Raw genomic sequence first — 72089 nt, 5'->3', positions numbered from 1 at the left:
TCTGGTCCGGATCTTCCAGACTGCCAGACTTGCTCTATGAGTCTAGCTGCGGTATTTTGGGCAGTCTGGAGTTTCTTAATTACATCCAATTAGCACCAATAATTGTTCATTAAAATCTCAATTAGCAGTGCTAATTGGCTCATTATTCAATTAAATTGCACACACAAATTGGGTGGGTGGGTGGGCCCAAATTTGCACATGCAATTTTTTGTGGCTTTCATAGAATTCAGGGGAAAATGTCAAGTGTATTCCAGAAATTTGTACTGCTCTTTGCAACTGATACCAAGTACAAAACTGTGTACATGGAAGATCAAATTCCTCGCTGAACATCTGAAAAAATGTATACACTCCATAAATTTGGACTGTATCAACTTACCCCAAAAAACAAATTTGCCTATTCTGCTAAGATGGCAAATGGACAGGTTTTCTCCCTAATAAAATTTTAGGGTTGCTCTATATGATCATTGAAGTAGTTATTTGTGACTTGGATTGGCCACTGTTGGAAACAGGATGCTGGGCTTGATGGACCTTTGGTCTGTCCCAGTATGGCAATACTTATGTACTATATATGTGATAACATGTGTTTTGAAATTCATCTCTACTACATCTAAGGTTATGGCAGCAGTTAAGAATTACTGGCATATATTAGTAACTTTGCCTGCCTTTGCAATGGTGTAGCCCAATTTTGCATTTATTAGGGTTAAGAATTAAAAAGAAATTTTGAGTCTTTCATCTCTACCTATATTTCCTTCTCAAATATGGAAAGATATCACTGTAAGCGGTAATAATATCTGTGGGGGCTTTCAAATGTGCAAAATTATGGAGGTTTCCTCTACTTTTTCAGATCCCCAATCTGGCAAAGACAATAACTTCCTTGACACCACAGATTGTACTACTGCATTTGTCCCTGAAAGAAGATTTATGTTGGACAAACTTCAAGACAGTTAAATGTGCGGCTCACGGAACATAAAAGTACAATCCACACTGAAAAACTCACCTCCCCTTTAGTGATGCATTTCATAGAAGCAAATCATGATTTTGAATCATTGCACTGTATAATATTATAGCACATGACACCAACTCAGAGGGGCGGTGATAGACTTTGGATATTACCACAGTTAGAACAACACTGGATTTTTAGGTTCAACACCTTGGAACTACACGGATTGAATTCTAAAATCAATTTTTGCATCTTTAATATATGATCAACTCTGATAAGCTGTGCTATAGAATGCTGTCTGACGTCAGAGTATATTTAGGGGCCATTTTACTTTTATTTATTTATTTGTTACATTTGTATCCCACATTTTCCCACCTATTTGCAGGCACAATGTGGCTTACAATAATACCGTAGAGGCATTCGCCAATTCCGGTATAAACAGTTACACAGTGATGTTATGGTAAAATAGGGTCCATGTGGAACAAACAAACATATTAGGGAATCATATAGAGGAAGAGTTACGTTATGTCCATTACGTTCTTTGGTTTCGTCGTGTTGCTGGGTTCAGTGTAATGGGTATAGAGTGTTTAAAAGATTTTTTTGTTGTGCACACTGTTGAATTTTATCTGTGCTCTGATCCTTCTGTTTTTATTTCAACTATTTTCCACAGATCCTGAGGCAAGTAGTTGAAATGCTGGCCACCACTGACCGTGGACTAAATGCAGGTGCACGTTTGATATTGGTTTTGATTATAAATATTTTTGCTGCAAAGGAGGTTTTTCAGCCAATGATGACAGCAAGAACTCCATGATTCTAAGAGGCTTTTTCCTCCTGTTGCATATATATTATGAGGTTTTAAGCCTTCAATATAAGATCTTTATCTATGTTCAGAGAGATTCATGTAACTGCTGGATTGTGAATATCTATTCCTCTTAGATCCTTCGTTGAAGTGTAGTAAACTAAAAATATACCTTTTCTTCAACAATTTTCCAAGCCATTTACCCAGGTTTATTGGTATGTCTGAAAAATGTCCTCTGTGGACCAGCAAAACGTATGCATGAACTTCCACAATGCACATAACTGAACTAAGGGGAGGCATTCCTGGGGCTTAGCAAATAACATCCATAGATTCTGTTTTCAAACCCATAAGTGTCGTTTTGGGATTTTTTGGTACAGAAAAAAAATCTGCCCACAAACATTGCCAGTGTAAAGTCTACTGTTATCTTCTACCCATGGATTCAATGAGCAGTTTTCAAAGGGAAACTATACATGGAGCATCTCTTTGAAAACTAGCTGCAAAGCTCTCAAGTACAGAGTACCCATGCACTTTGCAGCTAGGTGAATTATTGAAAATTGACCCCCTTCAGAGTAGCCTAAAAAGCACAGGTTTGTAGATGATTACCAGGTAAAAAAAAAAAAAAAAAAAAGGAAAATCCAAATCAAGATGTTCACAATTTGCAGTGTATTTTATAAAAGGCTCACTAAACATGAATCCTTTTGTAAAATACATGTAAGGCCCTGTGAAAACAATTTTCCAAAAAGCACATTCAAGAGTGACATCACTCAGTGCTTTGTATATGTAAATGCAAGCAATACAAATGTAGGTGGCAGATTGTGCAATTTTGGCACCTTAGAAATGAAATTTTGGGGCACTATAATATTAAAATATTTTTACCACACAGAGTTTAGTCTTTGATTGGCTTGTAGTTTAATTAATGTTGAGATTTGAGAGTTGCATAGAGATAGAAATCAAACTAGTTCCAACTCATCCCTATTGGAATCTAACCTGTCACTGCAAGTAATTCCTCCATCCCCATCCATACCCATAATCTTCAGAATTAATTTTTGTTTTTATTGAGTTTTAATGAAAATTCAAACACAAAGTCACAAAGATGTGCCAAAACAGTCATAAAAACAATTCCCCATCCTCAAATACAGGAAATACCAGTAATATTTTATTTATTTATTATTACATTTATATTTATATTTATAATAGACTCCTAATCGAAGATATATAGCATTGCCTAATGCTTCTCCCTCCTAAAGTGCTCATGGTAGTGCAAGTTGGAAGTACAAAATAAATGATGACCAGATTTTCTCAAAGCTGTCTATTCTACCTCTTTTTTGAGCAATCAGTTTACTGAGATAGAAAGGAAACATCACAGGGAACTTGTATGAATAAATCCATGAGAACTTCTCACTAGCATAGCTCAGGAAGGTCTGGATTTGGAATCTGGATTCTCTGGAATATCACTAGTGCATTGCAACTCAAGAGGGTCCCAGGTAGGTCTGACAAATAATTTCACCAGCATAGCTCAGGAAGGTCTGACTCTGAATTTCTGAAATATCACTGGTACAGCTAATCACTGGAAGGTCTAAATATGAACTGCAGTCAGCTCAGGTAACATAGGGGATTGAGAAGGATGTGAAATCAGCCTTGTACCTGGGGTAAATGTTTGTCATATATTACATTCTGGTAGCCACTGGTCTGGCATTGGATATGTCTTAGATTTCATTTCTCTGCTATTGTTACTCCCTATTTGTCTATTTGCAACAACCCTGCATTCCCTCCTGGGCAGAGTATCAGCATTTTTATTACTTGGGCCACTGAAGGCCTTTTATATCTTACCCACGTGGTGATTGAAGAGGGCAAGCTAAAAACCCTTTGAGAAATTACAACATGAGTATCGGCTACTACTTTGTACTTGCACTACTTTGGTTTTTGTAGTTACGTCACTATTTGTCATATTTGCAATGGACAGATCTTAGGGAAGATGTTCAAGAGACATCATCAGAGGCAACACACGTTGGGATCTCAACAAAAGGTGCCTCTCACTTTTCACCACTAGTATATGAGGGATACTACTCTGGAGCTTAATTACAGTATATTGACAAGTGCTCCGTGGATCTTAATTATGATCTTTTGGAGGAGTGCTATAAGGAGTTTGTTTTGGGACTTCACAAACTTGGCGCTATCAATAGTGTTGAGGGAGATTTTTTTACAAATTTGCCTTGTGGCTGCATATATCACCTCACAGAGCCTACTTATAGAAATTTGGTTGCATGATTAGTGTTCTAAATGTGGGAGATCTTCAGCGATGCTGGGTTATATGTTCTGGCATTGTCCTAACATAATTCGGTTTTGGAAGGCTTTGCTCTATGTTACCGCTCTCTTTTGGAACTGCTGTCAAATATGATCCTCATATGCTTTTTGGACAGTTTATTTATAAAGACCCGGTGCCTTCTAGGTTTAAGAGATTTCTTCAGAAGGTGATTCTCTTCTGAATCAAAACTATTCTTCTTTTTTGGATGTCCCCACTGGGTCCAACTATTTGGCATTGGCATTGATTATTAATTTTGCAACTAAGAGTGGAACATCAAGGGATTCATTCCCTAGATACTCCCCAGGGACGTCAATTCCAGGAAGAATGGGAACCTTTCTGATTATCCTTGCCCTCTCAGGCTCGTAATTGTTTACTGAACCTGTAAGGTAGCCTGTTGCAGTTTTTGCTTGTTATCCAGTAGTGTGCATGAGGAGGGGGGAGGGGGTGTTGGGATTATGTGAAGGGGGGTTAAATTGTATTCCCATACTGTAAGAATGATGGTATCTATTCTTTGTGTTTGAAGAGGAATAAAACAGATTTAAACATAAGAACAGCCACTGATTTCATTCAAATGTGTTTGAATGAATTTCCTGATCAGTACATCTGTACTGGATCTATCATATTGACTAAATATTCAAAAAATATTTCCTTCTTTTGTAATCCATATATCTGCATATATACTGTTTAAAAAAATTGAAATAACCTATTTTTCTTTTTATTCTCTTATTTCATATTTTTTTTTTATATTTTGACAAACTACATCATATTTAGGCTATGCAAAATCATTATCCAGCTGATTTTCAAAAGAGATCACCGCCCATCTTCCGCCACAAATTGGGAGTTGGGCGTCGATCTCTTGAATCCAGCCAAATCGACATAATCGAAAGCCGATTTTGGGTGGCTTCAACTGTGTTGCGTCGCGGGCCTGGCGAAAGTTCAAAAGGGGCGTGTTGGCATGGTAGCGAAGGTGGGATGGGGGCATGCATTGAGATGGCTTCGCCTGATAATGGAAAAAAGAAAGCCAGCCGTCACGAGAATTTGGTCCGCTTTATTTGGACCCTTTTTTTTCAGGTCCAAGTCCCAAAAAAGTGCCTCAACTGACCAGATAGCCACCGGAGGGAATCGGGGACGACCTCCCCTGACTCCCCCAGTGGTAACTAACCCCCTCTCACCCTCAAAACAACAACTTTAAAAACTTTTTTTGCTAGTCTCAAATGTCATACCCAGCTCCCTGACAGCAATATGCAGGTCCCTGGAGCAGTTTGTAGTGGGTGCAGTGCACTTCAGGCAGGAGGACCCAGGCCCATTCCCCCCCTACCTGTTCCACTTGTGGTGGTAAATGTGAGCCCTCCAAAACCACCTAAAACCCACTGTACCCACATGTAGGTGCCCCCCTTCAGCCCTTAGGGCTATGGTAATGCTGTAGAGTTGTGGCCAGTGGGTTTTGGGGGGGATTTAGGGGGCTCAGCACCCAAGGGAAGGGTGCTATGCACCTGGAAGCTAATTGTTTTATTTTTTAATTTTTTAAAAGTGCCCCCTAGGGTGCCCGGTTGGTGTCCTGGCATGTCAGGGGGGCCAGTGCACTAGAAATGCTGGCTCCTCCCATGCCCAAATGCCTTACATTTCACCGAGTTTGAGATGGCCGGCTCCGGTTTCCATTGTGGTTGAAAATCGGAGGTGGCCATCTCATCTAACCGGCCGTTCGATTATGCCCCTCCACATGTTTCTGCTTTTAGTAAATGCTATTTTGAATTGATATTTATCATTTTAATTTTATGCTTTGATTTTCTATATATTTTGATTCATAAATATATGACAATGCTAAGTGCCCCTTAATATGTGTTAAACAGCAATAGTGCACATTATATAACCAGAACACATTAATTTAGGTTCCCATGGACTACCTAATAATGAGAAGCAAAGCATGCAAAACACCTCATTATTATGCAAATCAAATAACTTCACATGCTGTGTTATTCCTGGAAAAATAACACTAGCTATATAACCTTCAAAGCCTCTCTCCTTTTGCCGCCACCACCACTGCTGCATCTTCCAACTAGCAGCAGCAGCAGTGGTGGCAAAACAAGAAGAAGCAGGGCACAGGGCCATAGTCTTCAAGTGCACATTGTCAGCTGTGCTGGTCCTCTGCCCCCCTCTACGTCAACTTTCAGTTCTGGGGCAGAGGACCAGCAAAGCTGACAGTGCCATACCAAACCAGGAATGAAATATGGTAAAAATAAAAACCTGGAAACCCTGCTCCTCTCCTCCCCTCCCTGGCCTCCTTCACTTCTTTTAAGTTATGTAGTGCAATCCTGGGGCATTTCCAGATCCAGTTGTGCCCTTGAGTCAGAGTTGACTCCTGGAGACCATATGATGAGGGACATCCCCCTCCCGTTGTGGTTTCCTGGGGCATTTACCTCTAATAAAATCTTTGCAGTCAATCCAGAGAATTATCGCGGGCAACAATGTAGGATTAACACCAGGTATGCGCACAGGTCACCGGCCACACAATTTAGTAATGGGTTCAGCGCAGGAGATAACTCACTGGTAGACGTAGGCACACAGCATATTAAAATAAATGGTAAGTAGACTATCAGCTATTCTGCCCCATTACAGAGAAAGTTTTAAAGGAGCACAATGGAAGCACAACACGAGAAAATTACCGTCAGGTCTGAGGTATCATAGAAGTGTTAACTCACCTTCTGTATTAGGACAGAAAAGCTAATAAGCCCCCCAACCCCCAGAGATGACCCTGATCATACCTTTCTGCGTTGGCCCCTTTAATCCATGGTAGTTTAGTGTTCTTCCTCTGACCCAACCTGGCCTGACCAGAACCCCCGCCCCAATATTATAATATCCCTGGTAGTCTAGTGGATCCTGACATTTAAAAAAATTCCCTGATGTCGAGCAGCACCCCTCCAAACATTACCCCTCCCTCAAACCACCCCGTGGCACACCTTGAAGAGGTAGGAGTGATACCCACTCGCTCCTGCCTTTGCACCACTAGCTTGAAAAAGGGGGGGTACCTAACCCTCTGTAATGCTTCCTAGGTTGCACCTTAAAAAAATGTTTCCCCCTTATTTGATAGCCCCTGCCCAGACTACCAAATAAGAGAAAAATTCATTTCCCTGCTTGGTGTGCTCCAGGAGGCACTGTGTCATGTTATGTTATGTTATGTCATGTCATATCATGTCTTATAGTCTACCAACATCTGTTCAGTTTAAGACAAATCACAACAATAAAGAAACCACACCCCAATACATCTGGCAATTACAATAACCAAAACAGAATAACAACTTCGTAAAAATAGAAGTAATGAATTCCAAATAGTAGCCATTTGAAACTGAAGCGATAAAGAAAAATATTTAACTGATTATAGTTTAGTGACGGTTGGAGATTGCAAGAAAAATTGATTCCAAAGCTCTATGTAACAGTGCAGAGTCAGGTGCCACATTTTTAAAGATGGTGACACAGAGGCAGAAGTAAGTTGACATCACTTCTGCCTCTAAAAAGTACATCAGGGAGGTGGTTTTTGGGGTGCCTTGAGGAGGTGTTTGAGAGTGCTGAGTGCCGCTAGCCACCAGAGAACTTTTTTAATTGTTTGGGACAGAGCGGTCAGATCAGGGAGAGGGACAGGTTTGCTTGTCTACTAAGGATGTTTATTTTAATATCGCTGGCAGGGGGGTTGGGTCAGGGGGAGAGGTGAAGCCTAGTACCACTAGTAGGGATAATTATTTTAATACTGGAGGCAGGGGGATTGGAATAAGGGGAGAGAGGGAGCTACTAGATTACCAGGGTGGGATATTTATTTTAATGTTGGGGGCAGGGCTTTTGGGTCAGGTTGGATTGGTGGAAAGGAGAGAGGCTGCTAGACTATCAAGGATTAAAGGGGTCAATGAAAAAAGCTATGTCAGTGCAGGGAGGTTTGGGTTGGGGTGCAGAGTGAGCACTTTTTTTCATGTCACTCTTCCTGTCTATGCGCAAGCCAATCACCACTCATGCACTGATAGGAAGGAGGAAATTTTGCAATGAGCTCAAGGGTGGTAGTAATTTGCATGTTCTTTGTTTATGGCACAGCCATTCTATTCTATTCTATCAGAGTTTTCTATACTGCTAATATTTCCAAAAGATTCAAAGCAGTTTACATGATGAGAAAACAAACTCCAATAATAACAGAGAGAATGACAAATATCAGAACAGTACAGCATTAAAAACAAAAAACAGTCTAAAAAAGAACCAACTTCAAAAATGTTCTTCAAATAGATAGGTCTTTAGCAATTTCCTAAAAGAAAAATGAGATGAATCAGATCTCAAATCCAAGGGAAGCTTATTCCATGACCTAGCCTCAACAAATGGAAAAGAGGCCTCAAAAATAGATTTAAACCAAAAATGTTTCAAAGAAAGATAGCCCATGGTATATTTTATTGTTAATTTTGCTGTAGAAGCCATGCACTGAGCTGTTGGCATGTGACTCTACCTCATGGCTTTCTGCATTGGCCCCTTTGTTAGCAATCTCTAATTATATTGGCTCCCATTAAAAGATCGAATTGTATTCAAAACATGTACCCTGGTTTATAAAACTATTCATGGCGAGGCCCCGTTATACATGTCAAATCTCATAGACCTACCAGCAAGGAACGCTAAAACATCATTACACACTTTCTTGAACCTCTATTACCCCAACTGCAAAGGACTTAAATATAAATCAATTTACGCATCTGGCTTCTCTTATATCAACACAAAATTGTGGAATGCTCTACCAACTGCCACAAAAACTATGCATGTTTTGACAGAAGTCCGTAAATTACTAAAGACTCACTTGTTCAAAGAGACTTACCTAAAGGATCCCTCATAAATGACCAGACATCAAAACTTTACCTAAACAAGTTAATATTGAACTCTTTTTACTTGTCTACTTCTTCACATTATTACTGTTGAATGTTCTACATTGACCATTGATCTTCAATGCCTGAATTGAACTGTATATTTACTTCTTATGACCTATTTTATCTCTGTACTTTAAATGTAATATTACTCTGTATTTCTCATTCCGGAATGGCGATCGCCATTACGGCATAATGTAAGCCACACTGAGCCTGCAAATAGGTGGGAAAATGTGGGATACAAATGCTGCAAAATAAATAAATAAATAAACAGAAATTCCTAGGACACAACCCTGAAAGCATTCTTAAGATGCAATTGATACAAGGCATCATTATCATTGTGACCATTTCAACCCCTCCCTACTGTGACAGTGTGAGGGGAGATAATCCCTGAGTAATTGACATAATTATTCTGATGATTTTTGTCTATTGAGGTCCATTACTTGTTCATCATTTTTATTTTAAAGGATCCCTGGCTATCTGAGCTGCAAGGGTACACACCTTAATCTGTGATCCCCCTACAACCTCCTGTTGCATAAAATTGTTTATTGGCATTATTTTGTATTTTTCCAAATTGACTATTGGGCTCATTTTCAAAAGAGAAAAATGTCCAAAAAGTGGCTTGTCCAAAAATCAGCATTTTCGAAACCTATTTTAGACGTTTTTCTCTGAAGTCCACCAGAAGTGCATCCAAATCTCAAAGCAGTTTATAAATAATAATAAAACATTAAAAGTAGGGAAAGGAGAAATCACGTTGAATTAACAAGGAAAGATAGGAAGGGGTGTTGGTATGAATGGACTTGTGTACAAGAGTAAGGATCTTAAACTGAATGCAACAAAAAATAGGGAGCTACTGATGATGTATGAGTAGGGGAGTATTCCCATCAAATCTATTTGCTTTAAGGAGAATACGAACTGCTATATTTTGGATAGTCTAAACATGACATAGCAGGTAATGAAGAAGGCCAGAATAAATTATATTGTAATAATCCAAGTGTGAAGTCAGAAAAGCATCAAGAACAGTGTTTTGTGAGGGGAAATCCAAAAAAGAGTGAATGGCTCTGAATTGACGAAGAGAAAAAAATGCTTTTGCTACAGATGCGATGGGACGAGTGAATGAGAGTTCTAGATGAGAATCACACCAAGGTAATGGCCATGAGAGACTGTGGAAATCGAAGTACCATTTAGAGAAGGGCTAAGTGACGGGGAAAGAGATCACCTGTTATTCAACAAGCAATAGTTTTTGATGAATTCAAGATAAATTGGCCCAGTACTGAATTTCTGGGTAGAATGATGGTAGCAATCAACAAGACGCTGGTCGTCACTGACTGAATATCGGACCCAATGTTAGCAACAGATTCTGTCATTTGTTGTAAAACACAGCTTAAAAAAAAAAACCTCATGTGCATAACCAAATTCTTAATTGCTTATGGTCAAAATTATATTTAGGCTGAATTTTGCTTGATTGTCCCAGGATTCCATACATGGTAGAGTAGTTTGAATGCTGAAATTATTTCTGAATTGAAATCTGAGTATTTGTCATTGCAAACAGATGCAGGTCTGCTTTTCAGGTGAGATAAAGCATCGTTTTTCTAAGGCTCTTCTAAGCTTTCGTTCCCACAGCAAACAAAATTATTCTACTCAGGCCACCACAAACCTTTAGCACTATCATAGTATTTTACACCTCCTTTTCTCTTCTTTATAGCCAAAGGGAATGAAATAAAACTGTGGGGGAGGGGGGAACAACTAGTCTAAGCAGATTTGAAAAATTGTTGGCTCATTTTGTGTTACTTATTATCTAGAAGTACAGGTAATGTAGACATAGCCAATCTTAATAGTATTTCTTATACGCTGCACTTCGTTACTTGTTCAATTTATTTCACATTTACTTGTGTGATCTTCTGCAACCATTTTGGCAGAGTAAATTAGTCCAGTGAATTCAATGCTCTTCAAACTAATCACATTTGAGCAATTGCTTGCAGTGATCCAAAGAAAGTAAAAATGAAAACATGTATAAAGAATCTCAGCCAATCAAGTTCCTCGATGCATTAAGAAAAAATCTGCCTTGATGTCAAGATAGTGATCAGAGCAAAGACTTGGGTCAGTACATTTTAGAATTCATAGAGACCGGACCATCTTCTATAGTGGAAAAAATTATTATCTGGAAGGATAAAAACATAACAGATGGGATTACGCTGCTGAAACCAAAGACCATCATTGTTATTGTCCCCTGGATGTTCCTTATTACTCCTCAGAGAAAAAAAAATCACATCAACCTGACATAGTCTTTTCTGAACCAATCCTTGGATGTAATAAAATCAGACTTGAATTCAAAGTGCAACAGAGCTGAGCAATTTGTACTGACAGGAGAAGCCTTGGCAACCAGGTGCAAAATATTGCCAAGAATATAAATCTGCTAGCAGGGCTTTGGTTATTATCAGTTTCAAGTCCTGTTACTTGATTTCATTTGATCACAACAATCAAAGTCATCTGTTTAGAAATAAAAGGACTTCAAAATGTTAATGCAGCAGTCTAGGCTGGCTGGAAATATTTGTCATTTCAGCCAACATTAAGCATGCCAGCATAGAAAGTTGATGCAATAAGTAGTAATATGTGTTTCACTTATGGGGAAAAAAAACAATATTGAAAAGGAGATCTATCTTTACTGATAGCCAGTGAGATGGCTGAGAGGAGATATGATAGAGGTCTATAAAATAATGAGTGGAGTGGAAAGGGTAGACGTGAAGCATCTGTTTACTCCTTTCAAAAATACTAGGACTGGGGAGCATTCAATGAAGCTACAAAGTAGTAAATTTAAAAGAAATCAGAGAAAATGTTTCTTCATTCAATGTGTAATTAAACTCTGGGATTCATTGCCAGAGAATGTGGTAAAGGCGGTTAGCTTAGCAGGGTTTAAAAAAGGTTTGGCCGACTTCCTAAAGGAAAAGTCCATAGACCATTACTAAAATGGACTAGGGGAAAACCCGCTGCTTTTTTTCTGGGATAAGCAGCATAAAATGTTCTGTACTTTTTGGGGATCTTGCCAGGTATTTGTGACCTGGATTGGCCACTGTTGGAAACAGGATGCTGGGATTGATGGACCCTTGGTCTGTCCCAGTATGGCAATACTTATGTACTTATGAGGTAATTCTAAAATAGTGCACTTATTTTTAGGCACCAAAAGGTATTTGCCCCCTAATTCTAGAAAGTTGTGCTCCCAAATTCCTAACTAGCATGCAAAGTTGCATACAGAACTTAGTGGGCCTTTTACATAGGCATGCTAGTGTTTTTATCACACACTAAAAATAAGCATTTATTTATTTATTTATTTATTTGTAGCATTTGTATCCCATATTTTCCCACCTATTTGCAGGCTCAATGTGACTTACATTTGCCGTAATGGCGGTTGCCATTTCCGGGTAACAGAATTACAATTGATATTGCATTAAGGAGCATACATACAGTGGGGGAAATAAGTATTTGATCCCTTGCTGATTTTGTAAGTTTGCCCACTGACAAAGACATGAGCAGCCCATAATTGAAGGGTAGGTTATTGGTAACAGTGAGAGATAGCACATCACAAATTAAATCCGGAAAATCACATTGTGGAAAGTATATGAATTTATTTGCATTCTGCAGAGGGAAATAAGTATTTGATCCCCCACCAACCAGTAAGAGATCTGGCCCCTACAGACCAGGTAGATGCTCCAAATCAACTCGTTACCTGCATGACAGACAGCTGTCGGCAATGGTCACCTGTATGAAAGACACCTGTCCACAGACTCAGTGAATCAGTCAGACTCTAACCTCTACAAAATGGCCAAGAGCAAGGAGCTGTCTAAGGATGTCAGGGACAAGATCATACACCTGCACAAGGCTGGAATGGGCTACAAAACCATCAGTAAGACGCTGGGCGAGAAGGAGACAACTGTTGGTGCCATAGTAAGAAAATGGAAGAAGTACAAAATGACTGTCAATCGACAAAGATCTGGGGCTCCACGCAAAATCTCACCTCGTGGGGTATCCTTGATCATGAGGAAGGTTAGAAATCAGCCTACAACTACAAGGGGGGAACTTGTCAATGATCTCAAGGCAGCTGGGACCACTGTCACCACGAAAACCATTGGTAACACATTACGACATAACGGATTGCAATCCTGCAGTGCCCGCAAGGTCCCCCTGCTCCGGAAGACACATGTGACGGCCCGTCTGAAGTTTGCCAGTGAACACCTGGATGATGCCGAGAGTGATTGGGAGAAGGTGCTGTGGTCAGATGAGACAAAAATTGAGCTCTTTGGCATGAACTCAACTCGCCGTGTTTGGAGGAAGAGAAATGCTGCCTATGACCCAAAGAACACCGTCCCCACTGTCAAGCATGGAGGTGGAAATGTTATGTTTTGGGGGTGTTTCTCTGCTAAGGGCACAGGACTACTTCACCGCATCAATGGGAGAATGGATGGGGCCATGTACCGTACAATTCTGAGTGACAACCTCCTTCCCTCCGCCAGGGCCTTAAAAATGGGTCGTGGCTGGGTCTTCCAGCACGACAATGACCCAAAACATACAGCCAAGGCAACAAAGGAGTGGCTCAGGAAGAAGCACATTAGGGTCATGGAGTGGCCTAGCCAGTCACCAGACCTTAATCCCATTGAAAACTTATGGAGGGAGCTGAAGCTGCGAGTTGCCAAGCGACAGCCCAGAACTCTTAATGATTTAGAGATGATCTGCAAAGAGGAGTGGACCAAAATTCCTCCTGACATGTGTGCAAACCTCATCATCAACTACAGAAGACGTCTGACCGCTGTGCTTGCCAACAAGGGTTTTGCCACCAAGTATTAGGTCTTGTTTGCCAGAGGGATTAAATACTTATTTCCCTCTGCAGAATGCAAATAAATTCATATACTTTCCACAATGTGATTTTCCGGATTTAATTTGTGATGTGCTATCTCTCACTGTTACCAATAACCTACCCTTCAATTATGGGCTGCTCATGTCTTTGTCAGTGGGCAAACTCACAAAATCAGCAAGGGATCAAATACTTATTTCCCCCACTGTACATGGTAACATTCATGGTGTATACATACATGGTAACATATATGGAACAAGTCGTGATATATATATATATATATATATATATATATATATATATATATATATATATATATATATATATATATATATATATATATATATATAAAAACATGTGATACATATCTGGTCAAGAATAATTTGTGATAGTGCAAGGAGATTCCTGGGTAATACATACATGGTAAAGAATACATTATGATAGTGCAAGAAGGTTCCTGAGTAATAGGTTAGATTATAACAGACGTTAGTCCATTGTCTGTTGAGAGATTCTGTTCAATAGAGGGATAAAGAGGTAGTGTTTGATCATTAATAGCAGAGAGGTTGAACAGTCCAGTGATAGAAGTTTGCATTTGTAAAGATCGTGTATCGTGTTAATAATTAGTATTTAAGTTGAATGTTTGTGGTAGGTCTTCTTGAAGAGGTCTGTTTTCAGAAGTCTTCGGAAGATGGTTAGGTCTTGCGTGGTTTTTACGGCCTTCGGTAGTGCGTTCCATAGCTGCGTGCAGATGTATGAGAAGCATGCACTACATGCTAGAGATGTCCATGTATTCTTATGCAAGTAGTAAATGTCCCAAACAGTTATATCTGAAGCAGGAATTCACAGCATATCATCTAATGCATCTAATGCATGGGGATAATCAGATTAAAGTGCTTCCCACAACCATATGAACAATGTTGTTCCCTCGCACAGGCGAATTGGTGTGGAGCAAATCCTCATATAAATCCCCTTACTTCTTTTTTCTTTTTATCGATATACATCCATCTTTTATATATCAAAACTGTGCAAATTCGCATCAATAAATATATACATCCTTTTTAAACAGTCACTTATCTGTAAAAGGCAGCGATTTAACAGTAACAGGGAACCCCCGCCGACATGGCCAAGTTTCGCATAAAGCTTTATCAAGGAAGAGGCTCACTGCAACACAAACCAAATGCATATTACTGCTCACAATAAAACAAAAACAACCAACATTTATTCTACTTTAAAGTAAACTTCTTACCGTTTCATCCTGCATCTATCCCTGTATTTCAAAAAATGGCCGCGGCGTTTCTACGCGAACCTTAGTATTATAAAGAGCTACAGCTGATCAAGAAAAGAGCAATACGATTGGAGCAACCATCCACACTAAACAACCAATAAAATTACAGCCCTTACGATTACATCATCGACAACCAATCAATTTCCGAGTTGAGCCCGTCAGGAACTAAAGTATGTAACCTGAATATCCATTGCTGCTCCCTAAAGTTTAAAGTTTGAGCACTGTTACCACCCTCCCACCCCACGCTCACCTGATCAATTATCCTCCATTTAAGATCAGACAATAAATGCTCCTTTTCCACCCAATGCTGTACCAAGGGTGCTGACAGAATAGAGTTTTTGATACGAGATTTGTGTTCATTCAGTCGTATTTTAATCGGTCTACTAGATCTTCCTATGTATAATTTATTACAAGGACAGACTATCATGTATACCACATTTTGCGACAGGCAATTTGTATTTGAATGCGCATGTATGAATCTGGACCTCTCAGAATGTCTCCAAGAGACCCCCTCGATCGTGTTTTCACACCATTGGCATGACCCACATTTTGTATGACCCAACGTAGCAACATCCCTATTCTTACCATCAGTCTCTCTAAAGATATTTCCAAACCACCTGGTCGCCCAATTGTGGCATTATGTAATACTGTATTGGAACCGTTATCGATATTATTGGATGTTTTTTTGAAACCAGCTGCTCAACAGGTAAAATCTTACCTAAAAGATACGACGGATTTCCTGTGTAGTCTTCAAGATGTGACACTTACGGGGAATTCAATTTTCGTGACTGTGGATGTCTCATCTTTATATACTGTTATCCCGCAGGATGAGGCCTTAAAGATCATTAAAGACATTCTTGACCAACGATCTACCCCCCCTCGTATGTATACTGAATTCCTTATGAAATTGGCTCATTTAGTAATTGAAAACAATTATTTTTATTTTCAACGACAGTTTTATGAGCAAAAAATAGGCATAGCGATGGGGGCCACTTTGGCTCCCTCGGTTGCCACTTTATATCTAGCCAGATTTGAGGATCTTCTGGTATATACATTAGAAGAATTCAGTAATATCTCATATTGGAAGAGATATTTGGATGACATATTTTTGATCTGGGAGGGTTCTGAGGCATCTCTCCTACAATTTATGTCTAGATTAAACTCTCTACAAGGGAATTTAAAATTTACATTTCACCATCATTGTCAAGGACTTGAGTTTTTAGATGTGTGGGTATTTAGAACATCTAATGGGATACATACAACCATGTTTCAAAAACCCACCTCTAGAAATACTTTGTTACATTTTTCTAGTTTTCACCCTTACCATCTCAAAAGAAGCTTACCTATTAGTCAATTTTTAAGGATTAAGAGAATCTGCTCTGATATATGTATGTTTGAAGAGCAGGCTAGAATGATGACAAATAAATTCTTGGAAAGAGGCTACCCTAGATCAGTGATTAGAAAAGCCTATTTGAGAGCGAAATTTGCGAATAGGGACTTACTATTACAATACAGATCTCAGGAGCATGAGGATAGGTTAACTGCTGTGCTCCCGTATTCATCTTTAAGTCTAAAAGTCATGGCAAGTATTCATCAACATTGGCATGTGCTACAAATCTATGAATGTTTTATTCAACACCCTATTGGAGCCTATACTCGCAGTAAGACCCTGGGGGAATTATTATCCTTTAGAGAGACTGATGGTAAGAATAGGGATGTTGCTACGTTGGGTCATACAAAATGTGGGTCATGCCAATGGTGTGAAAACACGATCGAGGGGGTCTCTTGGAGACATTCTGAGAGGTCCAGATTCATACATGCGCATTCAAATACAAATTGCCTGTCGCAAAATGTGGTATACATGATAGTCTGTCCTTGTAATAAATTATACATAGGAAGATCTAGTAGACTGATTAAAATACGACTGAATGAACACAAATCTCGTATCAAAAACTCTATTCTGTCAGCACCCTTGGTACAGCATTGGGTGGAAAAGGAGCATTTATTGTCTGATCTTAAATGGAGGATAATTGATCAGGTGAGCGTGGGGTGGGAGGGTGGTAACAGTGCTCAAACTTTAAACTTTAGGGAGCAGCAATGGATATTCAGGTTACATACTTTAGTTCCTGACGGGCTCAACTCGGAAATTGATTGGTGGTCGATGATGTAATCGTAAGGGCTGTAATTTTATTGGTTGTTTAGTGTGGATGGTTGCTCCAATCGTATTGCTCTTTTCTTGATCAGCTGTAGCTCTTTATAATACTAAGGTTCGCGTAGAAACGCCGCGGCCATTTTTTGAAATACAGGGATAGATGCAGGATGAAACGGTAAGAAGTTTACTTTAAAGTAGAATAAATGTTGGTTGTTTTTGTTTTATTGTGAGCAGTAATATGCATTTGGTTTGTGTTGCAGTGAGCCTCTTCCTTGATAAAGCTTTATGCGAAACTTGGCCATGTCGGCGGGGGTTCCCTGTTACTGTTAAATCGCTGCCTTTTACAGATAAGTGACTGTTTAAAAAGGATGTATATATTTATTGATGCGAATTTGCACAGTTTTGATATATAAAAGATGGATGTATATCGATAAAAAGAAAAAAGAAGTAAGGGGATTTATATGAGGATTTGCTCCACACCAATTCGCCTGTGCGAGGGAACAACATTGTTCATATGGTTGTGGGAAGCACTTTAATCTGATTATCCCCATGCATTAGATGCATTAGATGATATGCTGTGAATTCCTGCTTCAGATATAACTGTTTGGGACATTTACTACTTGCTTGGATGATTAGTCCCCACAGTGTGCTAGTTGGTGATATTTAATTACATGCATTCTTATGGGCATCTCTAATGTTTAATGCGCATTAAAAAAAGCTACCGTGCCATTGTAAAAGACGCTCTTATAGAATAAGGTCAGTTGCACCTGTAACTTAATAGATTAAATAGATGCTAATTGGCCTTATCAATTATTGGCTATAATTGGCACTGATTTGCAGTAATTGTTAGTTACATGCTTAACTGCCCTTAGTCAGTATTTTGTAAGTTGCACTCTCAAATTCCATGACATGCAACTCAAAGAGGGGCATGTACCTGAGAGGGACATGGGCTGGTTATGGCCGTCTCCAGGTTATAGAAAACTAGTTTTTATGCACCTTGCTGCCTACAGTTAGGTGCGAACGTTTATACCAGCAATTTGGCTGCCATATGTGCTCGTGCCTAAAGTTAGGCACGTAAATGTGGACTTACACAGTACTCTTTAACAGCGGCTATAGAATCAGCACTTAGGGCTAAATTCTATAAATGGCACCTTAAAGTCGGCACCGTAAAACCACGCAGTTAGCATGATTCTATAAAGTAGGCCTAAAGTTAGGCATGGTTTATAGAATATACACCCATTTAGGCTACCTAAGCCAGGCCTAAATAACTACACCTAAGTAAGGCATACATCAGGTGTATTCCGTGACCATGGCCACACCCCCTTTTTGACTGCACGCATTAGAATTTATGCACTCCGTGTTGTAGAATACATCTAGAAAGTTGTGCATTTAAATTCTAATTAAAGCCAATTAGTGCCACTAGTTGGTTGTTAAGTACCTATTATCGGTGCTGATTGGCTTGTCAATCAATTAAGTTGTGCGCACAAGTTGGATATGCGGCCAAACTAGCACACACAACTTAAGGCACCATATATAGAATTTGGGGGTTAGCGCATACTCCTGGCATGCTTATTCTATAAAGAAAAGTTTGTGCCTACTTTCCTTCATAGAACACTAGCACAGACGGACAATATGTGGTTATATTCTAAGAACAATCACTTGCTCCTGCCATATAGCTGGTATAAATGCTCATACCTACGTTGCCCAAAAAATGGACAAATTATACTATTCTTAATTTAAAGTTCATAACTGTGTGCTTCACCCACCCTCTGCTGAGACTCCAGCCATGTGTACATCCACCTTGACTTCAGGCTAGATAAGGCGGTAGAGTACCTTTTAATAAACATAATAAATATAAACATCATCACATTTAGAATTGTGTAACTAGGATATTGGCTTTTATGATTGTTCTTGGCAACAAAAAATGAGTGAACTCTTATAGAATTAGGACTGACTGATCCAAGATGGCCGCATAGTGAGTCATTGCTTCAGACGCGCCCAGACTCTATCCAACAAACACTGTGAAGGATCTATGAACCCCCTGCGATATGGGGAAAAGGAGAGGTAAAGTGTGGGATATTCCCCCTACCAATAAATGTTACAGGATAAGTAGAATATATATCAAAAAATCATCAACAAATTCTACTGTTTAAAACCCTGTATTGCAGGTGTAAATTCACATATATTTATGAAAATATGTGGAGAAAAAAAGACTTCAGAAACCACAGGACAATTCTCTATAAAGGAACACCTTTCAAAATCAAGAGAACTCCATTCTTCAATCACCAGTCTTCACAAAAAAAACTCTACTCTTCTTATTCATAAAATACCTGTGCACACACCTTTGACAATACAAAAAGGTAGAGGCTCATAACTAAGCCAGAAATGCGGTGAAATATACTTAAATTATAACTTAGCTTGAATCTTCTTGATATCAACAGTCCATACTCTCTTGCATAATGTCCAATAGTCAAAAGCCCAACAGGAGAACCCTGTTTCACCACCACCGGGCTGTTTCAAGGGCTAGACATACTTTCAAATTCCAAGCTTCAAACGTTCACCACCATAATGCCTCTTCTTGGTGTCTTTCCCCCTACCCCCACCGGGACCTACCTCCTGCAGCAACCAACGCTAGAGTAGTTTGGCATGACGACTGGTCCCAGGCATGCCTCCTCTCCTGCTATCAGTGCCGACGTTTCTGAGTTGGCCAGCAGTATAAACGGGGTTTCTTTGAGACCCGTTAAGCGTGTGACTCCCCCACAGCCAAGAGGAATAGACGCGAAGGCGGGTCCTGTAGCTCGGACTCCAGATGGGGACATGAACGTGCATGGAGGGAACCTACCCACGCTGACAGAAGTGCTGAGGACTGGCTTGGTGGAAGAATGAATTTCCACACACACTATGCCTTCACAGATTGTGAGCAAGCTGAACCAGATTCTAAGTGCTCCACCTCCTGCTCCTTTTTTGGGGACTTTGGTTAAACCTGCCGTAGTGACAATGGAGTCACTCTGAGATTTGACTTTTACATTGCATTCCTCTTTGCAACAAATAACCGCTAAAAATACTGCTGAAATTAAGGTATTGTCTGAAGCAGTCCTTTTGCAGGCACAGACAACTGCCCAACAAACCTCTGAGGTAAAACAATTAGGGGAAAATTACAAACACTAGAAACCTTGGGACAAGTCTCAATAAGGGATAGAACTTTTACTTTTCGTCACTTAGAATATTTGGAGAATCAATCTAGAAAACTTAAATTGAGACTAACTAATTTTCCAAGATCCCCCTTAATATCATCAATAGATATGGTTAAGAAATATTTGGTTGAAATACTAGGGATGCCAAGTGACTCACTGCCTCCTATAGTTCGGGCACAATATTTACAAAGTAATAGAAAATTGGAAGCTGGAACTTTTCAACCACAAACAGGAGACGGCAGGGGCGTATCTGAGGTTCGGCGGTAAGGGGGGAAGGGGCTAGAGTGAGGGGGCACATTATAGCCCCCCCTACCGCCGTCAACCCCCCCCCCCCCCCCCCCCCACTGCCGTTAACACTCCCTCCCTCCCCCGCCTACCGCCGTCACCTACCCTGAGGTCCGCTTCCTCCGGCTTTTTAAAATATTGCTTCAGCTGGCGGGGGATCCCAACCCCCCGCCAGCCCAGCCGCGATCTTTAACTTTTTCATCCTCGTCGTGCAGCGCGCTGTGAAAGCTGCATGCATCTTTAGTTCCAGTTGGATGGAGTCTGACGTCGCAGCATGTTGACCGAGATGCTGTCTTGAAACTTTCCTTTAGACATTTGGACTCTGTTTCTAGGATTTCTCTCTAGAGAAGCTCAGAAAAGGCGCAGGGCCTTTTTTACCCTGCGCCCGAGGAGTTTAGCCTTTGGGGCTAATTTTGTACTTAAATTTCCTTGTATTTGTCGAATATTGTTTCAATCCAAGCAATTTCAATTCTTTGATCCTAAGCAGTTAGAGGAATTTTTGTTATCTAAAGAGGATGTTAATGTAACTGTTAACTAATAGCCTTGAGGAGGCGAGATGGGTAGCAGTAACTAATTATTAATTTTTTTCTTAATTATTATTTTAATTTTTTCTTTTCTTGGATCAAAATTGCCTAAGTATAATGGTCGAAAGTGAAATATTTATTTCCACTAAATTGTTAATATGGATAATTGACTTAAGTTGTTATTTTCAAATTTCTTAATCATCTCTTTTTGAGTTGTATAATGAATAAATGAATAAAAAAATAAATAATAATAAAAAAAACTCTTATAGAATTACCCTTGTGTAGAGCAATTTTATGAAGTACATATTCACAGGTGCTGATTATACACTGTGGCATATACACGTGTATGTTTACACGTATGCATGTAAATGCCAAAATTCCACTTAAGTGCTAGTCTGTAAATACTCGTGTATCTTACAAAGCACGTATTTGACAGGTAGGTGTACACAGGAGTGGAGTCTTAGTGGAACATGGACAGGCCTCACACTTACACATATAACTTACACAATTCTGTAAGTTAAATATGTATCTCTGGCACTTAGACGTGCACAATTATGCCAGCTCTATAGCAGGCATAAGTGTTCATGCCTAATGAATAGGTGCATATTTTGAAGGTTACCCTAGTAATCTATAAAGAGAAGTAGGTACCTATGTTCCATTATAGAACAAGCTCCTACCAGGTGCCGAGTTACAGAATCACCCACCAGTTTTCAATCACATTATTGGAGCTATTCTATATCCTAGGCACTAACAGGTAAGTGTGCATTATGGGGAGATTTCTATAAATCACATTCAAAAATGGGCACTGGAAGAGATCAGTGCCAAGTGTTATTCTATAAATGGCATACGCCCTTTATAGAACAGTGCTTGGCATTGGCTCGCATGCCCAACTCTGGGTGCCAGACTTTCGCCTGCTGAAACCTGGTGTAAATCCCAGCACCCAAGTTGAGCACAGAAACCCAATATTCTAAAACACTGCATGCAACTTTTTGGAATACTCATGATCCACCTATGTCCCTCCCATGACCATAATCCCTCTGGGTAGTGCACTATAGGATTTAGGTACCCAGCATTCTAGAATAGCATGAAACCAGATCCTAATTGGTGTGAATTAACATAGCAACCAAATATTGATGGTTAACAGCTCATTGGCCAATTAAGTTGTGTGTGCATCTCACAAATATGCCCAAATTTGAGCACCATATATAGAATCCAGGGATACATATGTAAATGCTGAGAATGCTAGCACATAGAAACATAGAAAATGATGGCAGATAAAAACCATATGGCCTATCCAGTCTGCCTATCCATACCATCTACTGTCCCTTCCTCCCACTTAGAGATCCTATGTGCTTGACCCAAGCTTTCTTGAATTCAGATATAGTCTTCGTCTCCACCATCTCCACTGAAAGGCTGTTCCACATATTCACCACTCTTTCCATAAATCTGTTACTTATCTGTAGCAGGTGTTCTCCGAGGACAGCAGGTATATATTCTCACATGTGGTTGACATCTTTCACAAAGCCTGGTGCACATACTGTCAAGTGCATTGTCACTTTAAATCTTTGAGGCAGTGCCCCCACCTCGCATGCATGGGTGCCTTCCCAGCCAAAGCTTGAGCTTGGGACCAGCAGTACAATATTAAAGCTAAGAAGACAGCTCCAAGAGGAGGCAGGAGGGATGTGAGAATATATGCCTGCTGTCCTCAGAGAACAACTGCTACAGGTAAGTAACTTAGCTTTCTCCTAGGACAAGCAGGCATAATATTCTCACATGTTGGACTCACTAGCTACCAGGCTCAGAAAATAAATGAATATTTTGGTAACTGAACAGATGGTGAGCCTGGTGGAAAAGAAGGACCAGAGGGAAGAGTTGACTTTTAAGTAGTAAAAAGATTCTGCAGAACTGCTTTCCAAACCAACTATCCTGCATAGAATGTTGATCTAGACAGTAGTGAGCAGTGAAGTTGTGGATAAAAGACCAGGTAGCCACCTTGCAAATGTCTTCAATGAAGGCAGAGTTGAAATGGGCTACTGAAGCCGCCATGGCTCTTATATTGTGAACAGTGATCTGGCCATGAAGGGTCAAATCAGCCTGAGCATACTTGTAAGAGATACAGTTTGAGGCATATTTTCAAAGCACTTAGCCTTCCAAAGTTCCATAGGTTTCTATGGAACTTTGGAAGGCTAAGTGCTTTGAAAATATGCCTCAGCCAAACAAGTAGATATAGCATGCTTGGTGATGGGTATCCCTAATCTGTTAGGGTCAAAAGATACAAAAAGCTGGGAGGACTTCCTATGAGGTTTCTAGTTAACCAGCTAATTGTTAATTTTATAGATTGTTCACCACCCTGTTCTGCTTGACAGTGAGGGTGGTATAGAAAGTCTAAATAAATTGTAAACTGTAAACTGAGGTTTTGTATACTCCAGATAATATACTAGAGCATGCTTGAAGTTTTAAGGTATGCACTGCTGTTCAGGGCCGTGCCAACACAGTAAGCGGGGTAAGCACCACAGGGGGGCGCCGACCTCTGGAGGGCGCCACCCAGGTCCTCTCACTTGCAAAATCTTTTACCTGAAGTTGTGATTCTCCTCTCTTCCCTGCACTTGCAAAATCTTTTACCTGAAGTTGTGATTCTCCTCTCTCCCCTGCCCTTCCCTCTCCACGTCAGGAAGTGAAGGCAGCCCAGCAGTGCTAACTGAGGCAGACACGCTCTGCTAAAGTTGCTTCAAAGAGTACCACCAGTGCTATATATGTCTTTGGTGTGGGAAGAACTCCTCATTCAGAGTGAGCTTGAACAACATTCAAATTAAAGAGAACAGGTATGGAGGGAGGTGTGCAAGTGAGACTCGGGAGAAATAAAAAAATAAATAGTGTAATTGTTTGTTAAAATCTGTAAGTGGTTCAAAGTTTTTTTTTCTGAGCATGTACACTGAGAGGAGGGCATGACTGCAATGATGTGTGCATAATTATCAGGTAACCTGAGATATCTACAGCTAAAAGCCATTTCATTGGCTGATGGTTCAAACAGTAGGTTCAAAGAGGAAGTTTAGCTGTGTTGAAGAGCTGGTAAGTGAAAATCTGATTGCTTTTTTTGTGTGTAATTACTAAATGCTTATTTCTTATATATCTCCACCATTCATGATGTATTGTAAGCCACATTGAGCCTGCAAAGAGGTGGGAAAATGTGGGATACAAATGCAATAAATAAATAAATATAACACATTCTGCTTGGATAGGAAGAGTTTGTGATATGTGAAAATACATTTTGCTTTAATGAAATTGCTAAACTTTAGAGTCAGAGACTTATCAATGAGGGATACATACAGTGCTTTTTTTGTGCCGGTACACGCCGGTACAGCGTACCGGCACCTTTTTCCTAAGGTCCGGCTCACTTGCCCGCTCCCTTCTGTTCCTGCTCTCGCGCTCCAAAATATTTAACCCGAAGTCTAGATTCTCCTCTCCCCCCTGCCCTCCCTTCCATGTCCAGCAATTTTCTCTCCACTCCCCTGCCCTCCCCTCCATGTCCAGCATGTTGCCTCCCTTCCCTGCTGGACATGGAGGGGAGGGGAGAGGAGGGCAGGGAAGAGAGAATTGCTGGACATGGATGAGAGGGGAGGACAGGGGGCAGAGGAGACATACTGGACATGGAGGGGAGGGGAGGTCAGCGAAGAGAGATTCGCTGGACATGAAGGGCAGGGGAGAGAGGAGAATCGTTGGACATGGATGAGAGGGGAGGGCAGGGGAGAGAGGAGAATCGCTGGACATGGATGAGAGGGGAGGGCAGGGAAGAGAGATTCTCTGGACATGGATGATGGATGGAGGAGTTGGCAGGGAGAGAGGAGAAATGCTGGTCTTGGATGGAGGAGAGGGGGAGAGAATTATTGCTTTATATGGATACAGGGGAGGGACGAGAGAGGAGAAATGCTGAACATGGATGGAGGGGATGAGAGAGGAGAAGTGCTGGACATGGATGGAGGTGAGGAAAGAAAAAAGAAGAAGATGCACATGGATGGAGATGAGGGAAAGGGAAGAGAGAAGAAAAACTGCACATGGATGGAGATGAGGGAAGGGAAGAGAGGAGAAAAACTGAACATAGATGGAGAAAATAGGCAAAAGCTGGATCCACGTTATACCTCCTCCAGTCAATTCCACAGAGGAGGACACAGCTTTTACTTATGGATGTAGGGCAAGAAATGAAGAAGAAAGGAGGAAAGTAAAGAAATAAATGGAAAGGAAGCCCTGGAAACGGAGTTAAGAGAACAGATAGAGAGCAGCAGAATCAGAGACTCAGACCAATATGGATAGAAAAACAAAGTGACCAGACAACAAAGGTAGAAAAAATGATTTTATTTTCATTTTAGTGTTTGGAATATGTCCACTTTGAGAATTTACATTTGCTATCTTATTTTGCAATGTATAGCAATTTGATTTCTAAGAATATTGCTGACAATTCCTGTCAGTGTGGCAAGTGGTGAGCGATCATTTTCACAGTTAAAAATCATAAAAAGTTATTTGCGATCAAGTATTTCACAAGAAAGGCTTGTAAGCCTTGCCATCTTGTGCCACACGGGGGGGGGGGGGCAACTGATAGTCTGCAGGGGGGCACCAGAGACCCTAGGCACGGCCCTGCTGCTGTTTCTCCAGGATGAGAATACTATCTGTCTTTTTTCCTGGTTTAGGAAAAAAGACAGATAGTATAATGAACTGATTGAGTTGGAACTCCAATACCACTTTAGGTAGAAAAGTGAGGTGGGTTCGGAGTAGAACTCTATCGTGGTAAGGCCAGTGCCTGGCAGAGTTCTACGGTCTGTGTCTCAATTATGTCAATGTTATGGTTAGTTTTGGAGTGGTTTTGGGCCTATAGGCTATAGGGAAACTAGATTAAATTAGGCTTTTCTTCCTAGCTGTCCAGACCAAGCCTGAACTGTATTTTAAGAGAATTAAGCTGTTAGCATTATTGATCCAAGCTGCTGTACTAAAGAGCATTGCAACATGAAACTGGACTGTTTACGTGAGATCATAGGACAGAAGAACCGTGGTGCAAGGTCAGTAGGGTCAAAATAATCTCGGACAATTATGCCCACCCATTAAGGTGGTCAGAGGGTAGGTCTGCAGAGACTCCCCTTTGATGGGCCTATCAAATGGGTCATGTATGCTTAAGCTGACTAGGCCTTTACATCATAGGACCAATTCCCATTACATAATCTTCATTAAGCTGGATCAATCATAAAATGCCAAGCTCCATTGCTTCCATGTTAGCCTATCGACAGCCAATGGCAGGACATACCATTAATGGCTCTGAAGACAAATCCCATATAACATGGGATTTCCTGGATACTAGTCAGAGTGAGAGAAGGGGTGTGTGAGAGTGAGAGTGAGAGAGTGACAGATTAAGAGTGAGTGTGGAGAGTGAATTAGTTGGAATATGTGAAATAAAGTGGTCTCCAGCCCAGCAGAATGACTGGAAAGATGTTCCATGGAGAAAGATGTCTCACCAAAGAGGGGAGCAAGGATCTCTCCCTGGGCAGAGATGAGAAATCTCTATTCAAACTGAACTAACATCAGAAATGCTGTTACAATACAATTCTATTTTTAAATCAGACTCTTTTTGGAATAGTACTAGCCTGACAGCAGATGGTACAGTCTAAGTCCATTCGAGCAAACAGGGGTAAGCTGGAGTAAATATGTGGTATTGATTCTGAGTGAGAACATTAAAAGATAGCATCTTACTGAGAGACAGAGATTCAAGTTTCTATACATTTCTTTAATCTGACCTTAATTAAATTTGTTAATTAATTTGTGTAACTAATTTGAGCTAAATAAAAACCAAACTTCAATTCCCAAGCAAAGTTATATCTACTGTGAGCACCTTTCGCTTGTATAAACATAGCATTAAGAGGGAATTCAGGTAATAAGGTATAAACAGATCTTCTAACATCAAGGTAGATCTGGATGGGCTGGAGTGAACTTTGACAGCAACTCCAGTAGTTGGGAAGTTAGGCCAGTGCCAAGCTGATTTCTACAGTTTCCTCCTAATTCTAGAATGTTGCACACCCAAATTTGTGACTAGAATTTGCATGCGCAAGTTATAGAATAAGGTTAGTTGAGCATGTAACTTAATTTAGTAATGAATCAATAATTGATGTTAATGAGCAACAAGCTATAATTGGCACCGATTAGTAGTTACGCATATAACTGCCCATAGTCGCATTATATAAGCTGCGCGCTCAAATTCCAAACAATGCAACTGCAAGGAGGCAGGTACCTGGGAAGGTCAGCTGTGGGTCAGGCAGTTACACGTACGGGTTATAGAGTACTAGCATTTACATGCCCAGCTGCTTACAGCTTGGTACGAGCATTTACGCCAGTCCTTGAGCTAACGTAAGTGCTAATCCCTAAAGTTAGGCATGTAAATGCAGGCTTAAGCTAGTATTCTATAACAGAAACTCCTCACACAGTTGCCATTATAGAATTTGCACTTAGTGCTAGATTCTATATATCATGCCTCAAAAATCGGTGTGGAAAAGAAATACGCCTAGGCATATTTTATAAAGTACACCTAAATTTAAGCATGGTTTATAGAATATGCCTAGCACCCATCCTCACGGTTAAATTTAGTTGCAGGCAGTTACACCAAGTAAAACGTGGTGTAAATACCGACACCTAAATCAGGCGTGGACTGGGTGTATTCTATAACAACATGCATAGCTTTTAGAAATGCCCACAACCCGCCCATGGCCACGCCCCTTTTTCAGCTATGCACCTTAGAATGTATGCACATTACTTCACAGAATACGTTTAAACAGTTGTGTGTGTGTGTAAATTTTAATTAATGCCAGTGTCAATAATTACTTGTTAATTATTTGCACTGATTGGCTTGTTAGCTAATTAAGGGGGTCTTTTATAAAGGCGCAGTAGCATTTTTAGTGAACACTAATCATTAGTGCATGCTAAATGCTAGAGACACCCAAAGGAATATATGGGCATCGCTAGCATTTAGCGCATTTATTTTTAGCATGCACTAAAAACACTAGTGCGCCTTTGTAAAAGGACCCCTGTGTTATGCCTTACATCGAATCCAGGGGTTAGTGTGTGACCTTTTGAGCATTACTCCCTTTGAGGCATATTTTCAAAGCACTTTGGGAGGCTAAGTTCCATAGGTTTCTATGGAACTTTGGGAGGCTAAGTGCTTTGAAAATGAGCCTCTTTGTGTCCTAAAAATGGCAGACAGAAAAGAATCATGAACACAAATTTTATAACACAGTCAAAGCTTATGCTATTTTGGATAGACTGGATGGACCATGCAGGTCCTTATCTGCTGTCATCAACTATGTTACTATGTAAACAAGAGATGCTATTGCCTAATGCAAAGTACACCTATTTAAAAAATCCCTGAAAAATGCCTTCATAAACCAAAACATTTCTAAGAGCACACTTTACTTCTAGCACTTACCCCAGATCATCTGAATCCCCTCCTCATTCCACCCCATTAATTCTCTTCCTCTCTCTCTCTCTCACTCTCCTTAATCCATTTCCTCTTGGGTTATGGAGATCTGGGATCTACTGCAGCCCCTGATCCACATTCCTGCTCAAAGTATTTTCATCTTCATTTAGGCTCTCTCTCTCTCTCTCTCTCTCTCTCTCTCTCTCTCTCTCTCTCTCATATGTCAAATATAATCAAAACTTACTCGCTAGGTTTCTGTGCTGCTGCTACTAAGTCACAAACATGCAGAATGGCAGGCATGATCTTTCCATAAAGGTGTTCATTTATTTTCCTTCTGTAAAGAATCCCTACAAAAAAAAAAAAAAAGTAGCATCAGTCCCTCTTTCATTTAAGATTGGTCACTATTTCTGTAGTAAACATATCAGGAAATAATGGTAATCTAGACAACCAATCTAAAAATCATAAACATCACAGCTGCTCTCTGATGAGTCATTTTCAATGTATTTAAATGCAAGAAATAAGAACAAAGACATGAAATAAAGCTGTTTTGAAGCACCACATGGCAGCAAATTTTGTTTTAATTTTTTAAAAATACCCATGAATGCTACTTCAAAAACACCTGGTTCATATCAAAGTAAGAAAGAAAAAGTAAGTCTTCAGCATCTTGATAGTCTCAAAAGCATTTACCACAGCTTTCCTCATGTGTCATTGAACTAGCAGATGTGTGTGAAATCTATAGTTACAGACAACCTTCTAACCACATTGCTTTGAAAAAGTCAAATCCTCTTGCTGGTCTCTTGTCTTTTTAAGAGACCACAAGGTTGACTGCTCCCTTCTGCAGTCTTACATGTTATTTAGAGTTACTGCAAATATGTGTTAGAAAGAAGATACTATAGTATTCTCCTCTTAGGTCAATTTTGTGTTGGGGGGGCAGGAGCTCGAGGGAGATACAGCCCCTATTGCAAGAGACTGACTCCTGGACAGGTAAGCTGGGAGACAGTTCTTGGAACTCCAAGTAAACTGAATTTGGCTTCTGGATAGCTGCTGTCCGACTCCAAGGCAATATATGTTAGATGCTTACATTTTAATGATACATCTGTATAAAATAAGGCCTTAATTATTTGTGATTTATTATTGCATGAGAAGCCAGATGTTGTATTATTACTAAAACCTGGCTCTCTGAGCATGGGGGTGTGGTTACCTCTCAGTTATGCCCTCCAGGCTTTCGAATTTTACATTAACTTAGTGTTACGAGAGAGGGGGTGGAAAAGCGATAATTTATACCCATCTAAGGCACAGCTGCATACTGAATGAAATCAGTATCAGAATGTGAATGTCTGCTAGTGAGATTGGGCCCTCTTAAAAGTATTAGCCTTCAGATAGTCTGTTATTCACTGGAGTAGGAAAGAAGTACTCAGCCTTTCTTTTGGAGTGTATTTCAGAGTGTTTTTGAATTTGATTCAGGTTATTGTAGCAGGAGATTGCAGTCTCTGTGTGGATAACCATACTTCAGTGGCTGTCCAGAGAGTTATTTCATTTGCGGATGCAAGTAGCTTGAAAAACTGGTGAAATTTCCTACACATAGAAGTGGACACATTTCAGATTTGTTCTTTAGAGGTCTTAGGGGTCCTTTTACTAAGCAGCGTAAGCGTCTATGCATACCCAACGCATGCCAAAATGGAGTTACTGCTCAACTACCGCATGGCTCTTGCAGTAATTTCATTTTTGGGCACTTAACGGATGTGCACCAAGTGGCATTTGGTATGCATAGGTCATTACCGCCTGGTTATCATGTGAGTCTTTACCGCTAGATCAATGGCTAGTGGTAAGGTTTCAGACCCAAAATGGACACGCAGCAATTTGATTTTGCCGCACATCCATTTTTGGCAGAAAAAAAGGCCTTTTTTACAGGTGTGTTGCGCATGTGCAAAACCTGTGCCTACACTAATGTGGGCCATTTTTCAGTGTGCCTTTATTTATTTATTTAGATTTTGCTCACACCTTTTTCAGTAGTAGCTCAAGGTGAGTTACATTCAGGTATACTGGATATTTCAATGTCCCAGGAGAGCTCACAATCTAAGTTTGTGGCTGAGGCAATGGAGGGTTAAGTGACTGTCACGACTATGGCCGTGACCACCCTCATACTTACCCTGTTTCAGGGAGTCAGTGGCTGTGCTGGCTTCTGCTGGTCTCTGTGTCTGTCTCTGTCTTAGTTTCTCTCTGGCTCTGTGTGCTGATTGCCCTACTGAATCTCACCTGTGTGGGCTTTGCCTCTTCCAAGATGGCTGCCGCCTCTTCGTCTCTGCCAGTATCCAAGATGGCTCCCGCTGTTACTTTCTATGGGATGCCTGCTCTGAGTGTCAAGCCTCTGTTTGGTTGCAAGGCGATTGCTGCACCTGTGGCTCTGGTCTGGATGGGCTTTATTAGTCACCTGAAGACTACAGTCCTGGCCTTTGCATTGCCATTTCCTCTGCAGTGCCTTAGGTCCCGAGGTTAGTGTGCTGTTAGCACCATTTGCTTTCCTTGTCTTTTGTTCTGTGGGTTTCCAGCCCTTCTGTGTTTATAGCTCTGTAGGGTTTCAGCCCTTCTGTGTTTATCGCTTGTGGGTTTCCAGCCCTTCTGTGTTTATAGCTCTGTAGGGTTTTAGCCCTTCTGTGTTTATCGCTTGTGGGTTTCCAGCCCTTCTGTGTTTATAGCTCTGTAGGGTTTCAGCCCTTCTGTGTTTATCGCTTGTGGGTTTCCAGCCCTTCTGTGTTTATAGCTCTGTAGGGTTTCAGCCCTTCTGTGTTTATCGCTTGTGGGTTTCCAGCCCTTCTGTGTTTATAGCTCTGTAGGGTTTTAGCCCTTCTGTGTTTATCGCTTGTGGGTTTCCAGCCCTTCTGTGTTTATAGCTCTGTAGGGTTTCAGCCCTTCTGTGTTTATCGCTTGTGGGTTTCCAGCCCTTCTGTGTTTATAGCTCTGTAGGGTTTTAGCCCTTCTGTGTTTATCGCTTGTGGGTTTCCAGCCCTTCTGTGTGTATAGCTCTGTAGGGTTTCAGCCCTTCTGTGTTTTTTGCTCTATGGGTTTCCTACCCTTCTGTGTCTAGCTCTGCTAGCTCTCTGTGTTTGTTCCTAGTGTTAGATTAGCCAGCTTAGCTCCGTCTGGTTTGTAGCCTGTGCCTAGCTCTGCTAGTTCTCTGTGTTTGTTTCCTGTGTAGGACTTGTTAGCTTGGGCACAGCTTTGTGGTTAGCTGGTGTATAGCTTTACTAAGTCTCCTGAGTTTGTTCTGTGTATGTTTCCAGTGCATGACTTGTTAGCTGGGGCACAGCTTTGTTGTTAGCTGGTTTATAGCTTTTCTAAGTCTCCTGAGTTTTGCTCTGTGTATGTACCTGTGTATGACTGGTTGCCTGGGTATAGCGTTCCTATTAGCCGGGGTACAGTCTACTAGTCATTGTGTTGATTCCTGCTGACTGCCAGAACCCGGACAGTTCCTGCTTGTCTGCCTTGCCTTCGCCTAGGTGCCAGGGGGCACCCCTGGACCTTCCTTCCTGTTGTTCCTGTAAGTCCTACCGGCTGCCAGAACCTGAGGGCTCAACCCGAGGGGGAGGCAGTCAAGTGTAGGTGAAGCCTAGGTCCAGGGTGTTCCAGTTCCGTTCCAGTGTGTTCCAGTCCAGCGGGTTTCACTCCGGTATGTTCCTGTCCAGTGGGGCCACTCCAGTGTGTCCAGTCCGGCGGGCCCCACTCCAGTGCGCACCTGTCCGGTGCGTTCCAGTTCCGAGTGTTCCAGTGTAGAACTCCAGTCCGGAGTTCCGGTCCAGTTTTGTTTCCTCTCTACCTGGAGGGTGATTTGCCTTAAGGACTCACAAACCCCGCGCTCCCGGGGAAGAAGCCTGAAGGTATGCAAAGGACCTCGAAAGCGCGTCCCGCATGGGCGGGCACGCGACAGAATGCAAAGGCCATGAGTCCGGCAAGATCAGCCGTCCAGGTTGGCTACCTGTCCACAGCTTCGTTTCCTATGGACAATCCAGGGTCCAGCACCAGTGCAGTTCCTGATTATGGTGTGGATTTCTACAACCCAATTTTTTCTCTGAACCCTGTTTTGACGCTCCATGATTACCGGGAAATACTTTTGTCTGATCCTGCCCTGAAGGATACTCCTGAAGCAGCAGCTGAAAGAAAGCGTCTCTGGTGGCGTCTGGTCCGCCATAGCCCAGTTTCTGACATGAATCCTGCTATCTCGCTCTGGGATTACCGCCTCAGACTTCTGGAGGAGCCAGCTCTGCGGGATACTCCGGAGGCTGAGGCCGAAAGAAGACGCCGGGGAATTCCTCCGCTCAGGCCCCCTCAGCAGAGCAGCCTGCGGTACCATAGCGGGTTAGTTCCTATTCAGGATTACAGTCCACCAGCGCTGAGTCCAGTCCGAGGAGGGTTTCAAGCAGAGCCTTCGAATCCTGTTCGAGTGAAGCCGCCAGCTAAGTTTCTGAGTTCAGCCCGAGGGACGGTTCTATGCAGGTCCATGAGGTCCGGCCAAGTGAGACGGCGTACCAAGTCTCTGATTCCAGTCCAAGAAGGGCCGACACCTAGGTCCCTGAATCCAGTCCAGGGGGTGCTTCATACTGAGCCTCCGATTCCAGTTCAGGTAGCGCTCCCAGTCAAGCCTCTGAGTCCAGTCCGAGGGACGCTGCAAATTGAACCTCCGATTCCTGTTCGAGTGGCACAGCTGACCGAGCCTCCTGTCCTCCTTCAAGTGGCAAGCCCTTTGAAACCCCTGAGTCCAGTCCGAGGGATGCTTCTGACGGAGCCTCAGATTCCTATGCAAGTGGCGCTCCAGGTCGAGCCTCCCGTCCTCGTTCAAGTGGCACGCCCTTTGAAGTCTCCGAGTCCAGTCCGAGGGAAGCCTTCGATGGAGTCTCCAAGGCCTATGCAAGTGGCACTCCGGGTCAAGTCTCCAGTTCTTGTCCAAGTGACCCGTCCAGTCCAGCCACTGAGTCCAGTTCGAGTGGCGCTTCAGATCGAGCCTCCGATCCCTGTCCAAAGGGTGTTTTCTGCCAAGCCTCAGTTAAAGTTCCATCCCTGCCAGGAGGCAGAGGGCACCTCGAGTTCCTGTGCCAGTCAAACTTCTGATACCAGTCCGGGTCCGGGTCCAGGTCCCGGTTCAGCTCCTGTCCAGAGTTCCCGCTCCAGTCAAGACTCTGATTCAAGTCCGGGTCCCAGTCCCGGTTCAGCTCCTGTTCAGTCCGAAGCAATAGCTGAGAGAAGATGTGTTCAACGGCTTGGGGCCCGGAGAAACCCATTTTCTGCATTTCAGCCTGCTAGCATGCTCTGGGGATCCCAGGGCCGTCTCCTCTTGAACCCTGCTCGGCAGACGCTGCCTGAAGCTAATGTTAGAGAGACGTCCCAGTCCGGCCAGAGGGGGGCGCCCAGCCTTGCAGCTGAATCTCCTCCAAGTTCCAGTTCCAGCCAAGATGCTGAGCCTGCTCCAAGTTCCAGTTCCAGCCCAGATGCTGAGCCTGCTCCGAGTTCCAGTTCCAGCCAAGATGCTGAGCCTGCTCCGAGTTCCAGTTCCAGCCAAGATGCTGCACCTGCTCCAAGTTCCAGTTCCAGCCAAGATGCTGAGCCTGCTCCAAGTTCCAGTTCCAGCCAAGATGCTGAGCCTGCTCCGAGTTCCAGTTCCAGCCAAGATGCTGAGCCTGCTCCGAGTTCCAGTTCCAGCCAAGATGCTACACCTGCTCTAAGTTCCAGTTCCAGCCAAGATGCTGAGCCTGCTCCAAGTTCCAGTTCCAACCAAGATGCTGAGCCTGCTCCGAGTTCCAGTTCCAGCCAAGATGCTGAGCCTGCTCCGAGTTCCAGTTCCAGCCAAGATGCTACACCTGCTCCAAGTTCCAGTTCCAGCCAAGATGCTGAGCCTGCTCCAAGTTCCAGTTCCAGCCAAGATGCTGAGCCTGCTCCGAGTTCCAGTTCCAGCCAAGATGCTGAGCCTGCTCTGAGTTCCAGTTCCAGCCAAGATGCTGCATCTCAGACTCTAAGCCGGCATAGTGGTTGCCCAAAAAGACTTCCTGGTTTCAAGGGCCACTCCTCTTTTCAAGTTCCAGTTGTGCTTGCTACTGCCAGTCCAGTGATTCATGTTGGTGTGTTGAAGCCCATCAGGAGGTTTCACCACACTTACCCTTGGACACCTGAATCCCCTGTGGGGACCGGGAGGGGGGTCTTGAGGGGGAGGTACTGTCACGACTATGGCCGTGACCACCCTCATACTTACCCTGTTTCAGGGAGTCAGTGGCTGTGCTGGCTTCTGCTGGTCTCTGTGTCTGTCTCTGTCTTAGTTTCTCTCTGGCTCTGTGTGCTGATTGCCCTACTGAATCTCACCTGTGTGGGCTTTGCCTCTTCCAAGATGGCTGCCGCCTCTTCGTCTCTGCCAGTATCCAAGATGGCTCCCGCTGTTACTTTCTATGGGATGCCTGCTCTGAGTGTCAAGCCTCTGTTTGGTTGCAAGGCGATTGCTGCACCTGTGGCTCTGGTCTGGATGGGCTTTATTAGTCACCTGAAGACTACAGTCCTGGCCTTTGCATTGCCATTTCCTCTGCAGTGCCTTAGGTCCCGAGGTTAGTGTGCTGTTAGCACCATTTGCTTTCCTTGTCTTTTGTTCTGTGGGTTTCCAGCCCTTCTGTGTTTATAGCTCTGTAGGGTTTCAGCCCTTCTGTGTTTATCGCTTGTGGGTTTCCAGCCCTTCTGTGTTTATAGCTCTGTAGGGTTTTAGCCCTTCTGTGTTTATCGCTTGTGGGTTTCCAGCCCTTCTTTGTTTATAGCTCTGTAGGGTTTCAGCCCTTCTGTGTTTATCGCTTGTGGGTTTCCAGCCCTTCTGTGTTTATAGCTCTGTAGGGTTTTAGCCCTTCTGTGTTTATCGCTTGTGGGTTTCCAGCCCTTCTGTGTTTATAGCTCTGTAGGGTTTCAGCCCTTCTGTGTTTATCGCTTGTGGGTTTCCAGCCCTTCTGTGTTTATAGCTCTGTAGGGTTTTAGCCCTTCTGTGTTTATCGCTTGTGGGTTTCCAGCCCTTCTGTGTGTATAGCTCTGTAGGGTTTCAGCCCTTCTGTGTTTTTTGCTCTATGGGTTTCCTACCCTTCTGTGTCTAGCTCTGCTAGCTCTCTGTGTTTGTTCCTAGTGTTAGATTAGCCAGCTTAGCTCCGTCTGGTTTGTAGCCTGTGCCTAGCTCTGCTAGTTCTCTGTGTTTGTTTCCTGTGTAGGACTTGTTAGCTTGGGCACAGCTTTGTGGTTAGCTGGTGTATAGCTTTACTAAGTCTCCTGAGTTTGTTCTGTGTATGTTTCCAGTGCATGACTTGTTAGCTGGGGCACAGCTTTGTTGTTAGCTGGTTTATAGCTTTTCTAAGTCTCCTGAGTTTTGCTCTGTGTATGTACCTGTGTATGACTGGTTGCCTGGGTATAGCGTTCCTATTAGCCGGGGTACAGTCTACTAGTCATTGTGTTGATTCCTGCTGACTGCCAGAACCCGGACAGTTCCTGCTTGTCTGCCTTGCCTTCGCCTAGGTGCCAGGGGGCACCCCTGGACCTTCCTTCCTGTTGTTCCTGTAAGTCCTACCGGCTGCCAGAACCTGAGGGCTCAACCCGAGGGGGAGGCAGTCAAGTGTAGGTGAAGCCTAGGTCCAGGGTGTTCCAGTTCCGTTCCAGTGTGTTCCAGTCCAGCGGGTTTCACTCCGGTATGTTCCTGTCCAGTGGGGCCACTCCAGTGTGTCCAGTCCGGCGGGCCCCACTCCAGTGCGCACCTGTCCGGTGCGTTCCAGTTCCGAGTGTTCCAGTGTAGAACTCCAGTCCGGAGTTCCGGTCCAGTTTTGTTTCCTCTCTACCTGGAGGGTGATTTGCCTTAAGGACTCACAAACCCCGCGCTCCCGGGGAAGAAGCCTGAAGGTATGCAAAGGACCTCGAAAGCGCGTCCCGCATGGGCGGGCACGCGACAGTGACTTGCCCAAGATCACAAGGAGCAGCAGTGGGATTTGAACTGGCCACTTCTAGATTGCAAGACTGGTGCTCTAACCACTAGGCCACTCCTCCACTTTGTAAAAGGACCCTTTAAATTGGTGGACCACCAGGAGATACCTTGTTCAGATCATACAAAACTTCCTAGTTTTTCACAACTGTCAGGAATGGTGAGCCCTTGGACAAAAGCCGGAGCTTTGGCAGACAAATCACCTGGGCTGGCACAGGCAGGAATCAGAACTGACTGGACTAGGATAAACTAACAGACTCAACAAGACAGGACAGAGGTAACTAAATACAATGGACCACACATGAAACGGATCCAGATGAGGCAATGAAAAGAAGGCAAAGGGTCAGAACTGGAACCCAGACAGGACAAGGCAAGACTCGGAACTGGATTAAAACTGGGACTGGGAACCAGAAATGCAAGACAAGGCAAAATATGGAAGTAGATTAAAACTGGGTCCAGAAAAGGGCAAGGCAAGAACTGGATCCGGACAGGACTAGACTAAAAGAGACAAGACAAAGCACAACTAGACAGACAAGACAGGGTAGGAGCTAGGCAACAAGAATAACAGAAGCAAGACAATAAACAAGGCAGGGACAGGATTCAGGATTCTCAAACAGGATTCAGGATTCTCGAACAGGCTTGCTGGAACAGGATTCAGGATTCTCAAACAGGCTTGACTGGAATCGGATTCTGGAATAGACTTGGCTTGACTGGAACAGGATTCTGGAACCGGCTTGGCTTGGCTGGAACAGGATTCTGGAACAAGATACTGAAAGGGACTTGGCTTAGCAGGGAACTGGGACAGAACTAGCTCAAACATAGAGCAGGCGCAGAACCTGGCTCAAACACACACAGGAACAGAACTTGGCAGAAACAGAGCTCAAGAGCCAGGAAGCAAACATAGCAGGCAAATGATTAAGCAGACTAGGGGAAGACAAACAAACAAAGAAACAATGTGCTTACCAGCACCCACAGCTGGAAAGGGAAAGGCCAGGCAGACTGAGAGGCAGCAGACACAGGTGCATAGTAGTGAATTAATCAGGGACGATGCTGGCTTCTACAGACTTTCAGAGTTAACAGACAAGAACTACACACACAGGAAACAGAACAGGGAAAACAGGAAAAGAGCTTGGCTAAACAAAGAGATTGGCTTAAACACAGAGCTTAACTATAGCAAGAGTCAAAAGCAGGGCTAGACTAAAAGCAGGAGCCAAGGGTAGAGTCAAACAGATACAGACACCAAGGGCAGGGTGTGGCTCTAGAGCCAGGCTTCAAGATCAAGATACAAAAGCAAACACACAGAACAAAGCAAAGCATTGAAACACAAGACTCAAAGAAACACAAGAGATCTCTTGCAAAGGCAACATAGGAAAGCTTCCTGGGTCTTTATAAAGGAGTAGGCTGATGATGTCACAAGTAGGAAATGAAGCAGAAGCAGGGAGACCAATGCGAGGCTTGGTTTCAGGGACACCAAAGCGAGGCTTGGCTAACAGGAAGAACAAAAACAAGAAATGAAGCAGAAGCAGGGAGACCAAAGCAAGGCTTGGCTTACAGGAAGAACAACAATAGGAAAAAAGGCAGACTGGAGAGCTAGATACAGAGAAACAGTAGGTCTGAACATAAGGAGTGGCATAATCGAACGCAGACGACCATTTCCATGGGCGACTATCTCTGAGGACGGGTCCGCGAAGGGGCGGGACAGACCATATTTTCGAAAAAGATGGGCGTCCATCTTTTGTTTTGATAATACGGTTGGTGTCAGGCAAATGCATTGGATTTGGGCGGATTTGAGCTGGGCGGTATCGGTTTTCAGCGATAATAGAAACCGAAGCCGCCCAGCTCAAAAACGAACAACTCCAAGGCATTTGGTTGTGGGAGGGGCCAGGATTCGTAGTGCACTGGTCCCCCTCACATGCCAGGACACCAACCGGGCACTCTAGGGGGCATTTGTAAAAAGTAAAAAAGAAAATTAAAATACCTCCCAAGTTCCTAGCTCCCTTCCCTTGGGTGCTGAGCCCCCCCAAATCCCCCCCCCAAAACCCACTGCCCACAACTCTACACCATTACCATAGCACTTATGGGTGAATAGGGGCACCTAGATGTGGGTACAGTGGGTTTTGGGGGCGGTTTGGAGGGCTCCCATTTACCAGCACAAGTGTAACAGGTGGGGGGGGGATGGGCCTGGGTCCACCTGCCTGAAGTCCACTGCACCCACTAACAACTGCTCCAGGGAACTGCATACTGCTGTGATGGAGCTGGGTATGACATTTGAGGCTGGCATACAGCCTGGCAAAAAAAAGTTTTTGTGAAAAAAAAAAAAAGGGTCCAAAAAAAGCGGCCCAAATTCTCGCTACTGCCGCCCTTCTTTTTTCCATTATCGACCGAGCGCGCCCATCTCTCCTCGGCCGATAAACACGCCCCAGTCCCGCCTTCACCACGCCTCCGACACGCCCCCGTCAACTTTGTTTGTTCCCACGACAGACTGCAGTTGGAGGCACCCAAAATCGGCTTTCGATTATACCGATTTGGGCGCCCATGAGAGAAAGGCGCCCATCTCCCGATTTGGGTCAAAATATGGGCGTCTTTCTCTTTCGAAAATAAGCTGGAAGGGCACGGCCACAACCGTGACATAGTTTAATTATATTTAAGTTTTAAAACATACTAGCAAACACAATCATGTTTTACATATTATATTTATTAATTATTATAGAAAGAGTCTATTGCCTGAACAGGGTTCCTCTCTTCTCAGATGCAACCACCTCATACTTACACATCAGGTATCTATACGAATTTATCTTTCCAACACGTGCATGTCATCTTGATCTCTACAGCCAACAAAAAATCAAGCAGTTTTACCTTTTCAAAAGTTAGCATGTCTGATAAGCTCACAGATTTCCAAACAACTATCTCATAGGAAATCTCCATATCTACATGCAAGATATCACATATCTGCTTCCAAAAATTCTTCCATTAAAGGGTCAGCTTGACATACAAATACAGCTAATGTGAAAGGATACCAATATCCATGCCACAAGTCCAACACTTCTTTGAGATCTTAGCAGGCATCTCAGCATTCCTAGAAGGGTTCTATACTGATGCAATAAAGAATGAAGATTGTACTACCACAACTAAAAGCAAAACTCATACTGTTTTGGACCAGAAGGTGCTTAGGGAGCAAATCATTCTTTCAGGCTTTTTCAAAGCCAACAGGCCTCAAGACTATAAAGACTTATATAAATAGGATGCCATCTTACCATAGCATCTTGTTGCTTCACAAATTGCCATAACTTATACTTCGAGGTAAGTGCCTTCAGATTCAATTGAGTAGCCCACATACAACACTGAAGTTGCAGCCATTGAAAAATGAATGAAATTGGGAGTTCAAACTCAACCACCTATCCCAGAACCCATATGCCCTTATCTTGCCAATGCATCCAATTCCCAGGCCTCTGAGGCACACAAAACTTCGTATTATTCCATAATGGCATTTGTGTCATGGAATACCAAGAAATGGATAGCCATTGTATGAATGTTCCAAGTTATTATGGTGGACTTATTTATGGGATATTTCAAACAGAGATTGGGTCTATACATACCCGAAAGGAGTCTCATTGGATCAGGAAATCCTATCTCTCCCTCAATCTGTAACCATTTAGGAATATCAGCAATTGCTGGGTCCATCATACACTGAGCAGCCTTTCCTCTTTATAAATGCATAGTGATAGGTTTTAAAATTACAGACGTTAACACCCCCATTGCAGTTGCTAACTTTAGGGGTTTTTTTTAAGAGATTGGGGACGAGGGGGGGGAGACCTGGGCTGCCATAAAAAAAAACTTACCTGTTTTTTTGTGTCCCGGGATTTTGCACTGGACATAATTATTTTTAGGTGCCAACATAATTTTTATTACCTCTCTTCTGCCCACCAAGGGCTAGATTCTATATATCGTGCCTCGATTTCCATGTGGAAATCAAAGCGTATTCCATAACATACGCCTAAATTAAAACATACATTATAGAATACGCTGAGTGCTGCTCTGCATGATTAAATTTAGTCGCAGTCAATTATGCCATCTAAAACCTGGTGTAAATCCCAACACGTAAATAAGGCATGGAGTGGGTGTATTCTATAACAACACACATAGATTTTACAAATGTAGTCATGCAGACGGGTGCTTGGCATATTCTATAAAACACACAGAAATTTAGGCTTATTCTACAAAATATGCCTAAATTTAGGCATACTTTATAGAATACATCTAGGCATATTTTGTTGTGGCGCCAATATTTTAGACATGATACAAAGAATCTATTCCTTACATAAATCAGTACATTGTCTGCATAAGCAGATGGTTTACATTCAGTATCCCCTATACATATATCCCAAATATTTCTATCTGCTCAAACTGTAATATGCAGCAGCTCTAGAGCCATTTTGAACAACAGTAATAAAAGTGGACAATTCTGCCTTGTACCCCTTGATACAGTCCAAAACTCCTAGATGGAATACCATTGGCCACTATAGATGTGTGTGGAGCTAAGTATAGTAGCTGTCCTAGTGTGGCAGGCATTCATCCAGTTCCTTCTGTTTCAGGGAGCGCAGGGATTTCAGTCAAATCACACCCCAATCTTTGTCACACGCTATCACCATCTAGCTTAATGATTTTACCAAACTCCTTCTGGACGATAAGGTAGTTTTATGAAACACCTCGCTGTGCTCAGCACTGAACACTATCTCTGCTCTTCTGCAAACTCATCTACCCACTCTACTCGCCCACATAACCCATAGTACACATCCGACCCGCGCTCTCTCAAGAAGACTCTTAGATACACAGAGAGCAAATGGAAATGACGGTAATCTAAAACCATCAATTTTAAAAAAGTCTGCGAGGATGGAGAAAGCTTGAAAAACCATCAAGGAACATGTTTTAGATTACTTTTTTATGTTTTTGAGAACTTTATGACAACTTTTAAGCATGTTTTGCAGGATTTAATTGGTTTTTGTCCTTGTATTTTTGTTTTTACTGACCTTCACTCATGCACATTCATGTAGTTCCAGTGCTGAAGATAGGTTGTCCCAGCAAGTTTGTACTCTTGGTGAAAGATGGCCGTGTTGGACATCCGACTATGAATCCTGGGAGCATTAGTACGACTTAGAAAAGACCACATTTTCTTCAGCTAAATCTGCTTCTTGTCTTTTATTCCACGGTGGATATTGTGGACCGGTTGCCTTCTTGTTTTCTCACCCCTACAAGAAATTCATATAGTTGAGCACAGTCTTCACATTTTTTTTAAATCTTATATTTTTATTACCAAAAATATCAAAAAAATCAACAGCCAATAATAAACATACTGCATCCATAGATCATTAGCACAGTCAGAAAATAGTATCATTAACATTGTATGTGATAATTAGCCAAACGTTTCCATCTGTTGCGCCTATCCCCTAGCTGTAATACTTTTCCATAGCTGCTTCTTTATACTTCTGATAGAGACATAACATGTTCCACCACATGTTTATTTCAGGAGGTTAGAATTTGTACAGTTCTTATGTTAAAGCTTGAAGTCAAATAAAGATATGACTTCATCAGATAAGATAGTCTCAAGCACTGGGTATTTTCATACTGACAGCTTAACAGCCAGATGATCACTATCTGCTGTATTCATGATCATATATCTCTCCAATAGTATCGTAGAAGTTCACATTGATGTAGCTATGAAGTAAAAGGCAGTTGCCAATTATAAAGCCAGCAATTATAATTAGACTGAGAGTATTGGAGCCCACAAAACTCTATGGCTAAGAAAAAATATTGATTAATGGAGCTAAAAATGGAGGTACATACTTTTTTGGTCCAAAAAAGGGACTTTGAAGTTTTGATTAATGTTATTTAACATTGCCCTCATCTGGGCAGTATAGAGTAGGCCATACTGAGCATTTGCCTGTTTCAGTTTCCCTCGTAGCACAAGTAAACTGTTTCATCTGCCGATTGGTGAAGTTACTTACATAGGTCAGGGAAGATTTTGATTCGGTGGCCTCCCAACTTGAGTAGAGCTTTTAGCTTCACAGCCTAGAGAGCAGCAGTGACTTGTGGCTATTAGAGGATTTGCACGACTATAGGTCTGGAATGCACCAACCTGATACTGCACCACAGAGTTCTGTGGGCTCATTCTATTTCAAATGGGAAACTAAAGTTCAACTCAAGCAGTCTTGGTAGGAAGTTCTCCAAAATGTGGTCACACTATTACCCTGTGCCCCCTATGGCATGCTGAGCAGTCTAAGGTTGTTGCTTTGACTTCTGTTGTTTAGATCTTTCAGTTGACATTGCACAGAAGTAAGCTGCATGGTGTTTGCCTCCACTTATTTCTTTAGCATATCTGGGGAAATGGAGGGTCTAATTTGGGTTTTGTGATGCCTTGACACACAGTAACCACAACGTTTAATTTACCAGATTACTGTATAGACACGTTCTGCATTACTTATTGGTTATTATAAAGATTGCAATTGGTTTTAAAAGTAGAGAACTGTGATATTCAGCTTGTTGCTTGGGCAACTCCTCACATGTGCTGCTATCCTTCAGCCCCTTAGGTCATATGAAACTGAACCTCCTGTTTAAGGTTCGCCCAGTTCAGTTGGGTGATGTTAGTTTGGAAGGGTTTAGGAGATTCGGATCAGCTTGAAAACCTTCTGTAAGCTGCTAGATACTTGCATTCCCAATGCGATGGAAGGTCCAACCGACAAGTCCATGACTCAATGTGATTGACATATCTCCCAAATATAAGATGTGGTTATATCTTAGCAATTATTATGGTGGTAGTTTTAGACTGCTAGGATTTATGCCTTGGTGGCTGCTCTCATTCTTGTGACTGATGGCTTGGATTACTATAGTAGCTGTGTTTATAAAGTTGCTGAGTTGATGTTTTATTGCAGGAGTTGCTTTTATGTTGTTTCAGCTGTTTTTCTTTTAATTTGCTATGTTTATTATGCACATTTCACTTAAGCAAAAGTGTCTATTGTTGAGGTCCTTCCATCTGTCATAATCTGTCTGTTCATTAGGTATCCGTATTTGGGTTTTTTTTTACTAATAACAGCATGTTCAGTTTGTTTTGCCGCCATTAAACCAAATGTATGAAACCATAGCTTTACACAAATCACTATTTGTCCTGTTCATTTTTGTCATCACTGCAAGTGGCCCAGACACAGTGGTACCCTTCTGGGAGGGATGAGATATGAAACAAGCCAGAATCACAAAACACTTCAGCCAAGGATGTTGAAACTCCTTGACAAGCAGCCAAACAAGCTTATCCCTGTCTGAGTCATTCAAAGCTCATGGATGATGATGTCATAACTGGGCTGGAAGACAGAGCACAGCATCAAGGTAGAAAACCATTTTCTTGGAGCCTTTCAGAGGGAGAGTGGGCATCCCATGGTTGCTTGCTCCAGTTCTCCTGCAAACAAATAGCAGGTATTTATAAGATGTTTTAAAAAAATCATCCAGAGAGCACAAAGCACACTGATCTCTATTACAAGCAAATTGTGCTTTCTTTCCAAGTTTGACAGATTGCTGAGTGTTAGAAAGAGTATTTACTTTCTGAAACTTGGGGGATCAATATAATGACAGTGAGGGACAGTGAGAGACAGGACAAGTGATAAACATTTGTATTAAAAGCAGAGAAAGATATGCTTATTGTTTGCTTTCCAAGTTTGTCAGGTAATCCAGGCAGGAAAGTACAGCAATGTAGGTGGGATAGAGAGGGTTGAATGACATCTTAGTACATCTGTCTCACAAGCAAAGAGGCAGAAGAGTTATTTGTAACAGTCTCTCAGCCACTGACTGTACAAAAAAGTCTAGGGATGTAGATTAATTTGAAATGACTTGAGATATATAAACAAAATGTTGTTTGTAACCTAAAAAACACAGAAAAAAACTGAAATTTTAATGTCTTTTTCCGGTATTGACCCAGCTGCAAACCATTAGACCCTATTTTGCCTCTTGAGACTCTTGTTGGATCCTGCTCATTTCTAGCTTTGTCTTGTATATCTGGTAATCTTAGCTCCTATTTCCTGATTTGCAAAGCAGGGATCAGCCCAGGGCTGGCTTCGGTATTTCTATCCCACCTCTGAGGTTGCTCCATGCTGCTTCAATCATCTGGCTCCTGCTGGTACAGTGAAATAAAAACTTAACCTTGAACAATCTTTGTTCTCATCTTGTTCTTGTCTAGTATACAAACCTTGGAAGTCCCGGTCTAGTAGCAATCCATACCCTCGCTAGAAACTGAGCTGCCAAGTTACCCAGTTCCAGAAGGGAAACTTTTTGGGCAATCCTGGTTTTGAACTTAGATCCCAAAGCAGTGTGTGATTTATAGTCCCTGATTCTACCCATTGAAATTTATGCTGCTGATCACATTATTCATCATGACAAGCTTATCAGAAAACCAAGACTGGACTAAAATCTCTCTTGGAACTGGATAAATCAGTGGCTGGCTCTGACAGACTGGCTCAGTCAACTAAAATTTTTTAAAAAGCATATTTACTTATATATAGAGGTCTGACCTTAGCAGTATTTCTGTGATATTTTGAAGATCCAGAGAACATGAGTCGGGTGTGAGTGAGCATCACTTCTGCCACACTGAACACTAGGGACCCTGGTAAGCTCAGGAACTGGGTTGGGAGGCTGGGGTGGGGGACTTGTGGCCCAAGTGCCGTTTTTGAGGGCTTGGACCTTAGAGGCGAGTCTAGAGGTAGATGCCACATTTTAGGCTTACTCCCTCATGTGTGGGCTTTGATGAGGAGTGTCTTTGCTACTAAGGGGGTTGGGGGAATCTGAAAACTGTCTTTGCTGCCAGGTGAGTTGGGGATGCTCCAGGGAAGTATCTTTGCTGCCAAGGGGAGTGTCAGGTGCTATCAAGAGTGAGTGTGCTGTGTGGAGAGGGGAGGGGTTATTGGGTGTCAAGGCAGGACGGTTGGAAGTGCTGCCAAGGGGGGTTCAATGTGTTGTCAGGGGTGGGGTGTCAGGTGTGCTGGCATGGGGGTGGGAGCTTAATTGCAGGGACCCAAAATATCAGGTTTTACAGCTACCCCTACAGCAGATACTTATATGTGCCTCAAAACAGATGTAAATTCCAATGCCCAGGTTTCCCAATGTAGACATCCCTCTCCCTGCTCTCTTGCTATCTTGCTATCTATGTAGAAAAAAAGTGAGGATGAACCAAGGAGGAATACCAAACAACTTTATTAGGGTTTCCAAAAAACGACCCGACACGGCCGTGTTTCGGCCCTAAGGTCTGCCTCAGGGGTCTTGATCAATCTATATAAAAACATAATAATTAATGAATAAATAATACAAATTTATTTTGTAAATAATACTACAATTCTTTTTTTTAATACAATCAGTTATTGCGCATGGTTTAAACTAGCTTAAGAAATACTTAAAAAAAAAAAGGAACAAGAAACAATCACTTAATTATGTGCATGTGCATAACTGAAAAGATCACATAAAACATAAAATTATAAAATCTATGCAAATCCATATATAAAAATTGATAAATATGATAGTCTTAACAGTAATAAATTAGATATAAAAAAAACTTTAAATTATCGTCCTGAATATTATTTAAAAATATATTTTGTACATATATATATATATTATATTTTTTATAGTAATTTTAAAATTTTTTTAATTTTTTTGAAATTAGAAATACCTCAGGTGTGGCAGTGTAACAAAAATACACCTATGAGAGTTTATGCTCAATGATTGAACAATACAATGTCTCCTTCAATCTATATATCAATAAAAAGATAAAAAATTAAATACAAAATATCTGTGAATTGAGATAAATTAAATCAATTATCAATAACTATAAAAATTTTGTTTTAATAAATTAATTAAAGAAAAAAACTTTTAACAAAACTTCTTGAATAATGAAGATCCTCCTTTGGTCTATATGTCAATGAAAAGATGAATATGAAATGTTATTATTTGGGATTATCAATTGAATCAATTGGTAATCACTATAAAAATTATATATTGGCAATTTTATGACCTTTTAAGATGCAAAGCAGATACCTCACCTGAGGATTTCTGAAGAGTAGAGTCCATTTTGTTAAGCATTAACCAAATCTTTCCAAGATTTACCTCTGTTAATGTATCTGAGACTCCAATTAACCCTCAGGCCTCACTCTCCAGGCTCCTTTGATGGGACGCAGGACCCTCGCCAGAGAGCTCACATTCTACACTTCCGGAAACATGTAGGTTGTCTCCCAGCGAAGCAGCTAACACCAGACACGGGGGAATGTTGGAAGCTGAGAGGGGAGATAACAATGTTTCTTGTCCCAGCAGATGTTCCGCTCTGCCAAATTCCTCCGCAACGGGAGTCACCACCCTCATCTCGCTTGGGGAGGCTCCGGTGAGGAAACGATCCAGTCTCTGCTGGATTGGGGATGAAGTTGAGGTAGGCGGGGAAACAAACCTCACAGTCCCTTTCCTACCTCCCCTCATCTTACTGGCTCCTGATGCTCCTCCTGGCCAACGCTCTTACCCTCTGATGCTGATATTGTGACTTCACTGCACTGCTGCTGATGCCTCCTTCTCCTCCAACTTTTTCATTCTAGTGTCTCTTTGTCTCTTGCTTGATTTGCATGATGTCTGAACTCTTGTGACGCTCTCATGAGACTAGTGTGAGATTGAGCCATGCAGTGCCTGAATTTTTAGCTAAGTCACACAGGTGCAGGATGGAGCTGTTCTTAGCTGCAGCAGCGTAGGAAGGACTCACAGGTCTTGGGTGCATGTGCTGGGTACATTCCCCTCCCCCCTACTTCCCAATGCTCAGGACTAACAGCGCACATAAAATTTGCATAGTGCTAAGCTTTGAGAAGTTCTTTTATAGTGGTATTTTCTGGTACTGTTTTGTACAGTGCCGGAGTATGAATTTCTTCCCCTCAGTGTACAAAGTTGCTCGCACAATTATAGAATAATGTCAGTTGCACGTGTAGCTTAATATAATAATTAGCTGTTCATTGGCCTTAACTTTCAATTACTGGTGTTAATTGGTGCTAATTGATGGTAATTAGTAGTTATGTGTGTAACTGCTCTTAGTTGGAATTCTGCAAATTGCAAGCATAAAACCCCTAGTGTGCAACTGTAAGGTGGCGTGGGCCTGGAAGGGGCATGAGTGGGTCAAGGGATGCCTAGCACTTGCATGCACATGTTAAAGATAACTAGCATTTACCCTTCTAACTGCATACATTTATGCATGAGCATTTGCATGAGCCATTGAACTGGCATAGGTTCTCATGCCAAAAGTTAGGTATGTAAATACAGATTTATGCTAGTATTCTATAATGACAATCTCTAGAGAATTACCCCCCATATGTGCTAGGAGCATAGTACATATAGAGATAATTTGGGGTAGGCCTGAGCCCAAGGTGGATAGGTATGACAACCCTACCCCCCCTGCCCAACATTGCTTCCTCCCCTCACCCCCCAGGCAAACCACTCCCCACTCCCAAAGTACCTTTTAAATCCTTCAGTTCTTTGCCAGCACCAAGTGGCCCTGAGCCTTCTCTCTGATGCAACTTCCTGTTTCCACATAGACAGGTCCAGGTCATAGGGAAGGCTCGGGGTCAGCACAAGCAGCTCTGAGCTGGCGTTAGGTTGGGCACCTTTGTTTTGTGTACTGTTCTCTGAGCATTGGGAAGGAATAGGAAATGACCTCATTAACATCCATCTGACTACATTTGCATGCTATTTGCGTTAATCTTTGGCACACACATTATCTCCCGCACTAGCACCCTCCGAGAATTCTAAGCTCATTAACGCCAGTGCTAATCACATTACCCCTGACTCTCTCAATTCACTACCTAATTCATAGTCCAGGTTTGTCTCACTAACTTCTCCTCAGACTAGTTCATCAGACTGTTTCACCTGTCATGTCTTCTTCCAGTTAAATAACCCAGACACTGCTAATGAGTTCATTATTCTTTGTCTAATTGTATTACTTTTCCCATTTAGATTACTGTCTCACATAAAATGCTCCCCTTCCAGTTGTCTTTCATATCAAAAGCAAATAGCTTCATGGTCTACCAAACTGCTGTATGATGGTCCCCATATTGTTAGTCATATTATTTCTGACTTCCACAGCTAAGCAAAGGCAGCATCTCTTGATTAAATGTTTCCTTCTTTCAAGTAAACGTTACAATATTTTGTATTTTCTTTATCAAACTTTTAATTTTCTATATATGTGTAATTCTTTCTGTTCACCATGTTTATTCTCCACTACTAAATTGCATCCATTTTTATTTCTGTTCCTTTTTTGCATAATTTTGTTTTGTTTTGCAATAATGCATGTTATTTCATTTAGTGCATATGAAATACTGTGCACAATTAATAGATCATGTATGCTATTAACAGATCACTTGCGGTATTTAGTGATGGTGCATATTAATTAGAAATCTAGGTAATAAATTCAGTATATCCAACTAGTAGCACATCATTTAAATGATTTAAATAATTTAGATGACCTCAGCGATGTCCGTTGCCATCATATTTTTTTTAATGGCAACGTTAGACAACATCAATCATCTTCATCGGTCCACTATAAAGTGATTCAAAACTTTTATTTTTAACTTTTTAAATTTTAAATTGACTTAGCTTTCAGCTTAGCTTTTAAAGTCCATCTATCTTCAGACTCAGGGGGTCAAAGGCCCGACATATGTTTCGCCCGAGACCGAGCTGTCTCAAGGGACTACCCCTACATACACAGAAACAAAACTTATTACTCCCATGCAAATAACCCAAACGCTCTTCTATGGGAAATAAACAGGGAAAATATTATTGAAACACTTACCCTACAGGTGTTTTAGCGTCAGCTCTGCCCTATATAATACGAACAAAGATGGCGCCAGCGTTTTTTCACAGGTTTAAATATCCCCTCCTAATGACGTACATAGCTCCTCCCCCTCTATTCCTATTGGACAGAATCTAGATCAGCGATGCCCAATCCAACTCGCTATTCAAACCATTGGGATAAACTGTCTGTAAAGAAAAGATATACCACTGTTCCCGAAAATTCAAGATCTTAGCGGCAGATCCTCCTTCCCTCTTATCTACAATTTGTTCAATAATCCTCCATCTTAAATCCTCTATCCGATGTTTCATTTGAAGCCAATGTTCTACCAGAGGGGCTTGGAGGTTTTGAGTATGTATACGAGATTTATGTTCTGTGAGATGAGTTTTAACAGATCTTGAACTCCTCCCTATATAAATCAGGTCACAAGGACAAATAATCACATAAATCGAATTTTTACTCTCACAATTAGTATACAAAGTAGATTTTAAAATTTTATTCTTACCTGGAACCACCCAAGAACTGCCTAAAATCGTCAGAGAGCACCACTGGCAGTGCCCGCATATTCCATGATTCCCTCCCGTTCCACATGGTTCTAAATCAAAAAACGTTTTAGACCCTAGCCACTCCCCAATAGATCTACCTCTAGTATATGATATTATTGGTCTTTGTACAAAACAGGGGTATAGTTGAAGAATATGCCAATGTGTTTTGATGATCTGTGCTATTTTTTGGCTAATGTCCGTAAAAGGTAGTACACAAGTTAAACTATCCACCTCCTCACTAACATTCTTTTCCATCAAAAGCCATGGTCTATGAGCATATCTAGCTCTAGTGTATGCTTTTTTAACAGCAGCTTGAGGGTATCCCCGTGAAAGAAATCTTAATTTTAATTCTTGTGACTGAGTTTTGAAATCTTCAACAGAGGAACAAACCCTCCTGATCCTCAAAAATTGGCTTACTGGAAGATTAAACTTCAAGTGATAGGGGTGGAAGCTCCCAAATTGTAGAAATGTATTTCTACTGACAGGTTTACGATACAAGGATGTTAGGAGCTTATTATCTTTCTTATACACCCACAAATCCAGAAATTCAATAGCTACTTTACTAGATGACATCGTAAAGGAAATATTGACATCCAATGTATTTAACCATTCTACAAATTTCTGCAGAATTGATTCTGACCCAGTCCATAGAAAAAAGATATCATCTAAGAAGCGTTTCCACATAGATACTGATTCAAAAAAATGAGAACCATAGATTTTCTTCGATTCTAACTGAGCAATGTATAAAGTGGCCACAGAAGGGGCTAAAGTAGCCCCCATCGCTACTCCCTCAGTTTGCAAATAAAAATTCTTATCAAACCAAAAATAATTGCTCGAGATCACCAATTCTGCCAACATGAGAATAAACTCTGATGATATCCGTTGGGGTCCCGATCGTGCTTCCACTACATCTTTAATAATCTGTAAAGCTCCTGATTGGGGAATCTTCGTATAAAGGGACACAATGTCCAATGTCACCAGAATAGTATCTGCAGATATTCCATCAATTTCTTCGAGCACTCTTAAGAAGTGTGAAGTCTTTCAGAAAAGATTTCATTTCAGATACTTGCTTCTTCAGGAATACATCAATAAAGATAGATAACGGTTCTAGAACTGATGACTTAGTGGAGACGATCGGGCGACCCGGTGGCAAGTCCAGACATTTATGTATTTTTGGTAAGAAATATATTTTGGGAGTTTGAGGATTTTCCTCAATCAGAAATTTCCCTTCTTTAGAGGTAAGCATATTGATCTTCAAAGCATCTGTTACTAGCCCTTTAATACGGGCTTGTAATGCCTCCATAGGATCTCCAGATAATTTCCTGTATGCCACCTGATCACTCAGTTGTCTATTAGCTTCAGTCTGATATTGCTGCTTATCCCAGATTACCGTTGCACCCCCTTTATCTGCCCTTAGAACAACAATAGATGATTCATTCATTAGACTCTTCAAAGCCTGCCATTGTTTCTGGTTCAGATTATTTTTGGGTCTCTCATATTGACTCTCTTCTTCTATCCTCCCCAGGTCCCGCAGGATTAAATCTCTAAAAGTTGATATTACTGGATTTATTAATCCCAGAGGATACCATCGCGATGATGATTTCACTACTGATATATCAATTCCACTTGAATGATCCATAAAAAATACTTTACATTGTAATTTCCGAATAAATTTCTGGATGGCTATCTGTAGGCGAAAAGGATCATGCAAGACCGTAGGCACATAACCAAGTCCCAGATCCAAAAGATCTTTCTGTTGATCTGATAACTCATAAGAAGAAATATTAATTATTGTTGTTTCCGACCCCTCCGACCTCGGGAGTCTCCTGGTCGATATTGATCTTTGTAGCTCTGTTGCTGTTTTTGTTGACCACCCCTCGTCCTGGTTCTTATACTGTTCAACTCTTGACCTTCCCCCGATCGTCCTTCTGATTCATGATCACTCCCCGTGCTCATATCCCCACTCTCCACCGAGGATCCTTCAAACGCCACTCTTTTATTCATATTTATTGGCTGTTCTCTTCTATGCCAGGTATAGACTCTTCCAAGCTGATAATCTCGTTCATCTCTCTTCAATTTTTTAATCTTTACCTGTCGTATAGACTCTTTCAAAACTTGCATAGACTTTTTTAATTCTTCCATCTTTTTGTCAAAATCTTCCATACTACAATTCACTTTCAAATTTTCTTCTGTGGCATCGATCTGAGTTTTAAGATCTATTTCCACTTGAGTTGTGGTCTCCACTATCAGAGCCATCAAATCCCGGCTACATTTACTCAATATAGCTGACCATTTCTCAACAAAAGTCTTATCGGTTACAAAAATTTTTGGCTCTTTAATAATTCTTAATCCTCTCGGAATCCATGCTTTTCTCAGATATTGAGCCAACGTACTTGCATGAAGCTCAGCCCTTGTCAGCCGTTTTTGCAAATTTTCTAACTCCATCCAGGAACTAGAGGGGTATACAATTGTATACTAATTGTGAGAGTAAAAATTCGATTTATGTGATTATTTGTCCTTGTGACCTGATTTATATAGGGAGGAGTTCAAGATCTGTTAAAACTCGTCTCACAGAACATAAATCTCGTATACATACTCAAAACCTCCAAGCCCCTCTGGTAGAACATTGGCTTCAAATGAAACATCGGATAGAGGATTTAAGATGGAGGATTATTGAACAAATTGTAGATAAGAGGGAAGGAGGATCTGTCGCTAAGATCTTGAATTTTCGGGAACAGTGGTATATCTTTTCTTTACAGACAGTTTATCCCAATGGTTTGAATAGCGAGTTGGATTGGGCATCGCTGATCTAGATTCTGTCCAATAGGAATAGAGGGGGAGGAGCTATGTACAGTGGTGGAAATAAGTATTTGATCCCTTGCTGATTTTGTAAGTTTGCCCACTGACAAAGACATGAGCAGCCCATAATTGAAGGGTAGGTTATTGGTAACAGTGAGAGATAGCACATCACAAATTAAATCCGGAAAATCACATTGTGGAAAGTATATGAATTTATTTGCATTCTGCAGAGGGAAATAAGTATTTGATCCCCCACCAACCAGTAAGAGATCTGGCCCCTACAGACCAGGTAGATGCTCCAAATCAACTCGTTACCTGCATGACAGACAGCTGTCGGCAATGGTCACCTGTATGAAAGACACCTGTCCACAGACTCAGTGAATCAGTCAGACTCTAACCTCTACAAAATGGCCAAGAGCAAGGAGCTGTCTAAGGATGTCAGGGACAAGATCATACACCTGCACAAGGCTGGAATGGGCTACAAAACCATCAGTAAGACGCTGGGCGAGAAGGAGACAACTGTTGGTGCCATAGTAAGAAAATGGAAGAAGTACAAAATGACTGTCAATCGACAAAGATCTGGGGCTCCACGCAAAATCTCACCTCGTGGGGTATCCTTGATCATGAGGAAGGTTAGAAATCAGCCTACAACTACAAGGGGGGAACTTGTCAATGATCTCAAGGCAGCTGGGACCACTGTCACCACGAAAACCATTGGTAACACATTACGACATAACGGATTGCAATCCTGCAGTGCCCGCAAGGTCCCCCTGCTCCGGAAGGCACATGTGACGGCCCGTCTGAAGTTTGCCAGTGAATACCTGGATGATGCCGAGAGTGATTGGGAGAAGGTGCTGTGGTCAGATGAAACAAAAATTGAGCTCTTTGGCATGAACTCAACTCGCCGTGTTTGGAGGAAGAGAAATGCTGCCTATGACCCAAAGAACACCGTCCCCACTGTCAAGCATGGAGGTGGAAATGTTATGTTTTGGGGGTGTTTCTCTGCTAAGGGCACAGGACTACTTCACCGCATCAATGGGAGAATGGATGGGGCCATGTACCGTACAATTCTGAGTGACAACCTCCTTCCCTCCGCCAGGGCCTTAAAAATGGGTCGTGGCTGGGTCTTCCAGCACGACACTGACCCAAAACATACAGCCAAGGCAAAAAAGGAGTGGCTCAGGAAGAAGCACATTAGGGTCATGGAGTGGCCTAGCCAGTCACCAGACCTTAATCCCATTGAAAACTTATGGAGGGAGCTGAAGCTGCGAGTTGCCAAGCGACAGCCCAGAACTCTTAATGATTTAGAGATGATCTGCAAAGAGGAGTGGACCAAAATTCCTCCTGACATGTGTGCAAACCTCATCATCAACTACAGAAGACGTCTGACCGCTGTGCTTGCCAACAAGGGTTTTGCCACCAAGTATTAGGTCTTGTTTGCCAGAGGGATTAAATACTTATTTCCCTCTGCAGAATGCAAATAAATTCATATACTTTCCACAATGTGATTTTCTGGATTTAATTTGTGATGTGCTATCTCTCACTGTTACCAATAACCTACCCTTCAATTATGGGCTGCTCATGTCTTTGTCAGTGGGCAAACTTACAAAATCAGCAAGGGATCAAATACTTATTTCCACCACTGTACGTCATTAGGAGGGGATATTTAAACCTGTGAAAAAACGCTGGCGCCATCTTTGTTCGTATTATATAGGGCAGAGCTGACGCTAAAACACCTGTAGGGTAAGTGTTTCAATAATATTTTCCCTGTTTATTTCCCATAGAAGAGCGTTTGGGTTATTTGCATGGGAGTAATAAGTTTTGTTTCTGTGTATGTAGGGGTAGTCCCTTGAGACAGCTCGGTCTCGGGCGAAACATATGTCGGGCCTTTGACCCCCTGAGTCTGAAGATAGATGGACTTTAAAAGCTAAGCTGAAAGCTAAGTCAATTTAAAATTTAAAAAGTTAAAAATAAAAGTTTTGAATCACTTTATAGTGGACCGATGAAGATGATTGATGTTGTCTAACGTTGCCATTACAAAAAATATGATGGCAACGGACATCGCTGAGGTCATCTAAATTATTTAAATCATTTAAATGATGTGCTACTAGTTGGATATACTGAATTTATTACCTAGGATTGTATGTTTGTTTTCCAACAATCTATTACAAAATAATAGCCATTAGTGTGTATTAATTAGAAATGGCATGCACTATTACAAAGTTACATACGGTGACACTCAAGAAAAAGATCTGGGTGTCATTGTAGATAATACGCTGAAATCTTCCACTCAGTTTGTGGCGGCGGCCAAAAAAGCAAACAGGATGCTAGGAATTATTAAGAAAGTGATGGTGAATAAAACTGAAAATACTATAATGCCTTTGTATCACTCCATGGTGCATCTGCACCTTGAGTATTGCATTCAGTTCTGGTCACCATATCTCAAAATAATATAGCGGAATTAGAAAAGGTTCAAAGAAGAGCGACAAAAATGATAAAAGGGATGGAACTCCTCTCGTATGAGGTAGAGGAAGTTACATGGAAATACTTTTAAAACAAATAGGAGGAAATATTTTTTTCACTCAACGAATTGTTAAGCTCTGGAACTCTTTGCTGGAAGATGTGATAACAGCGGTCAGTGTATCTGGGTTTAAAAAGATTTGTACAAATTCCTGGAGGAAAAGTTCATAGTCTGCTTTTGAGACAGACATGGGAAGCAACTGCTTGCCCTGGGATTGGTAGCATGGAATGTTGCTGCTAATTTGGTACTTGTGACCTGTCTTGGCCACTGTTTGGAAAAAAGGATATTGAGTTAGATGGACCATTGGTCTGACCCAGTATGGCTACTCTTATGTTCTTATGTTACATATATAAGTGCATAAGTAATGCCACACTGGGAAAAGACCAAGGGTCCATCGAGCCCAGCATCCTGCCCACAACAGCGGCCAATCCAGGCCAAGGGCACCTGGCAAGCTTCCCAAACGTACAAACATTCTAAACATGTTATTCCTAGAATTGTGGATTTTTCCCAAGTCAATTTAGTAGTGGTTTATGGAATTTACACATCAAAATGAAACAAAACTAAACATTTTCTGCCTGCACCTTCCTAGTATTAGTAGCAGAATTGACTAGATCAACAGAGCTCTTATTTTGAGTCTCAGTTATTTGGAACCTTGATAGTAAAGAGCTCAGTTCCACCTTTCTACTGTAAAATGAAGCCCTAGGTGCGGCCAACAAAAATGTGTCAACAGAATAAACTGGTTAAATAGATTTCAGTTTAAAGTCTGTTCTTTCCGTAAAATCACTCAGTTATAGTGTTAGTGTAGGAGTCACCCTATCTCACCATGGCTTTTATTGTTCTCAGGACTGGAGGTTTAAATTTGTAATTTAAGAGATGTGAACCCTGATTTTGCAGGTAGATGCACGCACAAATTTTAATGAGTGCCAATTAACTTCAATAATTGGTTGTTAGCACCCAGATATTGACATTAATTGGCTCATTGGCCAATTTAATTGCATGCAATCTCGGGAGCGTGCCCAAATTTCAGCGCGCAAATTTAGACACCATATATAGAATCCATGAGGATGTGCACAATTCCTTGAGTATTTTACAAAAGTCTTACTGAACATGGACTTTATGTAAAATATTTATAAGGTGCTGCCACATCCAGCAAGAGAAGCCATTTTAGTAAGAGACGTGTTGAAAAAGGAAAAAAGCAGCATCACTTGAGAATTTGAACATGCAAGCACTTAGTTTACCTATGTAACAGCTAATTTTACAACCTGGGCATGTAAATGTTTATGCTGTTCTGAATTTTACAAAATTAGATATCCAGACAGAGCTAAATAAAGAGCCAAATGAAATTTGTTCTTACTGAGGTGATTTTAAATGCCACAAAAATATGCATAACTGTCCCCTTTATCACTAGTACAAATCCCTACTCCAAGCAAGTAGCTAGCTGACACTGATCCTTGCTTTGGAACAGGTGTAAATGCCAACATCTGGGGTGGGGGGGGGGGTTCCACCTATGTGTGCATTGCCTTTGTAAAGTCAGGCATACAAGCACATTTTTCCAAACTGCCCGAAAGATGCCTACAACGCACCTCCTTGAAAACTGCGATGCTGTGGAGCTACATGTAGAAATAGAGGCTTTCTAAGATAGCAACTTATACATGTTAGTTATTTACATGAGTAACTAGAGCTGTAGCTAGTGGCTAGTGTGGTCACACAGAATGCAAGAGCAGCTGGGGCAAGAAACTTATTCATTGGCTTCCCTTGCTAGCGCAAGGGAAGTGGAGTGTCTGGGGGCATGCCGCATAAGGTGTATTTCCGACTTGCAACGTTCTTGTGTGAAACAGACACAACCCATCTAAAATGGCCTCCATAATATTATAGTTAGCAATACTCTCCAATATTAACCAGTCCCCAAATTGGTTCAGGTGATTCTGGAGACCAGGTGCACCCATGCAGGTGGGCTTTCTTCCCATTTCTGTGCTATAGAATCACAGAAACCCTCTTAATTTAAGCAGGCAAACCACTTTGAAGTAAAAATCCCATTGCAAGTTTAAGTGTCTCTTTTCAGATGGCCAAGTCTAAGGAAAAGTATTAGAAATCTATTAAAATGTTTTTAGATATGTAACTGACAGGAGAGATGCAACAGAGAAGATGAGGTTTAGGATTAGAAAGAAGTGACCTCTGAACTCATCTCTGGAGCTTATAACTCATCAGACCACTTTATTAGGGGCCCTTTAACTAAAGAGTTGCTGTGCAGCAACCTGGAACTACTTCCAGCCCGATGCGGCCGCTAGTGGTAGTTCCACCTCGAGCACGCACCATTTCCAGCGCCATGGAAAATAATTCCATAATTTCTAGCGTGGAGCTAATCCAATGGTAATCAGGCAGCACTGCCTGCTGCCCGGTTTACCGCCAGGTTATTGTGGGAGCCCTTACTGCCACCTCAATGGGTGGCCATAAGTGCTCCTCCTCCCCCCCCCCCCCCCCCCCCACACACACACATACACACATGGCCATGCAGTAAGAATAAAAAAAGAAAAACACGATAGCTGAGGGACCCAAGATGGCGGCCTGAAGGGAGTGCAGCGCGGCAGCTCAGTAGAGATCGTTTGCCTAAAATAAGCTTACCTAAGGAATGCCGAAGCGGAAGGGCAAGAGGGTGCCTGGTTCAGCGGCGCCCGCAGGGCCTGCTTCTGGCACAATGGATCGCTTCGTTGTGGTGGGAGGAAGTCAGCTGAGTTCGGGTGCCTCGGTGTCGGGAGGGACGGAGAGAGGCGAAACGTCCCAGCCGCTTGAGACGGAGCTTAGCCCGGAGGTGTGGGAGCCGCCTCCCATGCCTGCCTCGGTGCGAGATGCGGCCGGACAGGGTTTCCTGGCCTCCGAGGAGGGGGTGGAGGGCCCTGGGACAGGACCTGGATCGGATAGGAGAGGACAGCAGTCCCTGGAAGGGAGAAGGTTCAGCATGTCGGGAGGCGGTGCTCCGGGGGGAAGACTGCTGGAGGAGGGGGCCAGTCTCTCCATGGGGTCAGCGAGGAGCGTTGAAGAATTATGTAAGTCTTCACTTTTACCTAAACCGCCGAATTTCACTTTGGAAACAATATGGGAGGCGTTGCTGACATTGGAAACTTCTCTTTCTAAGAAAATGTTGCTTATGTCACAGACCTCACAGCTCCCATTAGAGACTATTTCTGTTATGGGACAGCAATTGAAGGAGGTTGGAGAAAGATCTGAGGCCCAGGAGTTGGCCATTAAGTCAGTTCAATCGGTGCACGCTACCCTTATTAAAGAAAATAAGTGGTTACATGGGAAGATTGAGGCTCTTGAAAATCGGCAGAGGGCTAACACTCTGCGAGTGATAAATTTTCCTAAACAACAACTGACTGCACCTATTCTGACTTTTAAAAAATACCTATTGGAAGTGTTAAAGGTGCCGGAACCAGCGTGTCCGGCTATCTCACAGATATATTATTTGCAACCATTTAAACGAGTGGCGCAGGGTGTGCAGGCTGGTGTTGAGGAGTCTGCTGTGCGGTTTGACACCTTGGACTTCATTAGGGAGCTGGAGGGTGAGGAGGAGCGGCAGGAGCGCGCTACTCTTATTGTGACATTTATTTCTCATTTTGATAGAGATCGGATTTTGAAGCTGTTCTTTAAATTTCGGAAGGAAAAGTTTTTGAATGTTCAAGTTCGGATGTATCCTGATGTGACCAAGGTAACGCAGAAGAGGCGGCAAGCTTTTCTGAAGCTGCGCCCTACTGTGTTTCAGTTGGGGGGCCTTTTTTGGCTCAATTATCCCTGTAAATGTGTGGTGAAGATGGAGGCTGTGAAGTATGTGTTTTTTGAACCTTTGCAGTTGAAAACGTTCCTGGACTCTCGGGGGGGCGCGGGTGCCCCTTCTCTGGTAACTGGAGCAGAGATAAGATCAGCACCTCAGTTATAATAATCCTCTACATCTCCTTTTTGAGTCGCTTTATTTGTGTCTCCCCTTTAGGGGGGGTTTTGATTTACAATTCTTTTCCTAGAACTGTGGCTTGGGTTCCCGAGGTGTGGACTAAGGAAGGAGGCGGGATAGTAATTGTGAAGTTTTGTTATTTCCTGTATAACATGTAAATACTGTTCTCCTGTAGTGGTACAAGAGGTGTTCTTGGTGTATATATGAAAGTCTAATAAATATATTGAAATAAAAAAAAAAAAAAAAAGAAAAACACAAAAGGCAACAGTCTACTTGCTACATAAAAGTCTCATAATATCTAGACCTAATATTTTTCTGATGCCATGGGTATATCTTGCCATACCTATAATCTAATTCATCTCTCTTATACTTCTCAAATTTCACACTTTTTACATCCTTTTTAAATCTTTCAAGTTGTAGGTTGAAATCTTCGAATAGGTCTTTAAAGCATCTATCTTTCTCTTTAAGTACAATCAGTTCATTATCAAGATCTGCCTTGATCTTCTCTGTTTTCTTATTGGCAGTCTGGATGATCAATATCATTAAGTCCAGAGAACATTTATTGAGAATTGCCTCCCATTTCAATAAAAAATCCTTAGGTAACAGACCTTTTTAATTTTGTTTTAGGCTTTTTTTGAAGGGGTATGTTGATCACCCCTGATTTTTAGGTATGTATTGATACATTATTAGATTTGATTAAATCCATCCAACGTTTTATACACTTTTATATGTTGTGAAAGTGGCTTGTCTTATCTCCTCCTCCATTTTACTTTGAATGTGTAATGTATTTATTGTACTTTATTTTATCATTTGCTGTTATGACTTTTTATATATATATGTACATAACTTGAGATGATGTTATCACTATTTTTATGTTTTTATTTGTAGTTTTACCCCTGACGCAGCCTGAGGGCGAAACGTGGCCACGTCGGGTACTGCTTTTATCTTGGTTTGAATAAATTATTTCTTTGTTTTTATATATGTGTATCAGTCTACTTTTTACAACAGACATGCAGTAAGAATGCCTTAGAACTGGATGAGGACACGGTTCTAAAATTATATTTCTGTTATATAGTTTGCAAATTCTTGGGATCAAAGATTAGAATTTATCCCGATTTATCGAGGTGTATCCAAAAGAAGCGTCAAGAGTTCTTGACTCTCTACCCTCGGGCTCAAGCTCTGGGAAGGACTTTTGTGCTTTAATTTCCTTACATTTGTTCCCTTAGTTTTCAAAATAATTACTATGTCTTTAGTGATCCTAAGAAATTATTGGAATTTCTGGTTTCCATGGAAGAGCTTTAAACACAAACATGACTCTTATAGCTAATTTGTGAACATTGTAGGGCTGGCTGAGGTCCACCTAAGAAATTTTGTATCTGTTCTGTTAAAAATTTCCTTTATAATTTCTATATTTATTTTATTTATTTTCATATTTGTATCCTGCCCTATTCCAAAGTGGGTAACAAAATGTACTTGGAATTGTATAAAAACAACTAAATAAATCTTAGTCCTATTACCTAGAATAGTGGATGATTGTTATTAGAATTTTCCTGCTTATATTTTTCTGGAAATTTCTTATTCCTGTCTTCCTCAGTTACATTATAAGAAAAGTATATAAGTACATAAGTATTGCCATACTGAGATAGACCAAAGATCCATCAAGCCCAGCATCCTGTTTCCAACAGTGGCCAATCCAAGTTACAAGTACCTGGCAAGATCCCAAAACAGTAAAATACATTTTATGCTGCTTATCCTAGAAATACAGTAAGCAGTGGATTTTCCCCAGTCCATTTTAATAATGGCGTATGGACTTTTCTTTTAGGAAGCTAGCCAAACGTTTTTTAAACCCTGCTAAGCTAAATGCTTTTACTACATTCTCTGGCAACGAATTCCAAAGTTTAATTACACATTGAGTGAAGAATTATTTTCTCCAATCTGTTTCAAATGTACTACTTTGTAGCTTCATTGCATGCCCCCTATTCCTAGTATTTTTGGAAAGAGTAAACAAGTGATTCACGTCTAACCATTCCACTCCACTCATTATTTTATAGACCTCTATCATATCTCCCCTCAGCCGTCTTTTCTCCAAACTGAAGAGCCCCAGCCACTTTAGCCTTTCCTCATAGGGAAGTTAAAAAATAAAAATTAACCACTTGGTGTTTTTCTTTGAGATTATTTTCCTGATCTTGGATCCTCCAATTGTGGACAATTATATATATTGTTGAGAGAAAATGTTTTTTCTTTTTCCTTATATTAATTTCTGTTTTTCCTTACATTTACGTGATAAATGTGAATGTAATTAAGTAAAATGATAAATGAAAAAATTAAAAAAAAATTAAACAAAAAAGAATAAGAAAGACCTGTTAAGTATCACTTTGAAAAACCTGTATCCGTTTACATCTCTGATGTAAAGATTATCACAAAGATCATCATTACTCGAATTTATGTAGCTTCCTAATGAAGTTACAGTGGTGGAAATAAGTATTTGATCCCTTGCTGATTTTGTAAGTTTGCCCACTGACAAAGACATGAGCAGCCCATAATTGAAGGGTAGGTTATTGGTAACAGTGAGAGATAGCACATCACAAATTAAATCCGGAAAATCACATTGTGGAAAGTATATGAATTTATTTGCATTCTGCAGAGGGAAATAAGTATTTGATCCCCCACCAACCAGTAAGAGATCTGGCCCCTACAGACCAGGTAGATGCTCCAAATCAACTCGTTACCTGCATGACAGACAGCTGTCGGCAATGGTCACCTGTATGAAAGACACCTGTCCACAGACTCAGTGAATCAGTCAGACTCTAACCTCTACAAAATGGCCAAGAGCAAGGAGCTGTCTAAGGATGTCAGGGACAAGATCATACACCTGCACAAGGCTGGAATGGGCTACAAAACCATCAGTAAGACGCTGGGCGAGAAGGAGACAACTGTTGGTGCCATAGTAAGAAAATGGAAGAAGTACAAAATGACTGTCAATCGACAAAGATCTGGGGCTCCACGCAAAATCTCACCTCGTGGGGTATCCTTGATCATGAGGAAGGTTAGAAATCAGCCTACAACTACAAGGGGGGAACTTGTCAATGATCTCAAGGCAGCTGGGACCACTGTCACCACGAAAACCATTGGTAACACATTACGACATAACGGATTGCAATCCTGCAGTGCCCGCAAGGTCCCCCTGCTCCGGAAGGCACATGTGACGGCCCGTCTGAAGTTTGCCAGTGAACACCTGGATGATGCCGAGAGTGATTGGGAGAAGGTGCTGTGGTCAGATGAGACAAAAATTGAGCTCTTTGGCATGAACTCAACTCGCCGTGTTTGGAGGAAGAGAAATGCTGCCTATGACCCAAAGAACACCGTCCCCACTGTCAAGCATGGAGGTGGAAATGTTATGTTTTGGGGGTGTTTCTCTGCTAAGGGCACAGGACTACTTCACCGCATCAATGGGAGAATGGATGGGGCCATGTACCGTACAATTCTGAGTGACAACCTCCTTCCCTCCGCCAGGGCCTTAAAAATGGGTCGTGGCTGGGTCTTCCAGCACGACAATGACCCAAAACATACAGCCAAGGCAACAAAGGAGTGGCTCAGGAAGAAGCACATTAGGGTCATGGAGTGGCCTAGCCAGTCACCAGACCTTAATCCCATTGAAAACTTATGGAGGGAGCTGAAGCTGCGAGTTGCCAAGCGACAGCCCAGAACTCTTAATGATTTAGAGATGATCTGCAAAGAGGAGTGGACCAAAATTCCTCCTGACATGTGTGCAAACCTCATCATCAACTACAGAAGACGTCTGACCGCTGTGCTTGCCAACAAGGGTTTTGCCACCAAGTATTAGGTCTTGTTTGCCAGAGGGATTAAATACTTATTTCCCTCTGCAGAATGCAAATAAATTCATATACTTTCCACAATGTGATTTTCCGGATTTAATTTGTGATGTGCTATCTCTCACTGTTACCAATAACCTACCCTTCAATTATGGGCTGCTCATGTCTTTGTCAGTGGGCAAACTTACAAAATCAGCAAGGGATCAAATACTTATTTCCACCACTGTATATAAAAAGATTTGTAGCTGTAAACAAGACAGGCGAAGCCAGTGCAAGGGTGTTGGGTGCCTAGGCGAGCCTTCAGTCTTCCACCCGGCACCCCGACATAACAGCCCTGACAAAATAGCCTCGACAAAAAAGCCCTGCCAAAACAGCCTGGTAACTAAATAGCCCTTGACAAATCAGCCTCTAACAAAATAGACCTTGACAAAATGGCCCTTCCCACAAAATAACCCTTGACAAAATACCCCCCTAGAAAAAAATGCAGTGCTATATTCTGGGCAGCCTCATCGGGCCCTTTTGTCAGGGGGCTAATTTGTCAAGGGCTATATTGTAGACAGGCCATTTTGACAGTGGCTGTTACGTCAGGGGCTATTATGTCGGGAGCTTTTTTTGTTTGGAGCATTTTTGTCGGGGCCATTTTGTCAGGGCTATTTTGACCGGATACCCTTCCACCCACATCAATTAACCTGCAGGCCCACCTCCACTATTCCTTCTAAGCTGAGTGAGAGACCTCTAACTGCATTGTTGCCAGTGGTGTAAGGGTATGGGGGTGGGAGGTGGGGGAGGGGTTGCTGCTTCAATGTTGTGTTTTCAATAGCTAAGGATAGGCAGGTTCCCTGGAGTCCTTGCATGACCCTCACTATTGGAAATGTGATAGTGAAATAGCACCCCCCCCCCCCCCCCCCCACTGACAGAACAACAGGTGGAGGAATAAACTCAGCTCAGACGGAACAGTGTTCCCCCCCCCCCCCACCCCACACACACACACACACACACACAAAGATTTTGATAAAGTCAACTATTAAACTCATCACACAAACATCCTATAAAAATGCAGGTTAAAGTCTGTGCTGATGGTTCTTTAAGTATAGATGGCTGTTAAGACCTGTTATTTTCCTTTGACTGCAGCTGTTTTTGGTTGCCCCCAAGAACATTTTGCTCTAGGTGACTTCCTAGTCTTACCTAATGACTAAGCCAGCAATTAGGGCTCCTGAACATCTGCTGGCATCTGCTCTGAACTAAGTCAGGCCCCCAAAGATATGTTCAGAACATATATAGATCTCATATATAGTGGCTATAATATTTTGAATGCTGTCATGTATTCAACAATAATAATCTGATATCACTCAGAATGAAATATTTTATGACATTGTTGTAAAGATGACTTCAGGAACTTCAAAGGATCAATGGATGTGTAGTTACTGTTTCACTTCTAAATAAGAAAGGTAATAAATAGAAATAAAACAAAACAAAGAAAAATATGGTGATATCTTTCTTATTGGACTAGCAATACATTTTCTGACAACCTTTTGAAAGCAGAATCCTCTTCCTCAAGTTAGGGGAACACCTTTTTTTCCTTTTTTACATTTTTTTTATTTTCTTTTAGTTCATTTCTATTTATTATCTTGAAAATGGACTAGCACAATAAGCACGCTACTTTACATAATAAAGATCATACAGATTTTATTTTAAATTGGGCAGATATTGATATCATGTTTGTTTTATTTATGTGTTTTTATTTGTCTATCTAATTTAGAAATGCTTGTAGGCTGCATTTCAGGCACTTAACAACAGTATAGCCATCATATAAAATACACATAAACACAGGGCTTTTTTTGAGGGGGAACTTGGGGGTACTGAGTACCGGCACCTTTTCCACTGTCTGCTAAAATTGACCCATGGTCCCCAAGTTTTAATGAAAGAGCTCAGGCCCTACACACCAATTCTGCCTTGTCATAGATTCTGGTTGCAGGGGGCCTGGCTATTGTGGGGTGGGTCCCTCAGTGATCACCCCACCCCTGAAGGGTGGCCTGGCATTTGAGTACCGGCACCTTTTTTGCTAGAAAAAACACACTGCATAAACATCATCACATTATAAGACAAACAATGCAAACAGGACTTGGATTTGGTTTGTCTAATTCACACAAAGCAAACTGTCCTGTGTAGTCAAAAAAACCTATGGGCATATCTATTAAAGTGCAGTAAGTTTTAGAACTACTGCACAGGACAGATGCTCATCACCACGCAGTCGGTGTGTTACATGCAGAGCCTGAGTGCATAGAAGCCTTCATGCTATCAGACACTGCAGCTAACCGATCCATCCCACCAATGATCATGACTCCGCCTCTCAACCTTGTTCCCCAATAATCCTGACCCCTCACCTGACCCTCTAGAGACCAAAACTCTCCATCTGATCAGGCATCCCCAATGAAGACCTCCTTACCCAATCCTTACCTGACTCACTCCTATCCACCTGGACACCCAGGACTTACCCAAATCCATCCATAGTGGACTAGTGGGTCTGTACAGGAGCACTCTCCCTCCACTTCTGCCTGGTATGGCTCCAGGTTCAAAATGGTGGCTGCTGACCCCTAGCAGTAGGGGGACTGCCCTGTGTAGTACTGCAAGACAGCCATTAAAAATCAGAGGCTGTCATTTTGAACCTAGAATCAGGCCAGGCAGAAGCAGAGGGGAAGCATTTCTGCTCAGGCCTACCAGCCCACCACGGATGACCCCTGGTAAAATCCTGGGGGCCTAGCAGGTCCATAGATTGGGGATGGGTCAGGTAAGGATTGGGCCAGGGGCCTTGATTGAGGATGCCAGCCCTGGTAGGAGGGTCTTTGTCTTTAGGGGGTTCAGATGGAGGAGTCTTGATTATTGGGGAGTTTCTTAGTCACTGGGAAGAGTTCAGGTGGTGGTTTCTTGATTAATGAGGAGGTTCTTAGTCTTTGTTGGGTGGAGGTGGTGCAGAAAGGAGGACCAGTCCAATGCAGGTATGCTACTGAACTGCCAATAGCTCTGATGCACCTACCAGCTGCTTTTTTAGGGGGCAGTATATCCAACAGCATTATTGGTTGTCATGAAAGGTAGTGTGTGTTCAGGCCCCACCCACTAGCTGTCACTAATGGCTATTCCTTTGCTCTGCCCCAGTCATGCCCATGCACTGCCCATTTAGGTGCTAAGCAGCTACAGCAGGATTATTACCACGTGTTTTTATGCACATTGAACATTACCATGGATATGCAATAATGTTTAACATGTGGTAACATCTGTGCTATCTGCTTAGTGCTGCTTTGTAAACATTCCCCTTAGAAACTTTAAATAAAGCGCGCATCCCCTAGTGTTTGCAGCACTGAAACTAACATGAATGTTATTCCATTTTACTTGACCTTCTGATCAACTTTTAAAGCTATCACAAAATCCTGATTGGTCTATAATTCTTCAGATTCACTTTGTCTCCATTCTTGCATAGTGCAGTGATTAATTACTTAATCTTCCTCCTGCTCCAGCATTATATGTGCCTCTAAGCATCCTGTAAATTATCTGAAGAATCCATCATAAAATCTGTCCTTTTTTTTTTTTTTCTTGCATTTATTTCAGTTGATAATGCCTGGGTATATGCTTAATGCCATTAGAATTCATAAATGCTACCATTTGATCATTGCATTAAAGCAAGATAATTCACCATTTGGGATAAATTTATTACTGGGCACCTATACAAATTTCAAAAAATATACTTATTTTATGCCTAAAGGGCCATTACCAAAAAAAATGCCACTTTCAAAATCTCTGTACCAAACTATTTAGAACATTTTTTTAGACCATCATGAATGAACCAAAACCTTGTCCCAGCACTATTGCTTCTTCCGTCTAATCATCAGTCCAATATTTTCTGTATAGTTTGGCATTAAAATTCATTGTTTAACTATCAAAAAATACTTCTACTCTCTGGATTCTATACATGGTGATCAAAATTGGGCATCGATATTTGGGCACTGAGCCAAGATGTGCGCTCAAACTAAATTGGCTAACAAGACAATTAGTGCCAATAATTGGGTGGTAATTGGCACTAAGTTAGGTATCCACACGCGCATCTTGCTACTCGCTGTTCTATAACAATGTACACCCAAACTCCATAGTGCACAACCCAAAAGTAGGTGTGGCAATGGGCAGTGGCGTAGCTACATGGGGCCACGGGGGCCGTAGATTTGTCCCTGGACCCCCTGCCAATGACCCTCTCAACCCCCCTCCCGCCGTCAACCTCCCGCAGCCGTTGCCTACCTTTGCTGGCGGGGGACCCCAACCCCCGCCAGCCGAGGTCCTCTTCTTCCGGTGCAAGGCTTTGTTCTGTTTCTGTGAGTCTGACGTCCTGCACGTACAACATACAAGTGGTCAGGACGTCAGACTCACAGAAACAGAACGAAGCCTTGCGACGGAAGAAGAGGACCTCGGCTGGCAGGGGTTGGGGTCCCTCGCCAGCAAAGTTAGGCGACGGCGACGGCGGGGGGTTGACGGCGGGAGGGGGGGTCAGCAATGGCGTGGGGGGTCGGCAGCGCCAGGGGGGCTAAAATGTGCCCCCTCACCTTGGGCTCTGGACCCCCCTCCCGCCAAAGTCTGGCTACACCCCTGGCTATGGGATGTGCATGGGCGGGTCAGGGTCATTCCTAAAATTTGTACACAGTGTTATGGAATACCGGGGTTGTGTGCCTAAATTGGGCACCAGGAATTACACCTGGTGTCAACAGGAGTAAATCTTGGCGCCCAAATTTTGGGTGCCAAAACCAGCACTCAGTGCTATGGTATAATGGGCACTCTTCTGTTTGAGAGGTGGCTCACAAGCAGCATTATTCATTTATCACAAGTCAGCAACCTGCAAGACTGTTATACCACAGGTTGCTGACTCCAGTGACAAACAAGGTGTGGTAAAAGTTTGCCTTTTACCACGCCTTGATAACTCCCACTCCAAGGCTTTCAGGGCTCCTTTTACTAAGCAGCAGTAAGCCTAATGCAGGCTTACCACTTGCTATACAAGAAGTACCATCGAGGTACCACAGTAGCCCAGAAGTACTTCCCACCCCTAGCACGACATCATTTCCGGTGCTACAAAAATGTATTTATTTTTGTAGCGCCGGACTGTACCCAGCGGTAATCGGGCAGCGCCACTTGCTGCCCGGTTACCGCTGGGTTAATGCAGGAGTCCTTACCCCCAACTCAATGAGTGGTGGTAAGGGCTCCTCCCGAAATGGCCGCCTGGCAAGTGGTTTACTTATCGCCCAGCCATTTCCTGTAGACTTCCCTTTTACCAGCTGCGGTAAAAGGGGACCTCAACGTGTGTGTAAAACACGCGCCAATGTCAATGCCAGCCCCCTTTGCCACAGCTTGGTAAAAGGGGCCCTTAATTTGTAGTAAAACTGACAGAATAATGTCATGAAATGAAATCAAATACATTATCAGAGATGACCTGTTCTGGAATTCCACAACTTCATTTTTTTTCTAATGGCTCCTGAAGAGGTACTGTGTAGCAGAGGAACGTCTACAATTTTGGATAATTAGTCAGTGATCAGATAGGAGGTGTTACAAAGATAAAAGAGGTAAGTTCCAGTGTCACTTCATTTCATTATTGATTGACCACCCATCTGATACCATCCTACGCAATTACAATAAACATAGAACTCTAAATAAACATTTCAATATTAACTATGTAATAATTTCAATAACAAATTCAAATAAACTCATAAATTTCTAACAAACCTCTCAACATCTCTCAAAACCTCTTAAATTGAACCAGAGGAAAAATCTACAGTAAGCAGATAAGATTTGAGCTTCTTTCTAAACAGCCAAATATTGTTTTTATTTTTGAATCTTCCTCTTCTAGAGAAGAGTTTTTAAGTTCTAATCTGTACACTGTCATGAAGTCCATTTTGGGTAACTGTGTGGTATATAAAACATACATAGCATAGCATAGCATATTTCTAATCAAATGGCCTTCAGAGGGACATTCCAAGCTATGGGTCTTGCAACAAAGAGCACAAAAACTTGCACTTTCACACATGGACAGTGCAATAAATTTTGCTGACTAGCTCACAGTGTCTACTTCGGCTGGTAAAGAACAATCGGTGTTGACAATTGGCATAAGGTAAAACGTCAAAAAAAAAAAATTTAAATCCCATATGCACTTAAAATCTAGCCTGACAGGTCATTGTGAGCTTATGCAGCGTTACCTCTTTTAATGTGATAGACTTCACAGGCAGATTTCTGAAAATGTTCCAAGACATGGCACTGGTTTGGGCGACCTGGGTCCTGGTGACATCGCTGGAGAGGCCTTTGTGACCATCTACTTGAATGCACCCTTACTGTGGTAGCCTCCAAGGAGTACCTGGGAAAGATTGCTGGCACTTGCAGGCACTGGTTTGGGCAACACGGGCCCTAGTGACATTGCTGGAGAGGCCCTTGTGACCATCTACTTGAGAGATTGCTGGTGCTTGGAGGCACTGGTTTGGGTGATCTGGGCCCTGCTGACATCACTGGAGAGACCCATGTAACCATCTACTTGAATGCACCCCTACCACAAGGCCATGGGTGTGTGGCCATGGGCACATGCCCAAAGAGACATAACCAAAATGGCAGGTCCCACCCCTTTGGAGCCCATTCAGAGCCACTGAGGAGCGTGGAACTTGGTACTCTGCTCCACTCTGATGGGAAAATGGAAAGAAGGAGGTAAAAGGAAGAATCCTTTGCCGATTGTTGTAAAGGGACCTATAGATATGCATTTACAGTCTGCAATGGCAATAACAACATCTCCTAAAGTGAGTATTCTTTCTCCCTCTGATGTCTCCCTTCCATCAGAGGGCTGAACCTCGCCGCCACAACCTACAACCTACTCCATTAGTAGAGCCCAGCCTCACTTCCAGGTATGGTAATGTTTTGGAAAGTTCTCAATTGCCACTTAATTCTGGTTCTTCCTTTGATGATGTGCAGGTGGGGCCCACACAAGTAAAGGTACCGACTCCTGTTTCTTTTCATTATAAATCTTTGAGTGACTCCTCCACAACTTCTATGCAAGACATGTTCTTAAAAGATATATATATGATGTTATTTCTAAAATGGATAAAAATTTTCAAGATGCTTTATCCTCACATAGCAAATTTACTAAGGAGGCAGTGGCAAAGTTAACTGCCGAGGATACAAAAATACTGTTTGCGCAAAAAAGTCTGGAGAAAATGCAGTCTCAGAGAGCCTCTTGTCATTCCGCTATGGCTGCTTCAGCAAAGGACAGTCTAATGATTCATTTGCAAATGGAGAATTTTGAAAATAGTGCAAGAGCATGTAATCTAAGACTCTTAAAGTTTCCTATTACACATTACCTGTCTCCTTCAGAACTTTTTAAAATGTATCTTAAGGATGTTTTGCAATTAACGTTGGAGGTTTGTGATATAAAGTCTCTATATTATCTGCCTAAGGGCACCAGGTTAATTAATGAAGAGGGAAACTTTGATAATTTGAATTCACCACATAGCCTTGATCTTACAAAATTCTCAAAGTCATCTAAGGATGGTACAGATAAAAGAGCTACTTTGTTAGTTTCTTTTTCTTCCTTAGATAAAAAGATGGTTCTGAAAGATGAAGGTGTTGGTAAGGACAAGAGTGCATCTTTCTGTGGACAAACTATGCAGATATTTTTCTGATGTATCCAAGCCACTCAGATGAGGCATAAGGCATTTTTGCAGTTTAGGCCTAGAGTTCTGGCAGTGAGAGGTGTTTTATTTTTTTAAATTTCCTTGTAAGTGTTTGTTTACCTAGAATGATAATTTATTTGTATTTTTGGATCCTACCCATTTAAGAAAAATTTCTTTCCTCTAAGAGGGTTGTTGCTACACAGGATAATTGAAATTTTTTGTACGTGTTTTAGGTTCATTAGGGCTTATAAATAGAATTTTACCCTTCCAGACCTGCAATAATGCAGTTAAAGTTTCTTTTCTAAAGAATTTATACTCTCAGATGCTCCTTCTTGATGTGGGCTAGATTGTACTGATGTGCAAGATGACCTTTTTTTTTTTGTTAATGTTTTCTTATATGATTCCTATATTGTTTCAGTGATGTAACAATTTATAATTGCAATTAAAAAAATAATAATAATTCCAACTCTGAAGCATTGTGCACCTCTATTTTATTACCTCCTCTCTTGTATGATAGAAATAGCCAGCCTGTTTATCCAGTTGCCAATACTGTCCCCACACTGCCATCTGCTGGCATAACCCATTATTAACTGGATTCGGAAAATTCTTCTACTGTAAGATTGAGCTAAACAAATACAGTAACATAACTAGCAATACCCCTAGATTACAGTAAATATCTTATCAATGTTTATCTTTTCTAGTGTAAATATTTCCTCTGAAACTCTCTCTGTTTCCTCTGCAGTTGTTCTTATGATTTTGTGTTTTCTCTTGAAGCAGGTTTTAATTTAATTATCAGAGTTTCCGATCAAAGAAACTGCCAGCTTACTTACAATTTTAAAAACTCAATCTTCTGACACAGGAATCATACAGTAATCACATAGACTATTTGTAATGCTTAGACTGATATTATGCCTCAGGAATTAATCTGCCACCCTGTCCTTGACCACAACAACAGTCTATACATTTTCAAATTATCATTGTTTAGTCAATATTGTAGAACAGTCCCCCCCCCCCCCCCCCCCATCATGTATTCTTTAACACTGCATGTAATGAATCAACCAAAAGGGATATATGCCTATAGGGGACTCTGAAAGCTCTTCCCCATAATAGTTGCAGAATCAGCAGTAATGAAAGTCCTGGAGAGTTGAGAGAAAGCAGGTAAACAGTCAACCACAGCAATATCAAGGCTTACAAAATCTGACAAATCCAAAAAAAAAAAAAGAAACTGCGGATCAAAACTGATGCCATTCATAAAGCAATCCACACACTAATAACTTCAATAGAGAA

Source organism: Microcaecilia unicolor, chromosome 5 (assembly GCF_901765095.1).
Source record: "Microcaecilia unicolor chromosome 5, aMicUni1.1, whole genome shotgun sequence".
In the NCBI taxonomy this organism is placed as follows: domain Eukaryota; kingdom Metazoa; phylum Chordata; class Amphibia; order Gymnophiona; family Siphonopidae; genus Microcaecilia; species Microcaecilia unicolor.
This window is presented reverse-complemented; position numbering follows the sequence as displayed.